The sequence below is a fragment of the Metopolophium dirhodum genome, chromosome 1 (assembly GCF_019925205.1).
Source record: "Metopolophium dirhodum isolate CAU chromosome 1, ASM1992520v1, whole genome shotgun sequence".
In the NCBI taxonomy this organism is placed as follows: Eukaryota; Metazoa; Arthropoda; class Insecta; order Hemiptera; family Aphididae; genus Metopolophium; species Metopolophium dirhodum.
The window spans coordinates 96931920-97004008 of record NC_083560.1 but is presented as its reverse complement, the minus strand read 5'-3'; the positions used below and the strand labels follow the sequence as shown (position 1 = coordinate 97004008).

The window sequence follows — 72089 nt, the reverse complement described above, 5'->3', positions numbered from 1 at the left end:
ATTGACGACGATGAGCCGCCTTCCGAATTAATAAGTTCTACGGCTTGATGATATCTAAACGTCGGGTTTGGTAAATACATACCAGAATTGCAGAAACGTTTTCCGAATATCTTCTCGTGATCTACACTTGGTTTTTTTTCTATAACCCATTCGGACGTGGGTATTTGGTGTTCGTGTACAAGAGCGTGAACTTTGTCTGTCAGATATTTGTGGTACATTGACAATATCGTGTCGTCTGTGTTTACACTCTGTGTCATATTTTCATAAAACATGGCACTTATCAATGCGTAACCCCAGTCGTCTAAAATGTTTTCCGACGATAAAGTTCCGATAAAATTTACTTTTTCATTGTACGATTGATCGGTACAACGTTCGTTACGAGACAAATGAAATATTTTAGCGGAAAAAGCCGAAACGATGTTGAATGCAGAACATTGACCAGCGTGACTAGAGTTGTGTATATTTTGTAATTGATAACGATCACCACATATCACCGCTCCAATATTGTATTTACGTAATGTCATCATTATTAAAAACAAAAAAGGTTTCGGTATTACGGTATATTCGTCTAAAATCAATAACGGGTTGACAAAGTCTTCGGAAAGTATGTTCAGATCAATAATCTTCAAAAGACTGACAATAGCGTTTATAAAATGTTCAACACTCATGCAACTACTGAGTTGCATTTCAAGCGTTTGATATGTGAAATATTTTATTTTCAATAAACGCATTATAAACGACGCCGTAGTAGAACCGTTAGCAGAAAATCTATAAGTATGTAATAAATCACGTTTGTAAATTACGACATTTGGGACGATTCCAGTGACTAACGATAAATGATTAGCCAACGTCAACATTGTAAAAGTTTTACCAGTACCCGGGCCTGCTTGCAAAATTACAATGTCTTTGGATTGAGATATCACGTAATCGAAAACAACACTTTGTTCTTTATTGAGATTACTACGTGCGTATAATTGTCTTTCGAATCGTATGTCTTCAATGTCTTTTTCCGGAGTAGTTTTCGACATCGAGTACTCATGTTTGATTTTTAAACCATACGGTATTTTGTAACGTTCTCCGGTTTCCAAGTCTAATATCGTATATGTCGGCGAGCATTTTGGTATTAACGGTTCGGGTTTAGGGACATCGTTGATATTTAACTTATCGACAATTTTTTTATAAACTTCGGAATTTTCCATTTTCCAAAACAATTGAATATGCACTAAACTGTATATTGTTGTAAAAAAAAAAAATTGTCACGTGTACGAGCCAAGGCGGTCATGCGGTCACTGATTGCGATATAAATAAATCTCGTAGTTTTATAACAGTATCGTCATTAATTAAATGTCTATTTATACCCAACAAAATCAACAAAACTATTAAGAATAAAAAAGCCAACAAGTATACACCTGAAAAAGCAAAAACCAACACACCTATAGCCATCAAAGTCGCGTAGTCGGTACAGCTACCCGTAATGGACACTCTGTCTAGAAATTTTTTATTAAACGCGTCATAGTCTTTTTTGTCAAAAGTAGATCTTTTTACAAGTTCACGTAAACTCGCGTTCGTAGCCATCTCATTCAAATCTATATCCATACCTTGAGAGAGATCATATACTTCAGATTTATCTATAAAAACACCGTCACTATTTGTCGATAAACTATTTATGTACACCGCACGTTCAAAAAATGCTAAAATAGTAAATTCCAAAATGTCATCAGAATCCAGTAGCAAATCAACAAGATGTTGAAAATTGTAATCAACCGTTGCCATGTTAAAACGTTGCCGTTGCTCAATTTCACCGCTACGCATAAAAGCCATCGGAAAATCGACTGGGTTTATGCTTTGATATCCATAAGGATCCCACCAACCAAAAGCAAAATCTAATGCCATAGCTACGAGTAAAATCCAACTTATAGGGTTGGTCGCGTACAAAGTAACTTTGGCCAACATTAATGCAGATTTTGCGGCGATTTTTAACACTACTCTGGTTACCATAGTTTTAGCCATACTTCGCACCACAGCCGTGATTACTGGTCGTGAAAAAGATTTTTCCATCAATGTTATCATATTTTTTGTCAGCACCGGTTGAAGCGTTTCAATGGTTTTTACACAAAATTTTCTGAGTTCAGACAAAGTCGTTTCGAACGCCAGATTTATTGCAAGACTTTCCCAAAGCTCTGGCGATTTAACCATTTGTATCAAAGATTCTATTGTAACTTGTATAGTTTTTTCAACTTTTTCAGATGTAGTCATTATAGGTTCGTTGTTTTCTACGTCGTTCCTGTTGTTGTCGTCGTAGTCGTCGTCGTCGTCGTCGGTGTTGTTGTCAATTATTTGTGTAGATGATTTTTTTTCGACATTGCGTTTGGAACGTGTTGATTTAATAGGTTTTTCGTACGGAACATTCATTAACTGTGGTAATTTAAAATTTGTGTTGACATCCGACCGCCAACCTTTGACCGTTAATAACGGATCGAGTTTTTCGGGCAATTTTACTAGATCTGTAGGCAAAGCGAAAGGTTCTTTAGATTGGTTAATTACGTAACTACGTACTGTTGATTTTACAGTATTGATGAGATTCATTCCAACAACCACGTCCAAAACGTGTTCTGTCCCCGTGTACGAACACGGCCCGTATTGTTTACCTTCTTCTTTGATCATAACGGTATCGTAATAATTACAATAAGTTTCGTTATTTACGTACGTGAAACCGCAACCGTATGGGTCAGAAGTGTCTTTTATTCTAGAATAACCGGTCGGCATGTCGTTTACACGTTTTTCGTATTGAACATCGCTTCGATAAAATGGTTTTTCTAAAAAATTTACAGTCTCTTGGGGTACCACACGACATTCCCCAAACGCATAGTTCAACCAAGGTGTGACGGTTCGAGCTTCTCCATTTTTTTCATACGTAGGTTTATCCGTCATGTTAAAACACGCGGGCTGACATTGTACGTCCCATTTATCGTCGCCGACTCGGTAATAAGAAGCTATATGATCGGGTGTGCACATGTCTTTTTCACGAGTCTTATTGCATGATAATTTTTCGCATAATCGTTTCGATATTTTAATGTCAATAATTTTACATTTGTTTTTCAGTGAAATTGGTATATAAAAATCTGCAGAAGTCGCGTCACGCACAGTGTATTCTAAATAGCTGGCCAAGTGAGGAGCTTTTTTTAACAAACGTTCCAACATTCTTACTTTAAAATTATATTCCGCGTATTTTTCTGCATTCTTGTGATCTACGGAAGTATATTCCATTTTATATTACTTATAAGTGTATTTGAAAAAAAAATCCGTCGAAATAGTTTTCTATATTATATAATCGTAATTATATACGTAAAATGTGTGAACCTACTAATATTATGTCGTCGTCGTCGTCGTCGTCGTCAAACGAATCTTATAAAACAATTTTAAATCGGATCGAAACTATATTGGATAAAACTATAAAAAACTCTAAAACAAACGTATTGTGTTTAGACGGAACTTCTTGTTGTAAAAAATCATCAATATTACAAGCGATTACAAACGGCCCAGTGTTAAAAGTTCAAAAATTTAGAAACATTGTAAACAGTACAACTTACGCACCGTCAACAATGGGATACGTATGCGCCGGTATGTTAGATGTACTTAAAAGTACAAATGTAACCGTGATGGATAGATCACCGTTGAACGTTTTAGAATGGCATTTGTTGTGGAAACTCATGGACGCGTACGTAAAACAATTTGGAAATACAACTCCAAATCTTCAGAATAAAAAACATGTTGAATTTTTCGATTCTTTCGATGACGTTTTTGATAATCTAAAAGACACAAATTTTTATAAATTTTTTCGCTGCCGTTTAGATATCTTGACCGTTATCGATAGCAACATAGTCCGATGTCGCAATACACATTTGACTCGAAACATGGGTTCTGACTCGGAAAGAGCCAATTGGAAATTTTATACATTTTTTCAAAATAGAATGTATACACGGTTATACGATTTTATAGATTTATCTTGGTTTGACGAGGACGATACGTGTAATCAAAGAGACGCAATCGATACAATTTCGACAATATTGAAACGATGGATGTTAAAAACACCAACAATAAAACCCGCAGACGTTGTTTACAGACAAATAAAAATGCCGAATTCCATGGTTACAAAAGATTTGACGTTACGAAATTATAGTTCTTTTGTCTATAGATCTATGATTAAAAGTCATGTGAACAAAATTGTGAAAAAACATAAAACGAGTTTAACGTGTGACGACGATGACAATGATATTATTTTAGACGTACCAAAATTGGCAACTATTGCAGAACCCATTTCAGGTTTGTTAATAAAAAGTGCTGAGTTTACAATACCGACTAAGAATTCAAACGATTACGAAGACAAAAACATTAATAATGATTGTACGTACAATAGTGATGCAGACAGTTTTATCGAAAATACCAACAACGAAGACTATTCTGATGAGTCTGAAGACGAAAAATAGTAATATTAATTATTTACTCAATGAAAATTTCAATAAATATAAACTTTATTTATAATTATATTTTATACTTTTACATTATAAACTTTTACGTTTATCAAAATATTAAAAATATGCTCTACTGATTATATTATTATTGTGTGTGTGTGTGTAAAAAAGTATAACATGTATAATGTATAATTTATAATATAATATGTTATTGACGATATAGCTTTATTTAGACGTTTATAAGATATTTTTTTTTTTTAAAATACAAACATTTAAACAAAAAAAAAATAATTCATATATTGAAAGACTATATTATTATAATATAATTTAATAAAATTGTATTTGTTATAATTATTTAATTTTTTATTATTTAAAAAAAAGTGTGTCGTCAGTGTCGTCGTCGTTGTTGTCTCTCCTTGTACGATAATAGTGGATAGTATTGTCGTGCGTGTTGATTCTGTTGTGACAAAAAATAAAATAATAATATTGTAACAAAAAAAAAACATATTATTAAAAATATTTACATAAGGAATATATGTTTACGACAATTTAAACAATGCTTTACGCTTCGGCGATTGTGTATTTTTGTGTTTTGTCCGGATGAATAACATGTTAAAAATATCTGTACATCAAAATCTAGATACACTATCGGAAAAACAAAAAATACAAATCGATAATTTTTCAATCGTACACGCTGTCGGATTATTAGATAGACACGGCAATGGTTATAATTTTTACGAAACGCATGTCGCTACACTTTCTTCTGATAATGATCGAATTCACAATAAATTTCGCGTGAAATATCCTCACGACATTGTGCCATTCTATATGATAAAATTTTACGGAATTGAATATTTCATAGACACAGACACGGACTATGATCGAAACAGTGTTTTAAAACAGAATAATGTCACATCTACTACACTAGGTGAAATGTTTAAAACTTATGGAATATACGATACCGACATTAATATGCATTTTTATGAGTTATCGAATTATTCGGAAAACAATTTGTTTCAATTGTTATTGAAAAAAATTTACGAAAACAAATACTTTTTTGTACCGATATTTTTCTGCGAAGCGTTAGAATTTTTAAAAGACGATCAGAGTCAAATTTATCAATTGAGCGCTAAAGGCGAATTGGATCCACGCATAATTGAAAACAATGAAAAAATTACTTACAATTTTAATAAATACAAAGATATATTGTATTTTTACGAATCTTGTAAATCTTTGAAATATAAATATGTAGGAGCTTGTAATTTATTCAGTACTAAAACAAATCGTAAAATTTTTTCAAATGACACCGCAAGATTAATAAAATATTTTCGTATTCTGACGAACAAAAACAATAGTAACGTGTTTAAACTCAAAAACAAAAACGGTAGACCTGGTGTAAGAATTACTTGTGATTACATTTTAATACGGTCAAATGCCACAAAACAGATGAAAATCAATTGTGCAGCGTCGATAAACGAAACTTTTAGAGAAAGATATGAAAAATTCCGCAAGTAATGAATGAATCGGACAATAATATTGATTTTACATTGGAGCATAGAAATCGTAATAATAATAGAGTTATTTTTTATTTTTATTTGTCGTATCGGCAAACAGGTAAAGTAACATCCTTTATTGATCCGGAGACTCACCTACTGTCTCTTGGTATTTGAAAATATTTTTTACTGCTTGTTTTCCAAGGCTGAATATTTTACGATACAGAGACATACCTACCGTCTCTTTTTGGAGACTGTAAGATTTTTCATTATTATTCGACGAGTAATGTTTACGATTTTTCAATTCAGAGACCTACCTACTGTCTCGTAAGACTTTATTATTAATTTTCTACGATTGAACGTTTACAATAATTTTCGACTCGGAGACCAACACTGTTCTCGACTTATGGAACAGCGTTTAAAACTCTTTGTTGTGGTGACTTACCGCGTTTACCTATAATATTTTTAAATTTGGAGACTTACGTACTGTCTTTTGAAATTAAATATTTTTTTGGGTTTAGAATTTTTGATCTGGATACCTAACTACCGTCTTTTTCTACGTGAAATCATTGTTAGTACATGTGAATAAACCGTTGAACCCGCGAATTTAAAATTAATTTTTTTTTTTTTGTTTGACAAAATCTAAATTTAGAATATTTTTACTGCGGAGACTCACCTACTGTCTCCCGAAACTTGATATAAATATTACAATTCAATTTTTTCTCGTAAAGTGTTTTGATAATATTATACAGACTTTTGCGATAGAGAATTATTATAAAACGTCTTTGAGTACGTATAAATATTATGTAATAATGTTTAAAACCTAAATTTAACAGATTCAGAGACCTACATACTGTCTCTCAAAAGTTAAAAAATTTTGTTATACTTTTCGATCTATAATTTTATTATAGAGAATTACAAAACGTCTTTGTGTGTGTATACAATATTAATATTATGTAAAAATATTTTTTTTTTTTACAAATTAGGTTGAAAATCTAAATTTAGAACGTTTAGAGACCTACATACTGTCTTCCAAAAGTTAAAAATTTTTTTTATACTTTTCGATCTATAATTTTATTATAGAGAATTACAAAACGTCTTTGTGTGCGTACAATTAATATTATGTAAAAATATTTTTTTTTTTACAAATAAGGTTGAAAATCTAAATTTAGCACGTTTAGAGACCTACATACTGTCTTCCAAAAGTTAAAAAAATTGTTTTTATATTTTTTAATTAATAGTTTCATTATACACTGGTTAAGTACATATTATTATTATTATTATTATTATTATAAATATTGATACGTAAAAATTTAGTACAGAATTAAATCTAAATTTATCATATTTGGTTTCAGAGACCTACGTACTGTCTCTAAAAACTGAAAATATTTTTTTTCACGTGTTACGTTCAGAATATTAATATACTCAATATCGACATGCCGAATGTAATATTTCTCTTTGTCATATACAATTAACATTTCATGTAATATTACCTTAATAATTAAGAGACCTACGTACTGTCTTTTTTTCAGGGGACAAGAGTACGTACGCCGCGTACCGGTTCCTCCGGCGCGCGACGGTCGACGTCGTCCCCACTTTTTTTTTGACAGTCGTCGGTACGCGCTTGCGCCGTTCCTTTCCCGCGCAACAATTCACCCCTCCTTCTCATAATATGTCTATAGACTTTTTATTTTTTTTTTTTCGTCAATCGAAAAGCATAAAAATCGCTGAGAGTCTCACCCTGTTCGGAACATACTTTATTTATTCTACATTAATTGCACTTTGAGACAACCGTATGATCCAAAATTTGATAAATATCCGGTAATAATTAGATACCAACCTGGTTTTTTCAAAACTTAATCAATATTTTTTTTTTTTGAATTAAACTCATAAAATAATCATTATTGTTTTATTAAAAATAATCGCATTTGATAAACTGTAACAACTTGATTATTTGATGTAAAAAAAAAAAAAGTACAATATTCGTTATTAATATAGCGTTAAATCAACAATACATTACATTACATTTTTCATCACAAATATAGATTAGTCTGATTAACGAAAACGTTTTCGTGTTACGTAATCCATAACTGCAGAATAGAATATAAATTATTATAAATATATGGATATGGATAATACTCGAAATGTAATACATCGCGAAAAATGTATACGATTACCCATAGTGTTGGGTATTGTTGTAATAATTGTTTTGATTTTTTTACTAATTTTCGGTTTAATTGTACGAAACAATTTTACACATGTAATTACTCAAATACCTGTTGAAAATATAAAACTAGTCAAAGCAAAAGATTATGAAGAAAAAAATAACGTTAAAAGATCAATCGACAATGACGTTTTGACGGTAAATCCGATAGCAGAAAAACATCCGACCGATGACGGACAAAAAATTATAGACGTTGATTCGAAAAATAACATGGAACAAATTTACGAAAACAGTACAATAATATCGGTAAACAAAGACGTGTCGCTTACTTTAAATAAAATAATCTTCGATAATAATCAACAATTTACAGAAAACATGACAATCGATCGCGTGTTAGATTTGAACCGAGCCCGTCGATATATACCACAATACCCTCGTTTACCAACAAATTTAAACGGTTATAAAATACAAAATGTCGAGACTCTGACAAACACTGGAATATATAAAGATTGGAACACCAAAAGTGAAGATTGATCTAATATATGTACGGTCATGTTGGAAGCCGTGAGATTTTTACATACTCAAAAATTAAAAAATATCTCAGAATACGAGTCTGAAGTTTCGACAATAAAAGCGTACGTTGATGATTTTATTAGCAGAGTTTTAACGGTTTTTGACGTTAAAAGTCCAGCAAAATTTGAAAAACAACCTTGGGGTAAAAATCTATATAGTTTTGTATTGATGGCCTCGTTTTTGGCACAATATTTATTGCTCAGAGATTCGATTAATCGTGAAAAGATATCAGAAATAATAATGAAAATAATACCGGACCCAGCGCACGTTTTTAACACAAATCGTCATTCGTACCATTCGGCACAACTACTCGGACCGTGGTTATTAGCATCTTATTTTCTCAACTCTTTGGACACGGCTGTTCAAAATAAACAATACATAAATGCTCGTAAAAACGTTTTAGCTACGATTACGTATAAAGTTAACGATTCCGGATTGCATATAGACGGTTCTTGGATCAGTTACAAACCACCAATTCCAACGTATTGCACGCTTTTAGAAACTATTTCTGAAAAAACTCTTTATTATTATTACATGGATAATTCATTACGCGATAAACAAACATTAAAAGATGTTTGGCCGATTGTCAATAAAATATTACTACATCCCACTATACCTCTGGGCAATATTGGGCTTTTTGGGTGTAAAACTACAAATAAATCATTTATAGAACCAGACGCTCCGTTTGGCATCCGTGTTCGGCCGTTTTCCCGGTATATACGGTTTTTTACGTCAGACAGACAATTTAACGTACGAGCACAAGCATCGCATTTGGCTTATTGTCAATCAAACGCCAACACGCGGTATTTAGCTCGATTTTGGGTACAATATCGTGTTGTACACACAAAAGAATCTGTCGAGGAACAACTTAAATATCCAATGCCCGGCTTAATAGGTTTGTTTGGCGAAACGTCTGTTCCCAACGCACCTACGGCCCAAGTCAAACAAAACGAAAGTTTAGTGGGAAATTTACCCGTATCTGCAAATTCTTTCGTGATGCATTACAAAAATTTAGGATTTATGTATCAAACTTATGAAATTGCAGAATTTGGAAATTATACTGTTACAGAGTACATAGTAATGAATAGCGAAACAAATAAAATAATTTTACGCATAGATATTGTGAATAAAAGCAAAGACGTCGATTTGGAATACGTTCTGCCAAACCGGTCAACGTTGACTATTGAAAGAAAAAATAAAAAAAGTATACATATAGAATACGATTTATACGGTCAAACCGAAGTACGACAAATTGATTACAATATAACGTTTCCGTTGATTTATTCAAATATTATATCGATTTACAAACACGAAGAAGGATCGGCATATGTAATGAATCTTGACAATATTCCGATTATAGCGTCTTTTGAAGACTTGGCAGACGAACAATTATATCGAGTATTGAAAATAAATAAGACCGATGTAACGTTTTCGTTTAATACTGAATTAAATCAATATGTATGTGATAAAACGTTACAAAAATGAAATAAACCGTTTGTTTGTAAATATTATACAACAACAACTATCACCACCACCACCACTTTTTTTAAATTGTAATTGTAACATCTGTTGAGTAATAGACTATAAATACTGTAAGTAAGTAAGTGTAAGTCACAGTTATACAATCGAACATCCAAGCGTTGTTACAATGGATATTTTCTAAAATATTTACATTAAACTTAATTAAATGTAAATATTTGAGTTTTTATTTTTCGAAAAAAAAAGCAAAAGTTTGTGTTTTATTTATATTTTATTTTGCATTGTCTTGTTTTTATAAATCTACATTGTCAATGAATGATTAACTGAAAATGTACAATTTGATTAGAATGATGATGATGATGTGCATGAAAGACAGCGAATTCAAAAAAATTAAAAGACTACTAAAGTACTAAGTATTTATCGGTGAGTGTTATTTTAAATTCTGAGCAAAACAATGATTTATAATGTACATATTTTTTTGTTTCAGTGTCCAAACATATTCAATTTTTATTAAAGTTTTTGTAAAACACTGTACGAAATCGGGTAAAATGGTTTAATTCAATATTTTTTTAATTCATTTTTTAAACATTTAAACATATAATAACAAATATAACATACAATAAACCATATTCTTCAATATGTTTAATTTAAATTGTAAAAATTTTTAAACAAGTTTTTGATAATTTATTTATATTATATAATAGTATTATTCGACATCCATATCTTTAATACGTTTGTTTACTAATTTTTTTTATTTTGAAAAATTTATATTATATATATTAACGTATTGTAATTTTCTAAAAAAAAAACTATGAATAATAATAATAATAATAACAGTAAAAAATTTTAATATTATCCCCAATTTTGCAAAGATATTATATTATATAGTTTCACTATACGCGTTTACTGTATTAATACATAATCGATACAAAATGGATAGTTTAGTTCTATTTAATTCATGTTTTTTAATATTTTAAACTGGACTGTAATCAATATTATGTAATATGTTTAAAACCTTTTTGAATTTAACATAATATGTTTTGAACGCAACGTATTATAATATCATTAATATTGTTGACTTCAATTATATTATGATATATTTAGTATATATGTTTATAAAATTTTTTTACAATCTTTTTTCAAATATAGATCGCATATTTGTATACATATTAAGTTTTTGAAAGTAACTCAAATGAAATCTATTATTAATATACTAACAAGTTTTATTTATTTTATAATATTGTATTTTAATCCCATATCAATACCCAAAAACGTATAGTAGATCTTTTTACTGTTTATATTTTTTTTCTTGTCTTTTGAATATTATCTATTTCTATTAACGCAAGTCGTTCTCGATCTAATACATACATTTAATTGTTCTTAATTGTTTTTCTTTTACATACAACTCGTTTTATTTGCATTATTATGTACTTTGTATTTCAATAAAATCAATATTAGAATATTACAATCTTTAACATTAATTACATGTTTTGTCTTGTTTTGTATATTGAGAATTTTAACACCGAAATTGTTTCGTAGTGATTGCCGCTCGTTAGTAGTAAATTAAATATTTGGTTTTTCTTTTTATCAAAAAGTATATCTTGATACGTTGCGTTTTCATTTTTTTGATAAATAAATTGAATATACTTGTTTTTTTTTTTGATAATATAATAATTATACATCAAAGTTTTACTACTTTAAGATTTTAGTGTATTCAGTTCTTATCCTTAATTAATGAACATTTTCAATACTAACCCGTAATAATAGATAAATATCTTTAGTAATCTGTACCGTCAATTGAATATATTAGTTTTTTTTTGATAAAATTATTCTAATAATTATACATTAAAGTTTTTAGAATATTCAGGTTTTAATTTTTACTTAATTAATAAACATTTAAATACTTTTTTTTAATAATTTATATTGAGTAATTCACAAAAATAAATTTCACTCGATATAGTAGTAATGTCAGTAATATCCAGTAAATGTTTTATCATTTTTACAGTCTTATTTTATTTATGGGATTAAAATACAGATGCGATTAATTTACAAATTTTTTCTATGTTTTTATACTTTTATATATATTTTTATTAATTTTTTTTACGTATTAAACATAACTAAAACTATATCAACAATAATTTTTTATCTATGGTGTACGGTGAAATACATCTTTTATTTAAATCGTTGTGAAGTATTCAAACACTTTTTTTAAATGATTTTTTTTTTTCCACAACCCAAATATATTATGGCTGTATAAATATTTTTTTTTGTATTATAATTAAATAATTTTTTTTTTATATTTATATTAATAACATGTTGCATTTTTATTTGATGGTAATACATTTTTATTATTTTATTTTCACGACACAAATATAAACAAGCATGTAACAATTTTTTATCTATGGTGTACGGTGAAATACATCTTTTATTTAAATCGTTGTGAAGTATTCAAACACTTTATTTAAATGATTTTTTTTTTTCCACAACCCAAATATATTATGGCTGTATAAATATTTTTTTTTGTATTATAATTAAATAATTTTTTTTTTATATTTATATTAATAACATGTTGCATTTTTATTTGATGGTAATACATTTTTATTATTTTATTTTCACGACACAAATATAAACAAGCATGTAAAAATTTTTTATTTCTATTAATAGCATTTTCATTTTTATTTAATGTAATACGTAGAAATAATACTTCATTTTATTTCTTTTTATGTAAAAATTTTGTAATAATGTAACGTAATATTGTAAACAATATTACATATTGTTTAAAAATATATTTTTATATAATAATGTATAATATTTTTTTTATTTCTGAACACAAACCCCAGCGTCCATATATTAATAATAATAATAATATAGTGTAATCAATACAAAACGAAAATTTTTGTCAATTGTATTTTTTTTATAAAAAAAAATGATTAACGCCACACCGACGTGTTCTTCGTTTTTTGACGAGAGCGTTTTCATGGATTGTAATGTTTTTAAAAACTATAATAAACCCATATCGGTATTCAATCGTGCCGACAAATTTATAGTTGGCGATATATTCGGTATAGACGTAATGACTGTTTGTACGCCAAACGAATCTGGATTTAGTTTAAACCCCATTACGCCTTGTGCAAAAATAAACATATATAGTTTGGACGCTTCTCGGTGTAGAACACGAGACACTTATTCTCACAAGTCTATAATGGTCGTAGACAAATGTGCGGAAAACGGCAAAGAAACAGAAATAATAAAATTAGAAAAATTTAATTTTGACATAACTGAAAAAATAGTTTTAACAATTAACGAGAATTTAACAGATTTTGAAATGGCTATAATGTTAAAATATTTTACTATACAATCGGCTTATCTGAAACCTGAATATCATATAAATATCACTAACGAATTATATTTTAGAGTGTCTAAGTTTTTTGCATCAGACAAACGTAATTGGTTTGTGATGGATAAATCTAAACGTTCGATAATAATGCGTAATGATTTTGGTGAACTTATCTTGGATAACCGTATAATAAATGTACCCGAACAAGACTTTTTATATTTTTACGATAAGTCTATAATATAAGTCTGATTGGAATCAATTAAAACACATACGTTTTTATAATATATTTTTTTTTTTATTATTAATAGTGTTTATTGACAATGTTTAATTTTATATCTTTAACATAATATAAAATAATATCATTGTGCAGAACAAAATGCAACGTAATGCGTATAATATAGTCTAAAATTACAAATGACAAACATTACCTGAAAAAAAAAATATAATAAATAATGTAATAATAATAAACGAAACGTTTTTTTTTCTATTCAAATAAATACTAATAATTTTTTACAAACAATTGTTTTCTTTTATTTTACAAATACATTTTATCATTTCATATAGTCACATGAGTTCTAGACTTTTGACAAAAATTTCGTATTCTCTATAAGTACTACACAATAATCGATCTGTACGTTTTCGTAAAATTGATAGTTTAGGCGAAAGTTCATATATACAATCCACTTCACATTTTTCTTCTGCACGTTCACTGGCATCTACAATTATAGTTATCAATTTTGTTCCGTTACCGACCATAAATTTTCTTGCTCCTAAATATTTTGCATCGATTGTGGGTTGTTTCCATTTAATCAACATGGTGTCTTGCGTTAATATAAAACCATCGTAAAGAGACTTATCGTAATCGTCAGGTCTAGGTGAATCGTAAAATTTTTGCACACATATTGGTAAATAAGTAGAATTGTCAAGACTTTGCACGGCACATGCGTCCGTCAACAACGGTCTCAAATGATCTAAAAATTTTACACTCGTAGACGGTTCGATGACGTATAATTTATCAAAAAACGACACACATATCGCTTGTACCAATACAATACACATTGACATTAATTCTACTTGAAAATTGATAGAATCTAATAATTTTAAACCGTTACCGATATATGGTTTTGTATGAACAGCGTCGGCGTCTGGCCACACAAAAGCCATATCGTTTTGAATCATCATTTTTGCTTTTACTCCATTCCACTTGTACGCCCATTTATAAGATTTTATAGGATCAAAGCATGACCATATCTGAACTTTTGGCACAACACATGCAAACAAGTCGTTTAAATTTTGATTGTCCATCGGACATTTTATATATTTAAAAAATTTTAAAAATTCTTTAAGCATTTCATTTTCCAATTTTACTAACATGTCGTATTCTGTATCTACATTGTATTCCGTTTCGCACGCAATGTTATAGAAAATTCCATTTTCATCGATTTCTTTGTTGTACGACAATCGTGTTTTATACTCTGACGTTGTTTCATCGGACGACGATATTGGCGTGAGTATTATTCGATAAATACTTTTTACAATTTTTCCCAAATTTTTCATCGATTTTGGTAACGGTAACAATGTCTCTATGGCTTGAGTTCGTAAAATTGGAAAAAATCTACCGTCAAACAATACAGCTACGTGATCACGAGTTTCGATTTTTTTTGTTTGATACACTCTAGACGCCAACCGTGATCCGTCGTCAAAAATTAATATTACAGTTTCTCGAAAAACATAACTTTTATCGTGTAAAGTTTCACATTGTTTACAAAAAACGTCTGGCATTTCTGCGACACAAACACACTGTGAAACCGTATCACTGTTGTTTATTGGTTCTGCACTGACTGAATCTTGAAACAAAGCGTGTACTTTTTTAAACAAGTCTTTGTGTATGGGTAAACGCAACGTACTCTCGCGTTCGTATTCAGAACGTAATACGCGTCGTTGATTTTGCGTTATTGTTTCGCCGTCCATATTGTGTAATTGTGGCTACGACAACGACTGTAGTGGAAAAAAGTAAATCTACAATATTGTAAACGACCGATGTCGTGAAAAAAAAAATTAATGATTGTCCTATGTCAAATTGTTTACTGTGCATATGCTGTCTCTTGTCGATCTTTTTATACTTAAAACGACAAAAAAAAAAATAAGTAAAAATTTATTCATTTATGGCCGGGCATGATATAATTTTATTGACATTTGGTATGGCGTAGAACATTGCGGCCACTGTTAGCAAACTTGTTGTCATACTACTATAATAGCCTAAGTACAATAATTTAGATTTTGCGGCCATACCTTTTTCGTCACCTTGTGTAATTACTTTATAATAATTGTACAAATAACAACTTATTATTATAACGCTGGTCATTATGCATAATATTAAAATCAAACTCATGGTGAATCTTAAAGGTTTCCATGCTTTTTCACAAGCAGTTGGTATTAATTTAGCACCCAGCTTAGTGTTTCCAAACGAAGTTGATTGCATTTTCAAAACTTTCTATATAATTATCGTCGCAATTAGTGAAATACAATACTTTATATTTTTGTAATAACTCGTAAACGTGTTTGGCCTGTGTTTTTGTAATAAACTCTTTAGAATAATCAACGCTACGATAACTATATATAGGAACTTTCCAAATTGTATAAACGTTTTCCGTTTGTATACCAAACGTTGTGTTTGTCACGTTTTCTGCGTCAAAAACTGGAGGTGTTTGTTCTTCTTCCTACATATAACAACATTAGATTCTATTATTATTACTATATAAAGACATTTTATTTTAAATTATATTCTCACTATGACGTTATAATACACACAATACATATTATTCATTTCTTATATTAAAATAAAAAACGACAACGACTCACATTTTTTTCAAAACGCGTTACAATTTCTAACGCTTGAGTTCCATGTAAAAACACAATATCATATGACCCAGACTGTGGTAACAGAGTAGTATTAGATAAAAAAATACGTTTTGAATTAAATAATTCTTCTTGCGGTTTAAATGAAAAACAAGATCGAGTGTTTACGTTTAAAAGTACGCAATATAAAGTCATAATAATAATAATAATAATAACAACAACGACAAAGCGTAGTGTCGGAATAATTTTTTTTACCAACGACTTGAAATTATTATGTTAAAAGAATTTAATATGACGATGATATTATTATTATTATTATTATAAAAAAAAAATAACTAAAATTCCACCTCCTATTTTTTTTTTTACTATCCCCACCTATAAGTAAAAATACGAGTTGTAAAATCTGAACATTATAAATTTGCTTAAAGACAAAAAATGTCTACGGACATTATGCATTTTTGACAAACGTTCGCATAAAATTTTAAAAATTGTAGTTTAAAATAATTTCTGATATTTTTGAATACGTTTTGAAAAAACGCATTAAATTAAAAAACGTGAATAATAATGTCTGCAAATGTCAACCGATTACCGTTTGAAACAGCAGCCGTACGTCGTCGAAAATTATACGATCAGAACCCTAAGGTGTGTTTTGACCAAATCAAAACAATGATTAATTAATTATTTTATTGTGTTTACATTTTTTTTTTTTCAAACAGTTATACAATTACATATATTGTAAATCACCTGCGTTATTATTTTACGCAACCAGTGCATACGAGCGTAAAAAGTTCAAAGATCAATTTAATGCTACAAATGTTCAAATTGTTTCAAGTCGTGATGCTGAATTATTATCCGGACCAGTGTTCATGGACAATCGGAAAATAGTAATTGTCACATATTCTTGGTACAACGTACCGAATAAAGACATTGTTCAATTGATACGTCTTAATTAATATTATAGTATTATGTACGAAATAAAAAATATATTTATTTCAAATATGTTTTTTGTTTTTTTTTATTAAGTTGCAATAGTTGCACATTTAGGACAATGTTATAAAAAAAATATGATCGACATATTAATATAATTTTTTGTATTCTATGTTGTGATATTTTCTATGAAATAAAAAAATATCAATCCGATATAGATTCTGCAGAACTATTTGAATCCATAAGAGTGTCATAGTGTTCTGTTTTTAAAATTTTTAGAAATTTGCGTTTTAAAAGTTGTAAATAGTTTTTAAAATCTCTAAACGAATGATGATCTGGTAATTGAGTTAAAATAGAATTCAAATGGTGAACATCACTTGTTAAGAAATCTATATTGTTATGATTTTTTATTAAATCATATTCAAAATGTTTTTTAACCTCATTTTTTGATTTTGTTACCATTCTCTCCAGATCTTGAGTAAATACTTCAGGTAACATATGAGACTTTAAATGTCTTGCGATTCGAGCCGCAATGGTGTGTATAAACAAAGCTGTAATGTCATCATATACCCAACTATGAGATATAACATTAAAAATCGATACCAGCCGATTTAGTGACGTGATTTCCTTACTAGTTTCGTTTATATAATCTTTCATTGTTAAATCACATAATTGTTCTTTTTCATTACAGGTCAAAGCGTCATTGTTATACTCGAACGGCCATGTATTGTTTACCGGGGGATATTCTGTTTCGGGAGGAGCAACCGTTTGAAGTTTAACAAAATTTAGAAAATCATCATAGTTGGTGAAACATTTAACCGGTATATCGTTAAAATTAGTTTCTTCGATTATCGCAGGCATTGCGATATTTTTAAAAGATTGCCGTTGTAAATTGCTTTGATTTGTCGATATACTAGATAAACTACTGTTAGTATCGGAATCCGTGTTTGAATAGTCATTATCCCATAATTTTAGTATTTTATTTTTTTCTTCTTGTTCAGCCGTTATTAAAGATTTTTTTTTATTATTTTTTTCGTTATAAACTATGGATCTCATTTTTGGTATATGATTGGCTTGTTCGTTTTCGGAAATATCTAAACAAAGATCAGATCCTACTTTACGTTTACAAGTTTCCACAGCTATATCGTTTACGTTTGATGACTCGGACGGTAAATCTGATACATCTGACATTGGTTGATCGTCATCTGACAATATTGGCAAATTTAAATCTGACGGCTCGGTTGGAATCAAAAGAGCCGTATCCAAAGGACTTTGTTTAAATATGATTTTATTAAGTAAAAATTCGTCTTTTGATTTTTTATCTTTTTTTAAATCTTTATTGTAAGGTTTAGTATCTTTTATAAAAATGCCACTCCTTTTTTTTATATCACTATTTTTCGGTAATATTTCCTGTTGTGGTACAATATTTTGATTAATTTCTATTTTTTCGTTTTCAGACATTGTTGACGGTATGATATTATTAGATTCCGTTTGTATGTTTATGTTATCGTCGATATTTTCATCAGAGTTTAAAAATAAGGAAATTGCGTTTTCAAATCTGTTTTCAGAAATTGGTAACAATGTTGTTTCTGGCATTAACGGTAAATTAGATTCAATATGCTGTCGGTGTGCGATTTGTGCGTTTTCGGTATTTGAATTATTAACAGTTATTATATCATCATCATCATCATCATCATCACTGTCGTTATTAAATTTCCATGTTTTTGCAACGTCTGCGATATTGAAATTTGTATCATTTTCTACTGAAATAGGCCACGATAAAGTTGGTGATAGTTCAATATGTTGCGGTTGTAAACTAGATCCTTGTTGTTGTCTATCAGTATTGTTTTCAATTTGTAAAATTTCCGACTGTTGGCTTTCAATATCCACGTCGGCGTCGTCTTCGTCATTTTCCGAATTGTCAGAATTGTGTAAATAAAATTTCTTAATTTTACGTATATTTTTTTTCTTGAATTTTTTTTGTTTTTCAAACAATTTACCCTGTAGAAACTTTAATTTTCCTATTACCCGGGTGTGAGTCTTTTTCAAAGCTACTCGTGCCTTATATAACGCTTTTAAAGGTTCTTCAAAAACTTTTGAAACGTTCGGATCAGTTTCAATATAGTTTAACAGCATAATTATTATTTGTTTGGTATAAGATTCGTATTCTTGGTGTTGATTCATTAAGTCTTCTATTAATTTTTGTAAAGAAATTTTATTTTCATTTTTACGGCGGCTACCGTGCTGTACTGGTGGTAAAGACATGGAAATGTTATTAAACATGTCCGAATCGAATGTTGACAATTCATGTGCCACAGCGTTTACATCTAATTGGTCCAAATCCATAGATTCGTTTGTGTTATTTATTTTTTCCTGAAGAGCATCGCGTTCGTTTATCAATTTTTCTATAAGCTCGATATGTTGATTAAATTCTGGTCTTTCATAAATTTTTGCAATTTTATCACCTAATTCACTTATGGTTTGCTGTAACTGCGTTATAAATAATTGTAATTGTGATATAGTTTGTGTTGATATCATTTCGTCGTTTGTCATTTTTTCTTTTGTTTGTACCAATTCTATATTTAAATTTTCAATAATCTTTGAATTTTCGGAATTTTGCAACACCGTTACATTTGTATTTTGTAACTCTTTTATTTGTTTTTCTAAATCTTGAATTTTTTCCGAATACATTTGTTTTTGTTCTAAACGATTTTTGTTACAACCATCTAAACTCTGTCGTGTATCGGATAATTGATCTTTTAATTTTTGTATTTCATTTTTTTTCACCTTGAGTTCTTCCGCGAACTTTTCTAAATTCTCTCTGTTACGTTCTTGCATATGCAGCTCAGAATTGTCATATTTTTTTTCATTCTTGTCTAAATCTACAGTTATTGCTCTTATTAAATCATTCTTTTCTGTTTGCTCTCTACTGTGTTTCTCTTTCAAGCCAAGTATTTCCATTTCTAATTGTTTTATTTTATTTTTTAAAGTTTCTACCGCAGCCTTGTCCATCGTTTGGATTTTAATTGTTGACGGTTTTTTTGCTGTAATAATTTTACGATTTGGTTGGCGGTCGTCAATACTTGGTGGTGGTGGTGGTGGTGGTGGTGGTGGTGGTGATGTTTTTTGTATAGAATTTTTTTCGACTATTGTTGGTTTTTTATCTTTCATGTACGTGTCTAATATATGATTTACTACAAGTTTACAAATTTCTTGTATTTGGTGGGAATGTAAATCAGTATTGGGCAAAGGTGGATTATTTTTGTTACCAAATAATTGCGAACAAGTATTATTAGCATAACTGGCAATAGCCGAAAATTTGTCAAGTTTATTTTTAACGTCGTTAAAATCCGTTATTATATGTTTCGTTATTTCTTCGGCAGAAGTTGTCGTGTTGTTAGATTGAAAATTTATATCCGACAATGTATCAGGTTTGACGTTATTCCATTTACGAGTATCGATATTTAAACCGTATACACTATTTAATAATTTATCGTCAGTTTGATATTGGTACATGCCTGCGATTAAAATTTCTAAAGGTATAATATTTTGTCCAGAAACGGATTTCATTACGTCGTTTATAGCGTAAATATTTACATAATTACCGGATATTTTATTTGTTGGTATGTGTCCCCGATTGAATTCTTTCACAAGAGTTACAAGTTCTTTAACGTGGTTATGTAAACGTTGGTCTTTTTCAAAAAGTTTTTCAGTTTCTTTTTTTATACGGTTCATCAATGTTTGTTTTTTGTCAAATTCTAATAATTTAAAATAATTTTCATTGTTTTGTTTAGTTTCTATGTCATGGTGCAATTTTATTAAATCATTTTTTACACGGTCGTACGCTCGAATAGCGTCGTAAATGTCTATTACACAATCGTTATAAATATTTATCCAAAAATCTACTGCTGAAAAAATTTGTTTAGTAATATTTACGGACACGTCTAGTTTTTCTTGAATTTGTGTGGAAACTTTCTTATGTTGATACGCATCCAAAAAACGGTTTTGAACGGTAATAATGTTTGTTCGAAACTCCGTTACGTGTTTGTTTATATTTTCTATTGAGATTTCTAGGTCTTTAATTAATTGTAAAGTATCTATGAAATTTATTGTGGTTTGGACGTCAAGATCAGGGTTTAAACGTATTTGAATAACAGAATATGTATTTTCACTACTTTCAGATGTTTGAGGTACAAAATTTGTTGAAAATAATAAACTCATTATTTTGCTAATTAGTAGTACTGTTTACGTAATACTCATTAAAATTTTTTACCTTTATTATTTCAATACTACTATATTCTGAATAAAGCGATATAATTATACGTTTTATTTCTAATAAATCAACGTGTTACAAACATATTGTACATTATATATATATAATTTTTTTTTTTTACTAAACAATAACGAAAAAAATACAACTTTTTACAGATCTTTATTATTAATTTTTATTTGTGTTTTATAAAAAAAAAGTACAATATATTACAATCATATTTTCTAAAAAAAAAAATAAAATTTAAACAAAATAAAAACGTTACTATTACGTTACTATATACGTTACTATATACGTTTAACAAAAAAAAAAAAATACAAACATAAAAATATTATAAATTATGTATATTCATTAAATAATTATCAATAATATTATCCGGTCTTAATATCGAAAGAGGTATGTCTTGTGCGCGAAAAGATTTCAATTTATCGTTTAACGTTCGCACTCGGTCTATTCTTGAAAAATCTACTAACCAATTGTGTACATGTATAAATTCTTCACGAACATTTATTAAATTATATACAATTCCACCGACAGTTTTATTGTAATAATTTAGAATTATTTTATGGTTAAGAACCCACATAAAAGCTCGCATAAAGGGGACGACGTTTACGGGAAATTTTCTATAAAATTGTTCGTCAGCTAATATATAAACGTTTACTGCCATTTTTGGAGATTTGAATAGATTTTTTATTCTTTGTAATATAAATTTTACATTACGTACCGTACAATTACACAATTTTAACAATATTTCTGCAAATTTTTGAATTATTTCATTAATCAATAAAAATCCAACGGCTCGAAGTTGTAACGAATTTGCAGTAAAATTTTCTGGGATTATGGATATTGGTTCAAACGAAAATAAATCGGTATTATAACTTCTAATTGTCGAAGGTATTATGAGATGTTTTTTTAAAGAAAAGTTACGAACAGGGGATACGTTTATTTTATACTCTAAACTTGCTCTATCTGCGTCATACGTTTCGTAACTTGTTATATCGCCTCGACATTGTGGACAAGTGCTTAAAACCGTCGTACTAAGAGATATTATATTGTCTAAACATTCTTTGCATATGATGTGTTGACAATGATTGATTTTAGAAAACTTTTTTACAATATTTGAATCCATGCATACAGGACAAAAATTTGCATTCAAAAACCATACACTGCTGGTTACATGATTTTCAACTTTTGAAATATCAAAATTTGTTATAAATTTTTGAAAATTCTTAAATCTTAACAAATTTGGATTTTCTTCAAAAAATAGTGTTTGATCGTTGACCGTCCAATTCTCTATTACCTTTTTTTTAGACACCGAACGATTTTCATTTGAATTGTTTTTCTTATGATTATCGAGTTTTATTAAAAAATTTTTCAAAATATTTAATCTTGTTGAATGTTTAAATCGGTCGGAAGAAAATTCTTTTTTTTCTTTAGCCATAGGATACGGTTTAGTTGAATACGGTTTTACTAAAAAGCTTTGACGAGTACGTTTTAATTTATTATTTACCATAATTTTCGAAACACCAGCCAAAATACCGTTATTGTTTACGACCGTTGGAATAACAGCAATTGTTGTTGTTGTTGTTGTTGTAGTAGTAGTAGTATTTGCAATCGTTGTAGGTTCGATTGATGAATCATTTGTAGTTGTATTGTTTAAATTCATTTTTAAAAATAATACTTATCGTTGTTTTTAAAATGTAAATTAATATCAACTATTTGTAATTTTAAATGTACCGCGTTTAAAAACGCAACTTATAAGGTTTGAGAGACTTTATTTTCTTTGACAATAATATTTATAAAGTCTCTTCAGCTGTTTATATACAAAAAAAAAAAAGAAACTTGTGTTACGTACGCACATACCCACACTCGTATATATATATATGTGTGTATACTGATGCCCCTCCCCTCGCACAATAACAAAAAAAGATTAAAGTACTGGTAGGGTTTTAGTAATATAAAATTATAATAATAATTGTAAACTCTTTAATTGATTGTTTTTCCACAACAATGAAAAAATATACGAGTGTATTAATACTATTATCGATAATAATTTCTTGTATAGTCGTTATATCATATTCGTTGATATTATATCATGATTGTATTGTTTCTACGCCACAAAGATTGGCACGTAATACGTATAATTCTAAACATAAAATGGCGTTAAAAAATATAATGTATTCCGAACCGTTTAACGTGAACGTTTCTGCTAAAATTCCGCTATATTCGCATAATGGTCTTCCAAAAGATATTAATTATTATAAAAATATCGATATGCCGATTCAAAAAAAATACACAATGACTGTGTACGATACATGTCACGATTTAATATCTTTAGAACGACTACGACGACAAAAACAACAAGAAAAAAAAAATCATCAGTCTGTCATAGATTTTTCGACGAAAACTTTGAATATAGACGATTTTGATACTTTGACAAATTACAATTGGTTAAATAATTTTATCATAGACACGTGCATAGATATATTTATTAACGTTTCAAGTTTACAAAATACGTCATCGGAAATAGAAAAGTTTTCATTTGCAACATTGTCGTGCGGATTGATTTCAGCGTTTTTATCCGCAAAACAAACACCAGATCCTTGGATAAACAGCGAAAAGTTTATAATACACGAAGACACTGTCCTCATTGTTCCAATAAATATCGACCGAATTCATTGGATTATAGCTTTTTTAAATTACAAACAGTTAACTTGCACGATTATAGACCCTAAAAATCCATACGCTAAAAATCGAAAATTTTTCAACAGTATTATGAGCATGATAGCGCATACTTGTATGTTTATTAATCGTGTCCACACTTTGGAAACGTCTACATTGCTCAAGAACAATAACTTTCCGGAATTGTACTTGGAACCTATGAATAGTGCGTTAAAAATTCCAATACAAACAGATAATTATAATTGTGGAGTTTATGTTTTATATTATGTACAAATGATGATTGTTCGTTTGAAACAAATAGAATCGGATTCAAAAATAGTTACGATTAACGACGAATTTAATCCTTCGGAATACAGGATTTTTTTAAAACAATTAACTATTAAAAATTCAAACGCGTTGTTATATATGTGTTTATATTGTAGTAATTTATATGATAATCACGTAAAAACCGAATGGTTACATTGTTATCGGTGTTGTCGTTGGGTAGGACTATCATGCATACCTAATGATTTAAATATGAATAAATGTTTAAAAGAAAAACGATTTACTTGTAAATTGTGCGCATTTGAATAACGTTAACTTTTAACACCGGCAATTCCGGTATTGTATTTTTTTTTAATATTAAAATGTCGTCATTTATCATGTTTTGATAAAATACATAATATAATATCTGTCGTATTCATAATTTAATTAAATATTGTTTATTTTTTTTTTGTTTTTGTAAAATATTTTATTAAAATAAAAAAATGATTTTTATTAAATGTTGAACAAAAATGTTTAACTATTTAGTATAAAATTTAAAAATATATAATGTTATAATACGTATATACAATTTATTTAATAAAAAAATTTTATATTTTACAATATTGAGTTGTAATGATGTGTTGATTATGCTTTTGGTATCTCTGATGATTTTTTCTCTTCTTTTTCTTCTTCTTTCTTTTCGGGTACATTATTCAATACGTATATTGCTGATTTTACTCTCATCATTATCCAAATGATTAAAACAAAAACCACAATTATACCTACGACTATACCTAAAACATAAGGTATTCTTATACAAGGTTCGTCGGTTAACAAAAGTTGACCACCGGGCGTTACAGAATTTGCCATATTTTTTTTATCACGTTTATTTGACAAATTTAAATAATTAGCTTATCAGAAAAAACGTACAATTTTTTTTTTACGATACTATATTACTATATTGCTTCAAAATCAATTTTTTTTTAATTTTCATCATTGTATTTGTGTGTGTGTGTGTGTGTGTGTGTGTTACAAACGTATATATATATATAAACAATGTTTTATAGAGTTTTTTCTATAGCCGAATAATATTTGTTCAATTCCTCAAAAGCTCTTGGATTTTCATTCGTGGGTTGTGTTTCTGTCGCAGCTTTTCTCTCGGCGTTACTCAAACAAAACATTGTCTCGGCAAAACAACGACCGACTATCACTTGATCGTCCAACATATAAACCGAAAACATCGGTATAACTGCAAACATAAATTCTGCGGCAAATTCTGTATTTTGTGTCGTACGTACGTCTGTGAGTTTTGCATACGTTTGAAGTTGTTTGGCCGAAGTGTTTATGTGTTTAGCTGTGTGTCCGCAACATTTTGAAATAAATTCTAAAATTTTATCCGCACTGTCGACTACGTTATAAACATAATTTACAACCGACCGTTTGTTTAGTCGACATAGTACGGGTATTGAAAACCGTATTTCTGCTCCTTTTACGTCACGTTTATGCGGTTTAGAATATATTTTTATGTTTGCCATTTTTGCCACAGCTTCGGATATCGAAAAATCCAACGGTAAAATAAATTTTGATATTTCGCCAATGTTGAACAATATTCGTTTTTGTATATAATATGTTGTCGACAACATCGGATGTTCGGGATCTAACACTGAAACATTTCTTTTACCCGAATTATTGGTATCGTTATTATTTGACGACAATTGTGGTTGCTGTTCATCGACAGTTGTTTCTGTCGACAGTTTACCGTTTTTTCTCATTCGTCCGAATTTTGACAAATTATTAGAATTTCGTATAATAAAATTGCTTACGGCCGAACTATCGGTTCCGAAATTTTTTTTCAAATATTCAAAACTATTGTTAGCAATACCCATTATCACAAATAACATGTACGATTCCATACTTGGATATTTTTCAAATAAATCATTATATTTCTCGCGATACATTGTCAAAAACATTGTACTACTTATGTCTGGATTTTCTATTATAGAATCATAGTACGAATAAAATTCATCTAAACTCTCAGAGTCCATTAAATTCATATTTTTAAAAATACTCAAATCGTTGTAATATTCTGTGGTAAACATGTCTTTAACGGCCGACACATTTATCGATGTAATACCTTCAACCGATAATGCCGTTCCGGAATCGTCTTTGGTTTTTTCCATTGAACCAATGTCATTGAGTTCGTCACCTTGCTGGTAACCCACCGAAGCCAAAATCCGTTTTCCTTTACTTGTCATAGAATCATAATGTGGCGGTATGATAGGTGGACTGACAAACATGTTGTCCGTAACACATTGTTGTTGTAAATTTTGAACATTTGATATTTGTCGATGTTGTTGTTGCTGCTGTTGCTGCTGCGAGTGTTGTCCTACGGGTATGGGCGGTAATACATTTTGGTGCTGTAATTGTTGGTTTAAAATATGATGTTGTTGTAAATGTTGTTGAGATTGCAATTGTGATGCCGACGGTATATTGTCGTATACCTGCTGTTGGTTGTTGTTGTTGTTGTTGTTGTTGTTATTATGATAGTTTTGCATTATTTTGGTTTGTAATATAAAAACAACTATTTTTAATTATAAATAATTATATTTTTCTTTTACAAATTTATTAAGTAGATTTGCACAGATCGGCCGTTCAGCGTTAACTGAATTATTAACACTATATTCAGTTTGTTTATATAGTTGACCGTTAAAGATTTTGAAATTGAGTAAAAAAAAATGTTCAGTTTGTTAATATTTATATATTATATAGTTGAAAATTAAAGATTTCGGAATTAAAAATGAAAATTAAAGAAAATCACGGAGACGACGACGACGATTTAGATATTTCTACGTGTGAAACAGTTTTGCATACACTTTCTGTAGAATTAGACGGTTACGACGGTCTTCGAGAATGTGTGTATAATTTTACAAAATGTATTGACATTCTACGGATTACTTTTGTTTGTGTTTCTTATGTACTTAAATACACTTCAACTCAGTGTATTTAAACAAAACACTTTGTATTCTACATTGTAATACATTTTGCATTATGCTACTCTTTTTCATTTTTTTACACCACCACATTACTTTTGTTGACATTATGTGTGAGCATCAATTAAATAAGACTCTGTTGTTGACACTTCTGAGAACATCAACAATACACCAATGTATGCGCTACAAACATGTACCTACACAAGGATTAATCAATTTCAATTTTGTAAAATAAATCAGAAAACCGTGTTACTTTGTTACAGAACAATGCGAGAAGTGTGGGCTGGAGAAAACGCTCCCGGCAGAGATCCTCAGTTGCTTCCAAGGAGAGTGAGAATGCATTTTGTCGCCGACGGAAATGTGGACAGGAGTATTGTAGGGCCCGCCACTTTAAGTGCGAGGAAACAAGCCCGAATCATTTTTCTACATGCTGCAATAACGGTCTGATGGCCGTTTCAGGACCGCGTGTGTTGACACCTGCACCGCATTTACTACAGAGGTTGTTGGTTGAAGATTCGGTAGAAGGTAGACACTACCGAAATAACATCCGCCGGTATAACAACACTTTGGCATTTGCTGCTTTCTCCACCGACCTCAAACACACGGCGCTTGCCAGGTCGGGGACCGAATGTGTTCACTGTTCATGGGCAGGGATATTGGACAATAAGTAATGACTTGATCGGGAACGATCCTATCCAACGCAGATTCTGCCAGCTGTATTTCGTCGAATCCGGCGAGGCAAACCGGATTCGTAGGGACCAGCAGCAATTACTGCCTGCCGCACACCGTCTATTGCCAAGTGTACTCGAAGACTTAGACGGGCTGTTACGGGACATCAATCCATTCGCACAGGCTTTTGAGTAGGTAATATATTTAATTAATTTTACTGAACAATTCACATTTGCATTACACTACACTATAGACAAATCATGTTCACATTGACATTTAGTTTCTCAAAATCGGCTAGCAAGTACGCATGTCATTATTCCAATTACCAATTGTTATAATTAATTACACTATTTGATTAACCTTATCACAGTGTAGATTTACCTGCCTACTTAAACTAGGTATACATTTTGGTTGTGTATTTTTTACTTTGTTTGCATTCATACATTTTCAATTAGTTACAAATACTTACTTTAATAAGTAACTAGAAAAAGATAAATTCTTATTCGCAATCACAACACATTATTTCCTAAATATATTAACAATGTTCAGTCACAAATTAAAAGTTAATTTTATTTTGTTCATTTTCAGTTACGGATACAGATTAATTTCTCTTAAAAGTATTGATATACTTGGTAGGTAACCGGAAAATTCTTTACATACACTGCTTTTTAATATATACTATGCTACATAAGTTTCTGATTGATGTCAAGTGCTGGTTCTCTATCCCAATAATTGTTGGTCAGCAATTACATATACTAGCGTCATTACGCTTCAGTAGTATCATTTGGGGAGTTCAGACCGCTGATCCCCGCACCCTCCGCACCCTCCGCACCCTCCGCACCCTCCGCACCCTCCGCACCCTCCGCGAGACAGCAGTAACGAAATTGAAATAAGTTATACATTATGTAAAGTGTAGTGTCTATGGTAAGTATGTAGTATAAAGTAAGTGTAACATGAGCGAGTAAGTTAATTGTAAGTTAGTGATTAGTAAAAAATGAGTTGTGACAATGCAAATAGTGTACCTAGTGTATAACACCAACGTTTTGTCATACATTGAAGCGAGTAGTATCATTTGGGGAGTTCAGACCGCTGATCCCCGCACCCTCCGCACCCTCCGCACCATCAGTTAATTAGTGATAATGATTATCCGTAACGTGTGCGGTGTATAAATCTCCTTATCAGTAATTAACTCCTACTATCAGCATCTGATGCAACTACCGTAACCTTATCAGTAATTAACTCCTCATTAGTGATAACGATTATCCGTAACGTGTGCGGTGTATAAATCTCCTTATCAGTAATTACTACTATCAACGTTGAGTGTGAAATTAAAAATAAACATATATTATTATTAAATATCGTATGACGCATATATTTATTGTTATGACGGTGTAGATTTATTCAAATAGCCGAAAATCACGAAATAAACGCTTATTGATATAATTCAGAAATATCTACTGTATGTCTACATTTGGAGTACGGTGTAGGTTTTTTTGAAAACGATCAAATAGCCGAAAATCACGAAATAAACGCTTATTGATATAATTCAGAAATATCTACTGTATGTCTATATTTGGAGTACGGTGTAGATTTATTCAAATAGCCGAAAATCACCAAATAAACGCTTATTGATATAATTCAGAAATATCTACTGTATGTCTACATTTGGAGTACGGTGTAGGTTTTTTTGAAAACGATCAAATAGCCGAAAATCACGAAATAAACGCTTATTGATATAATTCAGAAATATCTACTGTATGTCTACATTTGGAGTACGGTGTAGGTTTTTTTGAAAACGATCAAATATCCGAAAATCACGAAATAAACGCTTATTGATATAAATCAGAAATATCTACTGTATGTCTACATTTGGAGTACTGTGTAGGTTTTTTTGAAAACGATCAAATAATCGTATACAGTAAAACCTCCCTATAACGGACCCTCTATTAAACGGAATCCTCTTTATAACGGAAAATGTCAATAGTCCCGGTTCAAATAATATATGAAATTAACCTCTCTAAGACGGAACCTCTACAAAACGGAAACGGACAATTTTCGTGATCCAAATAGTAAAAATAATCTCTATTAAACGGAAAATAAAATTATTTAAAGATAAATTACAATTATGTAGATACATATATACTATGTACATACATATATATTTGGTGACTAGATAATCTTAACTTTATTATTACCTGAAATATCAGTCGACAGTATCGCTTCACGATTGTCATATTGAATTGTTTATTACCTTCTAACGAATATTTATAGTACAATGTATAGCAAAGATTAGATAAAGATTAGATACTTGTGTACATAATATGTACCTACAATATAATTTTGTTAATATGAACTGCCCAGTCGTCTTTTTTCTGTCGAATTGTTCATATCGTTTAGTCAACGTGTAGTGCTCACGGTCTGTTTTATCGTTGTGATTTCGCTTGTTTTTGTACTGTTTTTAATTGTTAATATGCCACGTACAGCCCTGACTTTGTCCGATAAAGTTAAACTAATCGAGTTGAAGGAGACACAAAAACTAAGTACGAAAGAACTTATTACTAGATTTAAATGTGGAAAAACTCAAGTTTACGACGCGATAAAAAATAAAGAAAAAATTATGGATGATTGGGTAAATAGCAAAAATTCCGGAAAGAGCAAAAGAGTGAAAAATCCCTTGTTTGAACAAATTGACCAAAAGTTATATGAGTGGTTTAACAGCGTTCGGTCAAAAAATTTACCAATTTCCGGTCCAATTTTACAAACAGAAGCTATGAAATTGGCTGAAAAAATGAATGTCAACGATTTCAAGGCTTCGAATGGTTGGCTAGAAAAATTTAAAAAAAGGCATGATATTGTTTGGAAACAAGTGAGTGGTGAAGCCAATGACGTTAATCAAGAAACTGTGGAGGAGTGGAAGCAAAAAATCTCAAGACTCATTGCTGGATATGAAGCAAAAGACGTCTATAATGCTGACGAAACGGGGCTTTTTTTTAAAGGTATTCCAACTAAGTCACTTGTAATGAAAAGTGAATCATGTTCTGGAGGAAAAAAAGCCAAGGATCGCTTAACAGTGCTCATGTGTGGTAGTATGGCTGGAGAAATAAGGAAGCCATTGGTAATAGGCAAGTCTAAAAAACCACGGTGTTTTAAGAACATGGACATTTCTTCATTACCTGTCATATGGAAATTTAATAAAAAAGCCTGGATGACTACAGAAATAATGGAGCAGTGGTTGCGTTATTTTAACGCAGATATGCGATCTCAGAATAGAAACGTCTTAATGTTCTTAGATAATGCTGCATGTCACCCAAAGATCGAACTATCTAATATGAAAATACTTATGCTGCCCCCAAATACTACATCAATCACCCAACCAATGGATCAAGGAGTGATTTACACGTTCAAATCTTACTATCGTAAGTTTTTACTTCAATCTTTATTATGCAAGATGGATAATTGTTCTTCAGCCCATCAGTTTGCGAAATCAATAAGTGTCTTGGATGCTGTCAACTGGATAGCGTTGGCTTGCAATAATGTGAAAGCTGAATGTGTGCGAAATTGTTTTCGTAAAGCCGGGTTTCTTTCAAATGAAGGAACCAATATAGATTTACCAGAAAATGCTTTGAAAGAAATGAATGAGGAGTGCGTTACAGCAAATGTTGATGTAGAAGATTTCATTACATTTGATAGTAAATTAGAGACGCATCAAACTTACGATTCGGTGACTTTTTTAGAAGACGAGGAAAAAGAAGAAGAAAACGATGATAATGATGACAGCGAGACCAATGATGAGCCAAAAATAAAAGATTTTAAAACCGCAATCTCATATTTAGAAGATTTACAAAAGTTTTCAGCCATGATATCTAATTCAAATCTGTTAGAACTTACCACAAAAGCTCGAGAATGTGCCGAACATGCTGCTCTTAAACACAAAAAGCAATCAAATATTAAAAATTATTTTTCTTAATTAAAAAAGAGTACAAATATCGAATTGTGTAAAATGTTTTTTTTAGTTCTTAGTTTTATTTTTTAAGTATGTATTTAATACATTTATTTATTACACATTTATTATTATTTTTATCACATTTAAATACAATTTTACCTAAAATATATATTTTTTAACAGATACATACATAAATACATACATAATACTTCTTGAAACTTCATTTTTTTTTTTTTTTACATACCTCTCTATTACGGAAAACTCTTTATAACGGAAAAATTGTTGGTCCCAAGCGATTCCGTTATAGAGAGGTTTTACTGTATATCTATTGAATAGATGGCTATTATCCCTTTGTTATCGATACGACCTTGTCGTACACCAGCTGCAGCTGCCGCCGTTGTCAACGGTGTTCAGTGTGTCACAGTTTCTTGTACACGTTCTATGCGTTTGCTCCTTTCGTGTTTTTCAGCATTTATTATTTGCTCGACATTATTTAAAATATAATCAATTATTATTACTCTATGTTTAAAAGGCAACGGCGTTCAGTGTGTTCGTTCAGTGTGTCACAGTTACTTGTACACGTTCTATGTGTTTGCTCCGTTCATGTGTTTTTCAGCATTTATTATTTGTTTGACATTATTTAAAATATAATCAATTATTATCACTCTGTGTTTTAATTTTTACAAGTGTTTTAAACACTATATTATTTTTCATCTCGTTTTTATTTCAAACATTTTAAATATGTTCAACTGCGATCAGTGTCCGTCGGTGTTCGCACGTAAAGACGGTTTGGTTAAACATGAAATAACTCATGCGGGCATACGTTTTCCGTGTACCGTATGTACATCGACATTCAACTATAAATCGCATGTCAATAGACATCTGAAAAATATTCATGGTATGTTATAATTTTTTTTATTCAATATTAATTTATTGTTATTTTTTTTTATTCAATATTAATTTATTGTTATTCCCAAGGTATCGTCAACGTTCCGGCTCACCTCAGACCAATGCCTGCTGCACCGATCATTACACAACCGGTAGAGCAAAGAATCGTTCAGGTTGCTCCAGCTCAAGTTCAGATTGCACCCCAAATATTTGTTCCTGATGTCCCGGCCGGTGGCTCGAACATGTTAACCGAAGACGAAATGTGTATGGAAGCCATGGACGAATTTGAGGATACAGGTTAGTTTTATTTATAAGAATTAGATTTTTAAAAGACCCACTGATTTTAACGGATCATTTTTTAAAAAAGATATACCGACAAGTATTATTGCTCGATCAATCAGATTTTTAAAAATAATTATCGTAAAATAGATTTTTAAAATTCAGCAAATTATCGTACAACACTTAATCAATTACTTAGATTTATTATAAATTTTAAATATAAATTCTATATTTTTTATTTTAAACTTATCAAGTGGTCTGTGAAGGGTATAATAGGATATAATAATCAATGGTATAATAGTTGGAGTATTCCGGCATTGTATCGATCAATTCACTCGTCGCATCCTATGGGGTAATAGTTGGAGTATTCCGGCATTGCACCGGTTGTCAGATCGTTTGATAGATTTAATTTTTTCAACAGATTTTTAAAATTCAGAAAATTATCGTACAACACTTAATCAATTACTTAGATTTATTATAAATTTTAAATATAAATTCTATATTTTTATTTTAAACTTATCAAGTGGTCTGTGAAGCGATTAATGGTATAATAGTTGGAGTATTCCGGCATTGTATCGATCAATTCACTCGTCGCATCCTATGGGGTAATAGTTGGAGTATTCCGGCATTGCACCGGTTGTCAGATCGTTTGATAGATTTAATTTTTTCAACAGATTTTTAAAATTCAGAAAATTATCGTACAACACTTAATCAATTACTTAGATTTATTATAAATTTTAAATATAAATTCTATATTTTTATTTTAAACTTATCAAGTGGTCTGTGAAGCGATCAATGGTATAATAGTTGGAGTATTCCGGCATTGTATCGATCAATTCACTCGTCGCATCCTATGGGGTAATAGTTGGAGTATTCCGGCATTGCACCGGTTGTCAGATCGTTTGGTAGATTTAATTTTTTCAACGCGATTTTTATTATATATCAACATTTTTATAACTTTGTAGTTATATCAGTAGATTTTTTTTCTATTTTTTAAGATTCGTGAGGTTAATTAGATTTCTAATAGATACGGTATTAATTTTATTAGATATTAATATTAGGTTTTTTTTATTTTTAAAGATTCTTACACCGTTACCGTCAACGGTAAACGCGTTTCTACGGCCAATACCGCCTCGGCTGCTAACGTTAAAAGGGTTAGGTTGAATCTCGTTAAGGCTCCAGGGTTTGTAGAAATTTTGTCGTCCGCAAATAGAAAAATAGTTTGGTACTATGCTAAAAATATCGGCAATACAACGATTTATTCCGACTTTATCCGACCCCTCATGCCTGAACTAGTCATTTTATTAAAGACCTCCGTACAAAAACATACTATTAAATTCAACCTGAAGCTCGAAGCTACGTACAACCGGCCCAACGTCCCCAATTCGTCGGAGAACCGGGCATTTAAAACAGTGGCGACAGAAATTTACCCTGACAGCGATATAAGAACTATTGTAGAGAGAGCGTATATGAAGTTGGTTCAGGAGAAAGATGATTACATCGGGAGGGGTAGTGGATTTACACTGGAGTCGATCGATGGGCTGTTGTTGGCCGTGTATAAATATACACCGATGGGCGGCTCGTCGTATATTCAACTACCCGAATATATAGATAGAAAACGGGGGACCATCAACCCACAAAACACGGATCAGGAGTGCTTCAAGTGGGCGATTTTGGCGAGGCTTGTAGCCGAAAATTTATCTGATAGATATAAATATTGTGTCGGAGAAAATTATAAAAAGCATGAGAAAAATTATAATTTTAACGGTATATCGTTCCCGACACCACTATCAGACATCACCAAATTTGAAAAAAATAATAATAACGTCTCTATAAATGTATACGGCCTCGACAAAAAATTCCAGGCACCCCGTAAGTACCCAACGTACGAAGTGTATCCGTTACGTGTGGTCGACGAAGAAAAAAAGGATCATTTCGACCTGTTGTTGGTGACGGACGGCGAAAATAACTCGCACTATGTTTACATTTCGAATTTTTCACGGCTCATACGTGCGCAGAAAACGAGACACAATGGGGGAGTAGTGTTTTGCAAGAGGTGTTTCACATCATTCGATGACAGGCGGCATAAATACAAGTTGAGCGGACAGGAGGCCCTGGACCAACATAAATTGATTTGTGGGGCGCACAAGCCAATTTTACCGGAGATGCCGAAGGAGGGTGATTGTGTTGAATTCAGGGCGTGGAAAAACACGGTTAGGCACCCGTTTGTCATTTACGCGGATTTCGAGGCGATCTTGACGAAGGCGGAGGAGAAAAAAGGGGGGAACACAACAATTATTCAAAATCATGAGCCGATGAGTTATACATTTTTTGTGAAGGCGAGCGATGACGTACCGGCGGAATTATTGGTTCAACACGAGATACCGGCGGGGCCGGTAAAACATAGAGGGAGCGAAAACAGGACAGACGTGGCGAGACATTTTGTGGAGACGATAGTTGATGTGGCCCGGAAAATTGAAGGTCTGATGAAGACGAATATACCTATAACCATGACTGAGGACGAAGAAAAAACACATAAAGAGTGTAATGCGTGTAACTTATGCAAATGCATATTAGCCGGGGGCGGTAAGGTTAGGGATCATGATCATTTAACGGGTAAATTTAGGCAGACCTTGTGCTCTAGGTGTAATTTAGAGTTACAACAGCCTAAATTTGTCCCTGTCTTTTTTCATAATCTCTCAAACTACGACTCGCACTTCATAATCACTGAACTTGGGTATGATACACAGGCGATCAACGTTATACCGAACAGTGAGGAGAAATTTATATCTTTCTCGAAATATATAAGTAGTACCTTCACTGTTCGGTTTATCGACACGTTCCGGTTCATGGCGTCGAGTCTGTCGTCCCCGGCCGAAAATTTAGTTACACCCGAACATGAGAACTTCCGTGAGACAGCCAAACATTTTGTCGCCGGAGATATGCCGCTCGTGACTCGTAAGGGGGTGTACCCGTACGAGTACACAGATAGTTGGGAGCGGCTGGAGGAGACGAGGTTACCGAGGAAGAGAGAATTTTATAGTACGTTGACAGAGACCGGGATTAAGGAGGAAGACTTTGAGCACGCGAAGTTGGTTTGGGACCACTTTGGCTGTACGACGTTGGGCGAGTATTCAGACCTGTATCTCAAAATCGATGTATTGCTGTTGGCTGATGTGTTCGAAAACTTCCGCGACGTGTGCATGAGGGCATACAACCTGGACGCCGCCCATTATTTCACCGCCCCTGGACTTAGTTTCGATGCGATGCTTAAGTTCACGGGGCAAAAGCTGCAGTTGCTGGACGATTACGACATGTTGTTGATGTTCGAGAATGGTTAGTATATTATTTTTAAATGTGTATATAATATATAATAATCTTATTTATTTTTATAGGTATACGTGGTGGATTGGTTCAAGCGAGCAAACGATATGCGAAGGCGAATAATGCAAAGACCCCGGGGTATGATGAGACAAAAGAGAAATCGTGGATAGTGTATCAGGACTGTAAGTATATTTTTTCAAAACTTAATAATATTTTCATACTTATTAAGTTTTTTTATAGGTAACAACTTGTACGGGTGGGCAATGTCCCAGTACATGCCGTACGGTGGGTTCAACTGGGTCGAACCTACATTAAACGGACTTGATGATTTGAACGACACATCACCCATAGGGCGAGTGTATGAGGTGGATGTAACATACCCACAAAAATTACATGATAAGCATAACGACCTGCCTTTCCTGCCGCAAAACAGCGTGCCTCGAGGGTCGAAGGTGAGGAAGTTGATGGCGACATTTGAGAAAAAGGAGAATTACATCATACATTATAGGAACCTACAGCAGGCCATTAAGAATGGTTTGATAGTTGAAAAAGTAAATATTTATATTTTATAAGATTTTAAGCAGATTTTTAACATTTCTCTTATTTTTTATAGGTACACAGAGTTATTCAGTTTAGCCAGTCGGATTGGTTGGCTAAATATATTAAGTTAAACACAGAGATGAGGAAGAAGGCTAAGAACGATTTTGAGAAAGACTTTTTTAAGCTGATGAACAATGCTGTATTTGGTATGTTACTTTATACTATTTATTATATTTTTATTAATATTTTTATTTTTACAGGTAAAACAATGCAATCGAAGAGGAAAGAGATGAAGATGGAGTTGGTGTCGTGTGAGAGGAGGTTGCAGAAACTGATTAACAAGTGTACATTCAAACACTGTACCAATTATAATGAAAACCTAAACGCTGTCGCTTTAGAGAATACAATTATTAGATTCGATAAACCTATATATATTGGTAAATATACTTTTTACCACTTTTATCATACATCTATTAACACATTTTATTATTTTTCAGGATTTGCAGTACTAGACATATCAAAAACAATGATGTATGACTATCATTACAATGTAATGAAGAAACACTATGGCCCTAGATTAACTCTTATGTATACTGACACAGGTAAATATAATTAAAATAATCTCATGTATATATTATATTAATTTAATATCATTCTTTTTCTAGATTCACTAGTGTATCACATTCAAACGGATGACTTCTACAAAGACTTGGCGGCTAACAGTAGCTTGTTGGACCGGATGGATACTGGTAACCTACCCAGTGACCATCCGTGCTATGTGATAGAAAGAAAGAAGTCCCCAGGATACTTTTCTGATGAAGTGGATGGTGATATAATTACTGAATTCTGTGGATTGAGAGCCAAGTCATATGCTTTCAATGTGTATGCCGGACCGGAGGAAAGAGTTGGTGGTGAAAAAATCAAAGCGAAGGGGATAAGAGGTCATGTGGTTAAAAACCACATGACTCTTGAAGATCATAGGAAGTGTTTGTTTGAAGAAGATGGATTGGAATTATATACAGAGAATGTGTCGATAAGATCATTCAACCACCAACTGATGACGATAAAAACAAAGAAATTAACGTATAACAGCTATGATGACAAGAGGGTGGTGCTAGAGGATAAAATACATACATTAGCACATGGACATTATAGTATAGAGTGAGTTAATACATTTATATATTTTTAAATTATTGTAATGATTTTACTTTTATATTTTATAGGGAAGATGAACCCGAGGATGAATGGCCTGAACTCGTGGCACTATGAGGTAGATGACAGAGGGCGACGATTGAGTAAACTGGATAAAGAGTTTATGAGGGAGCTTCTTTGTTACACAACTAAATAGTTTTATTTCAGAAACTTTACTTATTTTTTTGTTATATAGTTTTATTGTTTTGTTATATATTGATTATTGTAAATAACTTGTAAATATTATCCTATTAATTGTTATATAATGTAAATACTTGATAATAGATTATTGTGTAATTTGTAAATATTTTTGTAAAATATTAGATTAGTGTATAAATTTGTAGTATTAACACCTTTATAATGTATACTTTGTATGTAAATGTATAATTTTTATATTGTATAATTTGTAAATACTCTATACCGTATCAGTATGCTTTTGCTAGATATGTAAGATAGTTTACAATGTTTTCTTGTAATATTTTTTTTTTCCTGTATAATTGTTTAAGGTATAACCATGTTTTTGCCAATATATTTAATTAAAAAATCTTATAAATGTATAAATAAAATAAAAAACAATGTTAAAATATTATTATGTTTATTAAATAAAATGTATACAAAAATCTTTAAGAATTATTTATAAACCATTTCCTTATAGCAAATACTTTATAGAATGTACATTGTTTTGGATTAAATTCCATATGAAAAATACAGCAAGGTAAGGTTTCTTCATAGCATATTTGATCCAAACGTGGACATCCAAGGTCTTCGATGTTGATTATTGCGACTTGAGGTATAAATTCTGCGAGCATCTGTTTTTTCTGTTCGCCTTTGACATAAATGCAGGTGAATTTTAATGAGTTCAATATTCTACTTAATTCTTCATACTCAACATCACCATATTCTATAGTTAGTTTATGATAGTTATGTTCCAGCCACTTGTTAGTTTTTTCACTCTTGTTGTCTTGCATAGTTTTTGAATTTTTAAAAATCCAATGTTGAGTTGCCCACGTTGCTGTGTCGACTATAGACATTTCTTTAATAAAATATTTATTTTTTGTTCCAAGAACGCAATGCATGTCTACGATAGCCGACGACATAATTACAGGTTTTATTAAATTATTGTAAATATTTATATCACTGACAGAGGACTACCGCACACAATGGGGTATACAGGTCGACTGAAATTATACTTCAATTTCTCATATATTTAACCAACTAATTAGTAAGTATATTAAATAAAATTAAGTTTTCTTAATTTTTTTGCCTTCAATGATCTCTAAACGTGAGTTTAAATCTGAAATATATGTTCCATGATTCGGTAATGAATTTTCATCAAATATTCCAGTTATACGATTTACTTCAGCTTTTAATTGAGCCACGTCAAGCCCCTGGATAGCGATTGCTGTACTAGTTTCAGCACAGTTATTAAATAGCTCCGACATACGATTTTCGCAATTTAATAAAGACTTATTACTTGTTTGTATATTATTTTCCAACAATTGTATCTTATCATGTAGATTAACAATATTACTTTTCAAAGTATCAATTTCTTTCTGTTGGAGTTTCGTATCATTTAGTATCGTTTTGTTACTTGACTGAATATCTGAAATAATTCTCCTAGTGTCACTCACCTGAGAACTACCAAACACGTTCATAGTTATAAAACGACTGACACTATTTTTTAACATCACGTGTATTTATCCAACTATTATGTATATTATCGAATCCTAGCCACTTGACGTACATTTGATCGCCCTTTTTGCGAATAATTTTCTCGATTAAATATTCGTTTGGGAAATCGGTCTTGCTTATTTCCGAAGAATAAAAACAACCGGCAATAGGGTTACTCATATAATCTTGCAACTGATAAGTAGCGGGCAATGTTTTATTTATTTTGATAATCTCGAATATTTCCGTAGACCAGTTTGGTAAATAACCTTTTGTAAATACGCCTTTCTGTGTGCTTATACGAACTTTATCACCGACTTTGAATTTAATTTTTTCATTATTAATTTTACGCTGTTTTATTACCACTGAGGCGGGGTCGGAATCTGCTTGTATTGGTGTCATTCCTATCGTCCTGTGTGGTGAATTATTGTATTCGTCGAGCAACTTTGGTAGAATTGAAACCCATTCGTGAGAGCCACGTGCAGTAAACTCCTTATACATTCTCCCTTTCAAAGTACGATTCATCCTTTCTGCGATGCTAGCCTTTAGAATACTGAAAGTTGAATATTTGTGTATGCCATACTTGCTCATCAAAGCGTCAAAAGTGGTGTTGTAAAATTCTTTTCCGTTATCGAGTTGTAAAAGTTTTGGTGAACGTTCGACTAATATTGTAGCCATCGCGCTAGTAACTTCTTTACCTGTCTTAGACTTTAACGGTTTCGCCCAAGAAAATTTCGTAGAACAGTCAATTACAACCAGGATGTATTTGTAACCACCATTTACTTTTGAATATGGTATCATTTCAACCAAGTCAGCTTGCCATAAATCATTTTTTCCATAGACGTTAACTCGACGCCTAGTGAAATTTTTCCTTGCTGGTTTATGAAGTTCGTTAGCGATTTCCCGTTTAGACATCTGGAACTCGCTTTATTAGACCGGCCTCACGTAATTCCTCGAAAATCGATATTATTTCGTTTGAAACGCCTGTATTACCAGCGGCCTTTGACGCTAGAAGTAGACGTAATCGATCGACCAACTCGTTTGGATTGTCCCAATACACTAAGTTATTTTTCTGCAATTTCATAGACAGTCCACTGCCCGAGGGAAATAATTTATTGATGATTGATGTATATTTAAAGCCACCCTTTTTTATTATTTTTCTTCCAATAGCTATATGTGCTGATGTCTGTGCCAATATAGATTTATACACATCTAAATCGTTATCGGTATAAACAAGCGGATTTTTCAAAAAATCAGGTCTGAATAAGACCTGAGGTTAAGTTATAAACAGTACCGTCGTCAATAAGTATAGTGTTTTCGATGAATTTTACTTCTTTATCGCCCAATATAATATGGCCATTTGGAAGTTTTTTCGGACCGTATATTTTATCCAAGTCTGTAGACTGTAGCCAATTTTCAATTTCCTGTTGATAGTCGTCTGCAAATGAGTTTTTCGAGCTGACGTTAATATTTTCTTTGTTTAAACGAGGTTTATTCGATATTTTAGTTAATGGATCGATTATTGGTTTTAATGTCTGTGTCATTAGTTGTTGAACATTATCCGAGCCTGTTTTTAATGCGATATATTTACGTTTAATACTTTCCTTAGCTTTGACAAGCTCATCTAGAACAGTAGTTGCATCCGTCATGACTACGTTTTAAATGATAATATTTATTAATTGTATCGCCTTATATAAGCACATAAGTATCAAACCCAAAACGATAACGTCCGTTATCACGCCCACAATCTTTACAAATAACAACAAATGTAAACATCTCACGGTTCCAACATGTCATACAAAAATTTTGAAATTGTACATATGTCATGTCCCCTGAACAGTGCTCTTGATATACATGTTTTAAATTAGTTTCATCTTGTTTGAACAATACTATTAAATTTGCATTATCACGTATCAGCTGTTTAGGTACTTTTGAATAACTCTGAGCCAGATAAAATATATCAATTTTATTGTGGCGACCTCGAGAAAAATAATCTCTTATTACATTTTGTTGTTCTCCGATAACATCATCCAAGATAAAAATTGAGTTCGGTAAAACTTTCTCGGGTGGAATTACTTTATCATTCTCGAAAAAGGTAAAAATGTTGATACCATCAATACCGTCAATAATACGTTTCAGTAATTTATATTTCGGTTGTTCCAGCGTCTTGGAGTATATGTAAACGTTTTCAAATCGCAAACCGTTTTCATCGACAAGTAGAAAATACATCAGATTGGTTTTACCACAACCAGAGCTCCCAAGTACCAACGACCTTATCGTATTTGGGAAAAGTTCACCATGTCTCTGTTGAATTGTCTCGGGAGAATCAATATTATAAATTCGGAGTTTTTTCTCTTGTTCGATAAAGCGCATTTTTTTTTAATTTTTCACTATAAATATAGGTGCTATGTTAGCGATAGCGTCACACGATGTCTCACGTTCGTAAGCGAAACAACAATAAAGGCTCCGGTCTTATTAACTCTGTTATAAATCATTTACCCGTGGAATTACATTTACCTGGTTATAGGTAAGTCGCTACAATATATTATGACTAATAAATCCGTTTTAAATTTTGTGATTAATTGTTTTTAGATTTGCTGGTCCCGGAACCAAATTAAAAGAAAGACTAGCGCGTGGAGAACGCGGAATAAACCGTCTTGACGAGTTGGCCAGAGCCCACGATATCGCATACGAAGAAAGTAATTCACTAACCGATAGACACAGAGCGGACGAAGTATTAGAAAATCAAGCTTGGGAAGTGTTTAAATCTAAAAACACAGGTATCAAGGAAAAAGCTGCGTCTTGGCTGGTCACTACAGCCATGAAGGTCAAACGTAAGATTGGAGCTGGTTGCGGATTTAAACAAATGGTTTTGGCTGCTAAAAATTCGATCAAAAATAAAATTAACGAAAAAAATATAACTAAATTAGTAAAAACATGTCTGTCAGCTGCGAAAAAATCTAAAAAATCTAAAAACAAGAAGACTAAAACTCCAAGGATTATACCGATACCGAAAAAGGGCGGTGTTTTACCATTAATACCTATTTTTGCTGGTTTATCTGCATTAGGTGCACTTACCGGAGGTGTCGGTAATATAGTAAAAGTCGTGAAAGAATTAAATTCTGGTAAAAACACTCCTATTCATTTAGGCAAAGGCTTATATCTAGCACCTCACAAGGGTAGTTCTTATAAAATCGTAAAAGGTAAAGGTTTATACCTAGCACCATACAAGGGCGGATCAGTTAAGAAGAAGAAGAAGTCTAGGTCAAAAAACTAATTGTTACGTTACCCGATAGAGCGTTGTTCGATTATGAAGTTATAAAATACGCTGTCATGTTGAAAATACCTCATTTCATTGGCGTATTTTCTAGAGACAAGTTGCCACAACGTTTAAAAAATCAAGAGTCGGCTGTAGTTAATTTAGACACTGAAATCGGTACAGGTACTCATTGGGTAGCGTATAAGAAAATCGGAAAACAAGTTAAATATTTTGACAGCTACGGAAACTTACCCCCTCCGTTAGAATTACAGAAATATTTCAACGGGTGCAGTATCGAATATAATTACGATAGACATCAAAAATATAATACAACAAACTGTGGTCACTTGTGCTTACAATTTTTATCATGTACACTATAACGTTAACCGGCAACTCGAGTGAATTGTCATGCGACTTTTTTCCACCTATAGAAGTCAGTAAAAATGCTAAAATCTGTCTGCTGGGTTTTCAAACAAATAATTCTATACCTAATGTAAACGAAAAATGCAGCAAAATAGGAATCACAAATAATATCGCTGGTAAGCGTACAAGCGGAAGCTATACAATACCCACTGGATCTTATGAGTTGAAGGAAATCGAAGCGGCAATAATACGTGTATTACCTAATTCAGATACTTTATTCATGTTGAGAGCAGATAATATTACATTAAAATGCTCAATGTTTTGTAGCGAAACTGTAGATTTTTCCATGTCTGATAGTATAGGACAGTTATTGGGGTTTAAAAACCGTAAGTATGGTGCTAATGTCAATCACGTATCAGATGCGTTGGTCAATATTACTAAAACAAACTGTATATATATCGACTCAAATCTGGTTATGGGTTCATTCGTTAACGGTAAGCAGTGCCATACAATACATGAGTTTTACCCGAATGTACCTCCAGGTTATAAAATAATAGAGGTTCCAACACATTTGGTATTTTACCCAATTAATTCTACATCTATAACGCACGCGAGTATAATTTTAAAAAATCAAGACAACGAGTTGGTCGATCTGCGAGGCGAGCCAGTATCGATACGATTATTAATTCAAGACTTGTGATGGGTCTGAAATTTTGTAATATAAATAGGACTGCATATTATGTAAAACCTGTCAGTCGTATTAAAAACAGTAGAAAGGTAACAACTCCGAAGAAGAAGAAATATTCGAAACGTAAACAAGTTGATCATAGTCTAACAGCAGATAATTTGGCTTTTCTACGCTCGCTGAACGCTATTTAATATGGACGATTTGTATTTGGATGTAACGGCTGGATACACCGACGATTGTAAAATAACTCAAATTGACTATCATTCTTTTTTACCGTATTCAACATCTGCTCTTTCCAATAACGATGAGGTGCGTATTGCTCTGCATAACACAGAGTCTTATACTTTACCATGTGAGAGTTATATTTACATCGAGGGGACAATAATCAAACCTGTGGAAATAACTGACGAGATTAGATTCATAAACAACGGACTGGCATTTCTTTTCTCTGAAATGAAATACGAAATAAACGGTACTCAAATTCAGAAACTCGTCAATCCGGGTATATCGTCCACATTAAAAGGATATTGCTCGTATAATAAAACAAATATTTCATCGCGTCATAATGCTGCTTGGGATAGCGACATTAAAACTGCTAATAAAGATTTTATCGATAACGACCATTTTAACGGATGTATTAATCTTAAAGATTTGTTTGGTTTTTGTGAAGATTATAAGCGAATTTTAATAAACTGTAATCAGCAACTTATATTAAATAGAGCATCGATTGATATCAATGCCATCAAGCAGTTTAAAAATAATGAAGTTGTCGCAGACGCTCCTAAACTAAAAGACGTTAAAATAAACATAACAAAAATATTGTGGCGGATGCCTATAGTGAGAGTTAGTGACAGAGAAAAAATTAGACTGTTGAAAGTAATCAATAGTCAGAAACCACTGACATGTGCGTTTAGATCGTGGGAACTGTGTGAATATCCATTTTTACCTCAAAACACTTCGCATTCGTGGAAAGTGAAGACATCCAACAAATTAGAAAAACCTAGGTATGTAATAATCGGTTTTCAAACCGCTAGGAAAAATAGTCCGACTAAAGCAATGTCGTGTTTCGACCATTGTAAAATAAAAAACCTAAAGGTCTATTTAAACGCAGAAGTATTCCCCTATGAAGATTTTCAGTGTGACTTTACCAAGAATAAGATGGCGACATTATATCGCACGTATGCCGAGTTCCAGAAATCTTACTACGGACATGAAGATGTGAAACCTCTGTTGAATCGAGCAGATTTCAAAAATCTGTCTCCAATTATAGTTGTTGACATGAGCAGACAGAACGATAACGTGAAAACATCAACCGTCGACCTCAGGATTGAACTAGAAGCAGACGAAGCGTTCCCAGCTTCAACATCTGCATATTGCTTAATATTACATGACCAAATTATAAATTATAATCCATTTAATGGAGAAGTAAGAACCTTGTAAATACTTATTGTAAACCTTACTATTATTTTAATAAATAAAAAACTTTTTTTTAAGTATCACGCTTGTTTTATTTTCACATAAATTAGTCATACAAATATTAAAATAGACGTCGCTTAACATCACGTACTGGCGTCGGATGCTTGGCGAAGGTTGACTGAGATCGTTTGTGTGATGGCACTGGATGTTCGGTGAAAGTTGGGTAAGGTTGTGGTGGTGATATCGTCCTGAATTGGTAGAAAAAATCAGGCCCATCGTTTACCTCGTATGCCTGCGGGTTGCGAATCTCGGCTGGTGTCCGTGCAGGTCCATCAATATGATCTAGTGCCTGGGAAAAATAAATATAAAATAAATATTGTGTTTTTATTTTTAAAACTATGTTTATATAAATTACCTTAGCTAAAATATCATCCTTAGGCTGATTAAATCCATCACGTGCAGATGAATCGTCGTGTATGCTGAATATATTGCTGACCGGCGAATAGCTTGGCGACGTTGGTGTATCCATTTGACCATTCTGTAACTAAAATTGTATTAAATATTTTTTTACATGTACTACTATATTTATGAATTACCTCATGCGTCAACTGTTGTAACACAGTTTCAGCTAGTTGTACGGTTGCATACATTTGTATTTGACCGATCATGTTTGGGTAAATTTTCTCCGTTCGATCGTCTTGTACGTTTTTAATGAATATTAACATATCTTCTAAATTTTTCGGTGGTGATTTAAGGTGAGCAGATTTCTCATGTAGATACATCGCAAAATCGTCAAACTGCCTTGTAATTAATGGAGCAGTGTTTACTTCTTTCCGTACAATACTTTCGAAAATACTACATTCAAGATATTGAAGCTTAATAAAGTCCTCCCGATTTAACAGTACTCTGCACCCGTCCTGAGTTTTTGACTCTATTACTAGCACATTTTCTCCGCCATACACCATACTGGATATTTTATGAAATTCCGTCTCAAGAAATATGATGCGCTTGTACTGGACCGTATCTAATATAAATGATAAGATATGCCCCATCATAGAGAATATGCGTCTCAGGAAATCCGGCGATATTTTAACATGACGCGATGGTGTTAATAAATGAACGGTGACTTGAAAATTATCAGTAGGATCGACACCGACAAGTATGAATTTGCGTGCTGTAAAGTTGATCGTGTAGCTTGTGGTTTCGATGAGTTCAGCCGGTGGCGATGGTGGTACATACGTAAAGGTCTTCTTCTTGTATAATGCAGCGTTGTCTTCAATTGAACCAGCCATGTTTTTAAAAATTGTTTATTATAAAAATAATAAAGACTTGGAAAAATTGTAAACACTTAACAAATATAATAAAGACGGAGGAGAATCGTACGTGTGTACACTTGACGACAGACTGATTGAATGCCGACTCTTGCGGAGCCTATATAGTGTCCGTTTCACATTCACGTGTTGTAGATATTTCTCATATTAAATAATATAGGTTTATTTCATGATTTTCGGCTATTTGATCGTTTTCAAAAAAACCTACACCGTACTCCAAATGTAGACATACAGTAGATATTTCTGAATTATATCAATAATCGTTTATTTCGTGATTTTCGGCTATTTGATCGTTTTCAAAAAAACCTACACCGTACTCCAAATGTAGACATACAGTAGATATTTCTGATTTATATCAATAAGCGTTTATTTCGTGATTTTCGGCTATTTGATCGTTTTCAAAAAAACCTACACCGTACTCCAAATGTAGACATACAGTAGATATTTCTGAATTATATCAATAAGCGTTTATTTCGTGATTTTCGGCTATTTGAATAAATCTACACCGTCATAACAATAAATATATGCGTCATACGATATTTAATAATAATATATGTTTATTTTTAATTTCACACTCAACGTTGATAGTAGTAATTACTGATAAGGAGATTTATACACCGCACACGTTACGGATAATCGTTATCACTAATGAGGAGTTAATTACTGATAAGGTTACGGTAGTTGCATCAGATGCTGATAGTAGGAGTTAATTACTGATAAGGAGATTTATACACCGCACACGTTACGGATAATCATTATCACTAATTAACTGATGGTGCGGAGGGTGCGGAGGGTGCGGGGATCAGCGGTCTGAACTCCCCAAATGATACTACTCGCTTCAATGTATGACAAAACGTTGGTGTTATACAATAGGTACACTATTTGCATTGTCACAACTCATTTTTTACTAATCACTAACTTACAATTAACTTACTCGCTCATGTTACACTTACTTTATACTACATACTTACCATAGACACTACACTTTACATAATGTATAACTTATTTCAATTTCGTTACTGCTGTCTCTGATTAGATATTGGTTTTTTTCTATTTCATTTATAATACCTATGCTCACAGCTAATAATTTCTATACATTATTTATTTTTTTGTGCATTTTGTGCGTACACTACTCCTATGTACAAAACTCAACTTCTAATTCAATATTTCTCATTTCATTTCAATTGAACACTAACACACGTGCCTAGAGTTAGAGTAATGAATTCTACGGATTACTTTTGTTTGTGTTTCTTATGTACTTAAATACACTTCAACTCAGTGTATTTAAACAAAACACTTTGTATTCTACATTGTAATACATTTTGCATTATGCTACTCTTTTTCATTTTTTTACACCACCACATTACTTTTGTTGACATTATGTGTGAGCATCAATTAAATAAGACTCTGTTGTTGACACTTCTGAGAACATCAACAATACACCAATGTATGCGCTACAAACATGTACCTACACAAGGATTAATCGATTTCAATTTTGTAAAATAAATCAGAAAACCGTGTTACTTTGTTACAGAACAATGCGAGAAGTGTGGGCTGGAGAAAACGCTCCCGGCAGAGATCCTCAGTTGCTTCCAAGGAGAGTGAGAATGCATTTTGTCGCCGACGGAAATGTGGACAGGAGTATTGTAGGGCCCGCCACTTTAAGTGCGAGGAAACAAGCCCGAATCATTTTTCTACATGCTGCAATAACGGTCTGATGGCCGTTTCAGGACCGCGTGTGTTGACACCTGCACCGCATTTACTACAGAGGTTGTTGGTTGAAGATTCGGTAGAAGGTAGACACTACCGAAATAACATCCGCCGGTATAACAACACTTTGGCATTTGCTGCTTTCTCCACCGACCTCAAACACACGGCGCTTGCCAGGTCGGGGACCGAATGTGTTCACTGTTCATGGGCAGGGATATTGGACAATAAGTAATGACTTGATCGGGAACGATCCTATCCAACGCAGATTCTGCCAGCTGTATTTCGTCGAATCCGGCGAGGCAAACCGGATTCGTAGGGACCAGCAGCAATTACTGCCTGCCGCACACCGTCTATTGCCAAGTGTACTCGAAGACTTAGACGGGCTGTTACGGGACATCAATCCATTCGCACAGGCTTTTGAGTAGGTAATATATTTAATTAATTTTACTGAACAATTCACATTTGCATTACACTACACTATAGACAAATCATGTTCACATTGACATTTAGTTTCTCAAAATCGGCTAGCAAGTACGCATGTCATTATTCCAATTACCAATTGTTATAATTAATTACACTATTTGATTAACCTTATCACAGTGTAGATTTACCTGCCTACTTAAACTAGGTATACATTTTGGTTGTGTATTTTTTACTTTGTTTGCATTCATACATTTTCAATTAGTTACAAATACTTACTTTAATAAGTAACTAGAAAAAGATAAATTCTTATTCGCAATCACAACACATTATTTCCTAAATATATTAACAATGTTCAGTCACAAATTAAAAGTTAATTTTATTTTGTTCATTTTCAGTTACGGATACAGATTAATTTCTCTTAAAAGTATTCATATACTTGGTAGGTACACGGAAAATTCTTTACATACACTGCTTTTTAATATATACTATGCTACATAAGTTTCTGATTGATGTCAAGTGCTGGTTCTCTATCCCAATAATTGTTGGTCAGCAATTACATATACTAGCGTCATTACGCTTCAATGTATGACAAAACGTTGGTGTTATACACTAGGTACACTATTTGCATTGTCACAACTCATTTTTTACTAATCACTAACTTACAATTAACTTACTCGCTCATGTTACACTTACTTTATACTACATACTTACCATAGACACTACACTTTACATAATGTATAACTTATTTCAATTTCGTTACTGCTGTCTCTGATTAGATATTGGTTTTTTTCTATTTCATTTATAATACCTATGCTCACAGCTAATAATTTCTATACATTATTTATTTTTTTGTGCATTTTGTGCGTACACTACTCCTATGTACAAAACTCAACTTCTAATTCAATATTTCTCATTTCATTTCAATTGAACACTAACACACGTGCCTAGAGTTAGAGTAATGAATTCTACGGATTACTTTTGTTTGTGTTTCTTATGTACTTAAATACACTTCAACTCAGTGTATTTAAACAAAACACTTTGTATTCTACATTGTAATACATTTTGCATTATGCTACTCTTTTTCATTTTTTTACACCACCACATTACTTTTGTTGACATTATGTGTGAGCATCAATTAAATAAGACTCTGTTGTTGACACTTCTGAGAACATCAACAATACACCAATGTATGCGCTACAAACATGTACCTACACAAGGATTAATCGATTTCAATTTTGTAAAATAAATCAGAAAACCGTGTTACTTTGTTACAGAACAATGCGAGAAGTGTGGGCTGGAGAAAACGCTCCCGGCAGAGATCCTCAGTTGCTTCCAAGGAGAGTGAGAATGCATTTTGTCGCCGACGGAAATGTGGACAGGAGTATTGTAGGGCCCGCCACTTTAAGTGCGAGGAAACAAGCCCGAATCATTTTTCTACATGCTGCAATAACGGTCTGATGGCCGTTTCAGGACCGCGTGTGTTGACACCTGCACCGCATTTACTACAGAGGTTGTTGGTTGAAGATTCGGTAGAAGGTAGACACTACCGAAATAACATCCGCCGGTATAACAACACTTTGGCATTTGCTGCTTTCTCCACCGACCTCAAACACACGGCGCTTGCCAGGTCGGGGACCGAATGTGTTCACTGTTCATGGGCAGGGATATTGGACAATAAGTAATGACTTGATCGGGAACGATCCTATCCAACGCAGATTCTGCCAGCTGTATTTCGTCGAATCCGGCGAGGCAAACCGGATTCGTAGGGACCAGCAGCAATTACTGCCTGCCGCACACCGTCTATTGCCAAGTGTACTCGAAGACTTAGACGGGCTGTTACGGGACATCAATCCATTCGCACAGGCTTTTGAGTAGGTAATATATTTAATTAATTTTACTGAACAATTCACATTTGCATTACACTACACTATAGACAAATCATGTTCACATTGACATTTAGTTTCTCAAAATCGGCTAGCAAGTACGCATGTCATTATTCCAATTACCAATTGTTATAATTAATTACACTATTTGATTAACCTTATCACAGTGTAGATTTACCTGCCTACTTAAACTAGGTATACATTTTGGTTGTGTATTTTTTACTTTGTTTGCATTCATACATTTTCAATTAGTTACAAATACTTACTTTAATAAGTAACTAGAAAAAGATAAATTCTTATTCGCAATCACAACACATTATTTCCTAAATATATTAACAATGTTCAGTCACAAATTAAAAGTTAATTTTATTTTGTTCATTTTCAGTTACGGATACAGATTAATTTCTCTTAAAAGTATTCATATACTTGGTAGGTACACGGAAAATTCTTTACATACACTGCTTTTTAATATATACTATGCTACATAAGTTTCTGATTGATGTCAAGTGCTGGTTCTCTATCCCAATAATTGTTGGTCAGCAATTACATATACTAGCGTCATTACGCTTCAATGTATGACAAAACGTTGGTGTTATACACTAGGTACACTATTTGCATTGTCACAACTCATTTTTTTACTAATCACTAACTTACAATTAACTTACTCGCTCATGTTACACTTACTTTATACTACATACTTACCATAGACACTACACTTTACATAATGTATAACTTATTTCAATTTCGTTACTGCTGTCTCTGATTAGATATTGGTTTTTTTCTATTTCATTTATAATACCTATGCTCACAGCTAATAATTTCTATACATTATTTATTTTTTTGTGCATTTTGTGCGTACACTACTCCTATGTACAAAACTCAACTTCTAATTCAATATTTCTCATTTCATTTCAATTGAACACTAACACACGTGCCTAGAGTTAGAGTAATGAATTCTACGGATTACTTTTGTTTGTGTTTCTTATGTACTTAAATACACTTCAACTCAGTGTATTTAAACAAAACACTTTGTATTCTACATTGTAATACATTTTGCATTATGCTACTCTTTTTCATTTTTTTACACCACCACATTACTTTTGTTGACATTATGTGTGAGCATCAATTAAATAAGACTCTGTTGTTGACACTTCTGAGAACATCAACAATACACCAATGTATGCGCTACAAACATGTACCTACACAAGGATTAATCAATTTCAATTTTGTAAAATAAATCAGAAAACCGTGTTACTTTGTTACAGAACAATGCGAGAAGTGTGGGCTGGAGAAAACGCTCCCGGCAGAGATCCTCAGTTGCTTCCAAGGAGAGTGAGAATGCATTTTGTCGCCGACGGAAATGTGGACAGGAGTATTGTAGGGCCCGCCACTTTAAGTGCGAGGAAACAAGCCCGAATCATTTTTCTACATGCTGCAATAACGGTCTGATGGCCGTTTCAGGACCGCGTGTGTTGACACCTGCACCGCATTTACTACAGAGGTTGTTGGTTGAAGATTCGGTAGAAGGTAGACACTACCGAAATAACATCCGCCGGTATAACAACACTTTGGCATTTGCTGCTTTCTCCACCGACCTCAAACACACGGCGCTTGCCAGGTCGGGGACCGAATGTGTTCACTGTTCATGGGCAGGGATATTGGACAATAAGTAATGACTTGATCGGGAACGATCCTATCCAACGCAGATTCTGCCAGCTGTATTTCGTCGAATCCGGCGAGGCAAACCGGATTCGTAGGGACCAGCAGCAATTACTGCCTGCCGCACACCGTCTATTGCCAAGTGTACTCGAAGACTTAGACGGGCTGTTACGGGACATCAATCCATTCGCACAGGCTTTTGAGTAGGTAATATATTTAATTAATTTTACTGAACAATTCACATTTGCATTACACTACACTATAGACAAATCATGTTCACATTGACATTTAGTTTCTCAAAATCGGCTAGCAAGTACGCATGTCATTATTCCAATTACCAATTGTTATAATTAATTACACTATTTGATTAACCTTATCACAGTGTAGATTTACCTGCCTACTTAAACTAGGTATACATTTTGGTTGTGTATTTTTTACTTTGTTTGCATTCATACATTTTCAATTAGTTACAAATACTTACTTTAATAAGTAACTAGAAAAAGATAAATTCTTATTCGCAATCACAACACATTATTTCCTAAATATATTAACAATGTTCAGTCACAAATTAAAAGTTAATTTTATTTTGTTCATTTTCAGTTACGGATACAGATTAATTTCTCTTAAAAGTATTCATATACTTGGTAGGTACACGGAAAATTCTTTACATACACTGCTTTTTAATATATACTATGCTACATAAGTTTCTGATTGATGTCAAGTGCTGGTTCTCTATCCCAATAATTGTTGGTCAGCAATTACATATACTAGCGTCATTACGCTTCAATGTATGACAAAACGTTGGTGTTATACACTAGGTACACTATTTGCATTGTCACAACTCATTTTTAACTAATCACTAACTTACAATTAACTTACTCGCTCATGTTACACTTACTTTATACTACATACTTACCATAAACACTACACTTTACATAATGTATAACTTATTTCAATTTCGTTACTGCTGTCTCTGATTAGATATTGGTTTTTTTCTATTTCATTTATAATACCTATGCTCACAGCTAATAATTTCTATACATTATTTATTTTTTTGTGCATTTTGTGCGTACACTACTCCTATGTACAAAACTCAATTTCTAATTCAATATTTCTCATTTCATTTTCAAGTCGAAAATTTAAGCATTATTTCATATACACAGACAGAAAGATAAAATATTACACACAAATTATTATAAAATCAATATATTTATCAAAATATAATAAGTACGTTACTGTAATGTTACAGAATTATAATTTAATACACACAAAAAAACTAGATACTTTATTCAAAATTTACTATTTAACGTTATTATAATGTTATTGTTGTTGAAAAAGAAAATGCAAGACATAACAATAATTTATATATAATAATATGTACTATCATATAACATGTTATTGTAAGTAATTACCAGCTGTCTTGAATGCACTACAAATAAGTACCGCCTAGTCGATTGAAACTTAAAAAAAAAAAGGAGAAATATGTTTTTCATTGGTGCGCTGAGAATAATACCCGTTTCCTTCTTTATTGTTATATTGTTATATAAACACACTTGTTGAAAATAAAACGTATTCAGTACGTCTTTGGTCTCTAGTTTGTTTCACTATACACATTTTCGATTTGAAAAAATGTATCCGGTATATCAATTCATTTTCGAAAATGAAATTTTTTTAGTACACACATATATTTATAAAAAAGGTAAAGGTTAATGTCATTAATGTCGCGGTTGTGTAGCTATTATTATAAATAATTATAAATTATATTTTAATTTGTTATAGGTTTATACAGGGAATATTTAGTGCTCGAAGATGATATTGTCAATATTTGTGGAAATTCAGTAGACCAAAACGATGTACTATTTACAAGGGTACTTAGATCTCAACGTTATTACTCTGAACCAAAACTTTACGTCGAAGCTTATAAAATGACAAACCGAAAAAAAAGTGTAGCTTTTACTAAATGGATATTTGGACATTTAATGCTTTATTTACGGGAAAATGAAACATTATTTTCCCAAGTAATATAAATTTTTAACCATTATAATAGCAAACGTTGATTTATTTTTTTTTTTTAGACTGTACAACAACCGTGTACGTCGAACGTTTTAATAGAAGAAATTAATATGTCAAACGGACTAGAATTATTAGGATCACCAATAATTGTAACAACGGAAGAAAATTTGGTAAATATAAACATATATTATAATATTTATAATTGTTAGAAGGATTTTATTGATAATTTTTTTTTTTGTTTACAGACAAACGACAATATCACAGATGTTGTTTTGGAGACGCGAGACTCACATCCGCAGCAATACCTTCAACGACAAAGTGAAATTGTTACCGATCCTGTTACTACAATACCTACAGATTACGATTCGGTAATTTAAAAATGTTTCTCCAAATGATTTACAATATTATATTTGCATAATCTACAATTACTAAATAGATATTTGGACATTTAATGTTTTATTTACTAAAAAATTGTCATAATATTTTATAATATAATATTTTTTTTTACAGCCAATCGATACGGATATCACTGGAAATGTTGTTTTGGAGCCGCGAGACGCACATCAGCAGCAGCAGCAGCAACACTTTCAACGACAAAATGAAAACAATACTTTTGTTTTTGATTCTATTGCTACTATACCTACAGATTACGATTTGGTAATTTAAAAATTATAAGATTCTTAAACGATTTACAATATTTGCATAATATACGATTACATTGTATATAAATCACGACAAACAATTTATCTGTAGATATTTAACAACTTTTTATACTTGTAATATTTATGTTGTGTACACACAACGATACGACGATGGTACTATATGATTTAATATAATATATATTATTATTTTTTTTTCTATACGATCAGCGATATTACGATGATAATGGTTTTCCGAGAAATGAAGTGGAAGACTTTGATGATGAAAATTTGCCAATTACAAATCTTTCAAGTATCAACAAATTATTAGAAGATCCGTTAGTAGAATTAAGCGAAAAATTATGTAAATGTCACATTTGCCATGATGAGTACAAAATAATAGATTTTACATTTAATTTGGATTGTGGACATATTTGTTGTATTCTGTGTATGAGTAAATTAGATAAAAATTCTTGTTGTCCATTTTGTATGTCTACAAAAATAGAATTTTTTATAGTTATGGATTATGTTACAAATAGTTTTAACATGCCGACAGAAAAATTAAAATGGCTTTTAATAAAAAGAGATGAAACCGATAAAAATGAAATTTTTAAATATTTAAAAACACGAGCTGACATTTTAGCAAATAATAAACGATTAGTCCGATTGCTTAAATTGTAATGTTCAAAATATTCGTAATTATTTTTATATGTCAATAGTGTTTAATTATGTATCGTAGACATTTATCGTATAATATTTTATATTAAATAGTAATTGTATAATTATTAATGACCTTTTATTTTGATATTTTATAATAAGTCTTATAATATTATTATTTTTTTTCAATCAGGTTCAGAATTTATTTATATTATAATGATTGTAATTACATATTTGCTGAATTGTATAATGTTTTCAAATATAAAACAAAATTAATTTAATTTTGAATTATTCATAATATATTAGAAATTATGTTACAAATATTCTACTATACAAAGGTTTAAAGACATTAAAATTAATGTTAACATTAATAGTGTATTATGGCGGTAAAAACCACACGGTCGTTGACTGCTGTAATGCGATAATGATTAATTAGAAAGTGGGCCTTTAAAACTTAATAGTCTATAACTCTGTACGCAATATGGTAAAATTTATAGGTTTTCGTACGCTTGACACGGTATCGTTATCGACAATCGTTTTCTCAGTAACGACTAACGAGGTGCAATATTGTTTAACAGAATTTATTGCGCAATATCCATGTTAAGTATATCTTAATAAGTTATTTATACATAAAGACAACAACAACGACGACGAATTAACATTACCAATAAAACACGTACAAGAAAAATTTCTTGTAGAAAATATTCATTTATGCAAATAATAGACGAAAACTTAAATATAAATAAGTATATCATATTATTTGATAATATAATATTATTATAATATTTAATAACAATGGATAAAAAATATAACGAGTACGGTGGGAGAGGGGTAAACGGTTTACAATTTTTAAAATATTTAAAAATTAAAAATTTAATATAATTTTTTTTTTAATTTTTAATCATCTTAAAGTTTTCTTTTTTTATATTTGTTTTTGAATTTTAAAATACCTGTTAAAACATTATCATCGTCGTTGTCGTCGTCGTCGTCGTCGTCGTCATTGGTATCGTCATCGTCTTTTTCTAATTTTTTATTTGGATTTAACAGTTTTGAAACTTTATTTTTTAAATCTGCAACTTGTAAATCTACAAATCTATCATGTTGAGTAAACGTGGTCTTTGATTTGTAATGTTGAGACCAATGCGCTATACAATATACCAGTCTAAAAACCATAACCATAGAAATAGTCTGACTCGTTGTCATTTTGTCAAAACCGCTGTTTACCATAGAATAATTATTCCAACGTATCATATATTCGTTTACCGAACAAGTTAATTCGTCTGCTGTGGGATTTTGTAAAATATTATATTGTTCAAAAATATCAAAATTATCTACTTGTTCCAATTTATGTTCTGAAAAAATAACACTACGATCTAAAAGGTTTTGTAACATTGGTAGCGATATTACTATTATTTTATTGTTTATGCAAATCGGTTCCGGTAACGATACTATTGTCAAGACATAATCAAACATATTATTTCCAATACATAATCCCATTATTTCTAAACACATGGCTAGATATTCTTCGTTGTAGTACGGTAATAAATTTCTAGTGTAAAATTGTTGAACCGTCGATATTAAGCCTTCCCATGATTCCAGAGATACGCTCATAACTCATGTGTTTTTGTCACAGGTCAATAACAATGTTTTACACGTTGTTGTAACGGTATTTTATAATCGTTATTGTTGCGCGACAATATAAACTCCGTGATCGGTGTAAGTTTTGCAATTCGAGTTTTGATAAATTGATAAACGTTTACATAATCTCGCGCCGAAGGTGTTGCTATTTTACCTCCGTAATTATAATACACTATTGTCGATCGGTATTCGTAATAAACAATACTCACGGGCCGACGACAAACGGCCGAAAAGTTTTTACCAAAAAAACTGTCCAATTGTTTTACTAAATCGATTAAAGATAAATTTTCTAAAATTTTGTCAGTATATTCGTGAGTGACACACCCACTGTATACAATATCGTACATTGATTCTCGCGGAAATTTTTGCCAAATATACATAAATAAAACAGTGCGTATTATCGATACCATGACAGATTCGGTTAATATTATTTTTTCGTCGGATCGCGATTCTCTACGTAAATATAGACCGTTTTGAATACGACACACTAGACCATTGGAATCTGATGATAAATCTGTATCGGATAACGTATATACATATCTTGTTTTATTTGATTGTTCATTATACGCGATTGGTATTTCTGAACTTGAATTTTTAACATTTGAACCAATGTCATCAAAATTATTTTCGAAAACAGACGATGCGTCGTCGTCGGTACGTGCACAATTAGAATCTAATGACTCGTGCATATTCGCCGAATCATATAATAAACAATTGTTTTTATACAATTATTTCGTTTCTAATTATCGTCCTATATCTATTGCGTATAAGTTGCACGAAATAGTAAAACCTAAACGTAAAAATTTAGGGTTTCGAATCAAACGATTCAACAGTGAAAAAGATTATGAACATTTTCGCGTCAACAATTGTGACAGTTTTGGATGTACGACTTCCATACGGTCGGCTATAGAACAATTGTACTACGAAGGATATACACACGTTTTCAACATGCGTGGTCCTTTTGCCCAAATCTGTAAAATCGCTAGATTGTATAAAATAACAGTATGCGATAACAGAATGCGACGACACGTCGCTGACCAATATTATAAAAAAATAGAAATCGTAAACCGTTCAGTGTAATAGATTGCAATATTATAGTGTTATAATATATATATATTATGTAACTATAGTGTATTAAAAATAAAGTTTTTTTAACTTGGTACGATTTTTTACAATTTGAAGAAAACGATATAAAAGATTTATAACAACAATGACGTCTACTGAACAATATATAAACGTTCCTCAAATTATGGATAGACTAACAGAATTAGTTTGGTCAATATCGAGAAAAACTTATATGTTTACGTTTAGTGAATTACTCTATACGACTGTATCGTTAACAGGATCGTTCTTTTTACTAATATTATTGATGCCAAAATTTATAACGTTTTTATTTCTGATATTAATTTGCATAGCAGTGGGTATAGTATTTCATGCGTTTTACCGAAAAACCAAAGATAAACCTGAATCTTTACCAATTATTGTAAAAGATCATTATAAACCTAACGAAAAACGGTCATTGAATGCAGAAAAAGTAAAACTGTTAAGAGAAACTAAAAAGGCTACGTAAAATATAAATATTATTTTATTATAATGTATATTAATATATATAAAAAAAAAAATAACACTAGAGAATTATCAATATAGATATAGATTTTATAGTTTTATTCACATTTTATAAATATTATATTATAATATACAATATATATATATAAAAATAACAATAGAAATGTTATGAATTATATATTTTTACAAAAATATTTGTAGTTTTCTTAATTTTGCCAAACTGTTGTAGTTGAACCGCCGATATTTTTTTTATTTTTAAAAATCACTGCGGTCGGACAGGTTACTTGATTGTTTAAATTATTAAACAGTCGCCATATGTCAGTTGTCAAACACCGAGCAATACATTCGTCAAAATTTTTCAAGTTCATTTGATTGTAATATGACAATTCTGCATTCATTATTTCCACAATCGTAGGCATATTGAATAATAAATTCAATACAAGTTTACGATCTTTTATGTTTTTAAAAAATTCGTATTTCTCTCGCAGTTTGAACACGTCTAATATACGAAATTCATTGAAATCATGATTTACAATCTCTAAACCAAACATTATGTCTGGATTTTGTTTTTTGAAAATTTGCCATTCGTGTTTTGGATTTTTTACAATAAATTCTTTACCAATGACTATTGAAGAATTTTTGTGTTTTATAAAATTGTTAGACAATCTATGTTTGGGTAAAACGTCTCCGTAACGTAACACGTATTTATACGTTTTATCAAATAATGTAACATCCATATTATAAGATATACGATATGTTGATAGGATCTGGTCCCATATAAACGCGATACAGTTATCGTTTACAATATCTTGATCGGTATTGTTTTGCTTACAGACACGCTTACGATTATACGAATCTGAACGCGTTTCGGAAAATTCTTCGATGAATTTTTTCCAAAACCTGATCAATTCGGATTTTCCATATTTTTCATCTAAATATTGACAAGCTTGTTGGTTTATAAAATCCAAACCGTCGTCCAATGTTTCTGTAGAAGGCAACGTGTTTTTTATTGTAAATTTAGTTGACATTTTTTGAAATTCTTTTAATTTTCTTCGGTCTTTATAAATGACTAAATTTAACGTGTCTTCGGGATCTGTATATTTTAAATATGTAAAAAGTTTAATAGCTTCGATCCAGATGACATTATCGTCAATTACACGTATCGTATAATAATTTCCAAAACAATTTATAAAATTGTCAAAAAAAAAAACACTTTTTACGGATAATTCGACATCGTCTATAGACAAACAATCAGTTATGTCACCACCTGTTTGTATTTTTTTTTGATAATTATCGTTTGATATTTTTGATAAAATTTCATTCATCCCGTCGACGTTGATGTATTTGTTTGTCGGTATTTCGTTTGAAATTTTTTGAAGATTATCCAAATCTAAATCTTTGTAATCTCGTATATTGTTTTTACTCACAGTTTTATTCAAGTCCAAAGTTTCAGGTGCGTGTATTTTTTTACAAAACGTTTCAAACTCGTACCAAAAAACCGACGACTGGTCCGTTAACGTTATTGAATTCATAATAAATTTTTGTAACCCGTTACGATTATTTAAAATATCGAAAACCTTACTGCAGAAATTGTACGCAGTCTGTTTGTATTTATACAATATACAAAAAAGGTTAGGTGGGGCTTAAGGTTAAAACATTTGAATCGGTCCAACCGGACGCGTCACAGCTATTTGTCTGACCGTAGCTTTGTAATGAATTGTCGTTATGTGAAATACAAATGTTACAAACATAATATTTTTGGATTTAGACCAAATAAGCTTTATTTATTATACAAATGTAATTTTATCGATATTGACTTTTATAACGCGTCTGAAAGACGACAAAACTATTGGGTGTGTAAAAAGAAAAATTATTAAAATATAAAAATATACACATCGCAGCAAAACAAAATTGTAACGCTCTTATATCAGATTTTTTTTTGTTATAAAATTATTGTCATTACTATACCGTATAGTAGTGTATATTTTTACAAATAATAATTATTCAAATAATTTTTTGAGAAAATATTCTAAACATGGAAACCGGATATTTCTCTGACAAATGAGCCATCAGTATAAAAATTGAATATATTATAAATGTCAAAACTATAGTAAAATTTAACGAATAGCTTGTAAAAAATGTCATTTTTTTTTCATTAACATTTTGTTGTTCAGAAAAAAATACAATAGTTTCAAACAATGTGGGTAATTCTAAAGTGAGATCTGGTCTCATGTGTATAGGAATTGTTATATCAAAATTATAAATTTCTTTAACCATATTTTGTTTAGCAAATCTAGGTATTATTATTTTGCGTAACAAATCCATGTTGAATAATTTACACGATATACTGTTTGCGGGAATATAATATAATTGTCCGTCGTCGGTCATTCGATTTACCCATTGTACAGGACGTAAACTTTTAAATTCAGCGCTAGTTAAACGCATTTTATGAAATACAAATATTTATTATATGATTTTCAAAATAATATTTTACTATATTATTATAAATTGTTAGAAAAACATTAATTATTAGTCTTATTACCACTTATTATATTATAATAATAATATGTTTTCACGTATGGGTCTTTATTTGTTCGCCGCGAGAATTACGTTTCTGGAAATAACAAAAAATAGGACGTACACGATAGTTTCGCAGAAAATAGAAAAAACACGTGACCGAGTGGCGCGCGCCGGAATTGATACTCGACGCAGCGTGCGCGTTCTCTCGTCTCTTTGTCAATATTTTTTTTTGTTTTAACACAATGAAAAATTGTTGAAGAAAACAAACATTCTCATCCGCCGGTTATAATATCGTTAGTTGTTATGATTATATATTATATAATTCAATAATTAACCAATCGTCGGGCTACCATGGATCATAAATTGTTGACTTTAGATTTTTTTTTATCGTCAAACATAATATTATATTATATTTTTTCTCGTAAACTATATGTATATTCACAACGCCATCTGTCGTGATTTTTAATTGGTCTTAGAAAAGGGGAGGGATATAAGCTCCGCCCATGTATACGGTCCTAGCGGACGGTTACGCGGACGTGACGGCGTCTGTATAAGGATAAGAGGGGGGGTAGGGGTACACGATGAGTCGTACGAGTGTAATATTGTGTAATTGCTACGACCCGAAACGAAAAAAAAATTTTATTTTATATTAGGATAATGATTTGATATATTTTTTGACAAACGCGTTTAGGCTGAGCGTTTGATAATAAATCTGTCGGAACCGTCGAAATCCGCGCGAATAGACGTTTTTTGTACTACAAAACTATCGAAACGAGAAAAACGACACGTTTCAAATGTTTCTCCATGATATCAGTATATTATGTATGATATATTTTTTTTTTACGTATTGACGTGAAAACAGACGTTTTTTTGTAATATTTTATCGCGACAACAAGATGTGTATTTAAAATAAGAAAAATATAATTATTTTTTAGTTTTTTTTTCATTTACAGAAGGTGACGATATTGTTTTTTTTTCGAATGGTTTTCGGACAACACGTAGCGTTCACATCGAATGCTTTTTTTTTCTTAAGTGACTTTAGTATCTGTCTTTTTTTGATCTGCTATTTAATTTAAATCTTGTAGACAAATATCTTGAACATTTATTATTTTTTTTTAAAGTTTTGATCAGCCATATTTATTACAGATTTTTATGTAATTTGTTCGTTAGAGTTGATTTTTTGACTATCTATATTGAAATTAAGTTAAATTATAATGTCAATGAATAATGTATTATAATACAGAAAACATTAGTAGTTATTATTAATGTCATACTGTCCAAGTCAACAATTGTATAATATTGTATTAAGTTTTATGTGTAATAATGTGAGCAAGAATATAAAACATGGTTTTTCTTAATATAACGTAGTTAACATACGTTTATATTCTTTTGTTGCGCACACACCGATCGGACGAATATTTCTAGTGTTGGGTATCGATATTATTACATTATTTTTATCGTCGCATGACCCTTCGGAAAAATCCGGAAATTTATTCAAATAATTTATTCCGGGATTTATAGTTCCATATTTTAATATGTTATTTGGTTTTGACGGATTGTCTGGACGAACACCCGGGTCTATACTCAAACACTGTAAACGGACTGTACCGAATTGTGTGTCGCCAACTAAATACGATAATAAACCTAATTTTGGATCACATCCTGTCTCGGACGTTTCATTAAATTTTTTATTTCTCAATTCTTCGTGTACACATGCTCCGTGTTTTGAAAAAAATTTCATAGGTCCTTGACATAAAGCTGCACATTGATAATCTACGGCGCTGTATATCAATTCAGTATTACAGTCGTGTTTAAACATTTTAATGGAATCTTCTAACGTTGGTAGATTGACTATATTTTTACCTTTGCTTATCCGTTTGGTAATTATTTGGTTTCGCTTGTCTAAACCGATTGAAACTTCGTAAATATTATAAAATAATAAAAAACATAAAACAATGGACACTACGATTAATAATTTTATAATAACCGATGATTCAGTCAACGACGAAAACATTATTTTAAAAAATTTTATTATTATAATGTTTATATATGTATATATTATATATAATTTTATTATTATATTGTTTGTGTGCGAGTTATTATTTTAAAAAATTAAAAATTATAAATATCATTTATATCTCCAATATAATAATCATACGGTTTATATAGTTTGTTTTTACAAACATTATGTCGTTTCATAAAGTACACCGATTAGGTCCGTACGAAGCGTTAGAAACTATAAACGGTACTATAACTTTTAGAGAAAAACCGGGAAATAAACTTACTAGTTTACAAAATAAATTTAAAAACGATTTCCAAGAGGAATTATTTAACGAAAAAATCAACTTAAATGTGGATATATCCGATAAGGATACAAAAAACCACGTAATAACAAATATAGACAGTTATATGCCATATTTACCGTGCAAATCAATATATAGATATTTATCGTTTTACCCGAAAAATTGGGCTAATTTTCATAAAATGGAAATCTCTGGAGATCAAAATTATGATGTACAAAAAAACGGTAGACAAAATCCAAAAACTAACGTTAAAAAGGTGACAGGTTTCAATTTTGATGTACAAAATCAAAAAACTCGTGACGATCTAACAAAAGTTCTTCAAGATGCAAATAAAATGCTATTGAGTCAAAAACCGAAAAATCCTTTCAACACTGATTAACTTTTTAAAAAAAAAACGATTTTTGCAAAAAATTTGAGGTTTTTATTTGTTTTTTTTTTATCATAGCAGTTTTTGTAAATACTATTACTACGTGTTTTACTATTCAATATCAATATAATATCGTTTATTTTTAAAAATAAAATGCACATAGTATAATACCTAACGTTAGTCGTCGGGTTTTTTAAAATGGTTTACAAAAAAAAAATATTGATCATTTTATTATAACTATTGTCCGTTAAAGAGTTAAAATAAAATATTATACATTGTATATAAAAAAAAAAAAAATCATTGTACTAAAATATTATGTGTACACAAATTATGTTTTTTTAATAATAAAATTTTTAAAATAATCTAATTCAGAAAAAGGTTTGGTCATTGTATTTTTTAAATCTGGCAAACGTTTCACCATATTCGACAATCCTAAGTACATAATCAAATCGTCGTATTTATTTTTTGACATTTGGTTGACGACGTGATTTTGCAAAACTTTAGATTTTTCGTTTGTAGGTTCGGTACCAAAAACACGTACCAATCCGGAATCCAATTTAACGGCTACTATGTAATCGTTCCAGATTGGGCCGGAAAAACTTAAATTTTTTATAATTCCTTTATATTTTACGTATTGATAAGCTATATAGTCTTGACATACGAGAGCTAAACGCGCAAAAACAGTAATTTGTATAGTATTTTCGCATTCCACGTCCAATTCGTAATCGTCGTACGCTACTGTAGTATCAGACACTTTTAAAATATTTTGATCCGATTGAACGTCTTCATTTAAATCTGAATCTTTGACAAATCTCAAAATTTGTCGAAAACCCATTCGAAACGTGTACGTAACGCCCTCGTGTAACAAATACAAATAATAGCAACGCGTTTGATATATTTTATTGGCATGTTGTAATATATTCTGTAACGGCACGTTGTCAAGTGCTGCGTTAACAATTGTTGGGAACTCGGTTTCGAATGCCACCGAAACTGTGATATCCATTAAATCACGATATATATATTTTTTATGGAATAATCGTAATTTAGCTGTAACTGCTATTATTTTTGACAACACGCCTCCAGTCGAACGATCGACCCGTAATATTATCTCGCTGGGTTTTAATTTTAAAACGTGACAATCGATTTCTTCATTTTCGTCTGAAAAATTATTCCAATAAGCTTGATTAATATATATATGTGTTTTTGGATCTGTGTAGTCGGTCGATAATTCTAAATTACACATAAACTGATAATATTCTCTGGTATAATTTACGTTAAAAACGTCTGAGTTTTCAAATTTAAGATTTTTGAAAATAGATTTCGTAGAAAATTCTAATTCATTTCCGATTGGAAAAGCTCGATGTACGTCGGGTGCAAGATTTTTGTAAAGTTTATCATCCAAGTTCCAATTTTCGTTTACGTATTTATTATTATTTTTTTTCCGTTTTAAATATGGTTTTACATAATCAAAACCATACGACGACGATATTGGCTCGTCTATCGCCGGTAATTGTTTTTTTACAATGTCCATACCTGCAGTTTCTGTTTTTTTTGTAAATTTTACAGTTTCCAAACAATCACTAATGTCAAGTTCCACTTTTTCAGCGTTGAATAAATTTTCTACATATTTGAAACGATCAGCAATTTCTTCAGTCATAGTGATATAATATAGTGTTGTATCGAAAATATAAAAAAAATCTTATCCGCACAATAATATTTATAAAACAGTAGATGAATGTTGAATCCGTACGGTTGTGTCGAATCGATGGACGTAATATTAAACTTATTAATATTGGTGTGTATAACGATATTAATATTATTGTACACGGTCCAACAACCACACACTACTACCGATCTAATGATTATATATAAAAAACTTTTGAAAAATGACCCGTCGATTATAGCTTTCACTATGGGCTGGATAAAATCACGAAACGCTTATAAAAACGTGTATTCTAAAAAATCACAAAACCGCGCCGATTTGATAGAACTTGTAACACGTTATGAAATTTTTCCGACCACCGAACAAGGTACACCCAACACCAATGTTTCTAAAGACAATAAACACGGTGTTTTAACCGAAGTCTCGAACGGGTTTGTGGTCTCCGGTATAAATAGTTCTACACCGATCAAATGTCCGGAAAACTATGAAGGTCCAAACTGTAAACTGAAGCCTATATGTACAAGCAATGAAAAAGGAATTATTAAATCGTTAGCCTTGGAGCAATTTAACGCTCTGCAGTTGTACAATTTTTATACACCGTTATCAGCATATGGAGAAACGTCGGACGAAAAAAAAATACATCCCAGACTTAAAGTGCAATGTATTGATTCGTCAGGCGGCTACATTATGATACCGTGTCCCGATAACAAATTGTTGGATGAAAAAACAATGACGTGTAAAACTTATGATCTGTGTATGGATCATTTGGACGGTTTTAAGCATAATTTTACAATAGTTGACGGGCAACCTCGATTACCAGAAAATCAATATTACATCTGTAAAGAATCCAAAAGCGACGTACGCGTGTGCTCCGATGGCACTGTGTACAGTGAAAAACATACAGCTTGTATTTTAAAATCCGAATGTTACAATCAGGGTAACACGCGAATACGATTGAGCGACAAGAAATATGTCCAATGTTCTGGAGATTTAGGAACCGTAGAAACTTGTGAACATGGAGTTGCCGTCACTGATGGTATAATTTATTGCAAAGTGCCAAATTGTTTTTCAAAAAAATATACATATGAAGATTCTTTAATAAAATATACAAAAGGCGCGGTTACATGTGACGAAACCGACATACCGGTTACGGTTCTTTGCAACAATACCGATGTGCATAGACAATATAATTATTCGTGGGGAACCGATTTTTCATTTGATTTTCATACGTGGCCCAAAGAGATATACATCGAAGACGATAAGTTGGGTAAATATTGTTATGCGCCAGACGATTCGATTATTAAACCGGACGCCGTGGTGCCGTTTCGTTGGAGCGTTGCTATGACCGACGCTTTACCGTTTAATCCGAAAACGCAACAATTTGTGTGCGAAAACGAATCGGATTATGTTTGGAAAATAAATTATGTAAAACAAACGGTTGAAAGTCTTGTTCCTAGCCAACCAAATGATTTAAATTTGTCTAAAAACTTTGTAAATATTAATACTCCGTGTATGAAAGAAAATGATCCAATAAATTATGAAACATGGTTGACTGATTTATCAAATGGAGCAGTGAACAATTATCTTTCTAGTTTTGAATCTAAAAGTCCTCACAGCAATATAACATCCGATCCCGCAGGACTTCGTATGATTTTTATGTTAAACATATTTATAAATAAAGTAGACGCTTCGGAAATGTACGACTATTTCAAAAATTATCCGAACGATGCGCAAATATTATGGCCGTCTGTAGTACCGAAACGGTCTAACCTAACCAATAAAATAGAATATGAATACGCTGCATTTGCTATGGAAAAAAAAACAAATAAATTAGAAGTATATTTAGATAATAAACCGCCTATAGGTTTCAAAAATCCAGAAAATTTATCAGAAAATCATATCAATTTAATGCAATACGTGTTTTGGCCGAATTATAAACCAGCTTTGGAAAATAAAAACGCAAAGATTAAAGCTGTATATTTATTTCTGATCGAGGGCCGTATGATGGCTCAAAATTATAACGTATCTATTACTAGTACTACTAGTACTACTTCCTAATACAATTTAACTAAAAGTTAAAAAAAAATATGCGTCCGACATTAATTGTTCACGGTATTTTTAAATCTCAAATATTTATGAAAAAATGTACATTTAATTCTTTTGAAAACCGATTACGAACAGTGTTTGATAATATTTTAACAGCTGACGATATAATTTTTCGCGATACTCGTGTAATCAGAGTTGACGACGTTTACGTTCGATCATGCGAACTATATTTGGAACGTTATCATTTTAATAATCAATCTAGCGACAAATATTATAATAAAGTTTTAAGTGACCCTCTCAACACTTCGGCCGTTGTACCTTTAGCAGGTCAAATCCCACAAACTACAAATGACAAAATGCCTAGATTTGTTATTTGGTACGGTTCTGAAGAACTTACAGTATGCGGTACGTGTGTTTATAGATGTGGAGATTTATCAATGTTACCTACGGCTGTTAACGCGGCTGTAGAATGGGCCGCCCACCGATACGCCAACGTAACAAATTGTGTATACACGTCTGTTATAGTGTTTGATTTAGACGAAACGTTGATAACAGACACAGGTGACGATTTCCTAGAAAATTATAAATGTGTATTGTCTACGGCTAGAGAAAATTTTAACCATGTTGTATTATGGTCGCACGGTGAAGCTTTACATGTAGACACTTATGTTTCTAGAATGGATTTTAAATTTGATCTAGTGTTGAGTGCTGATCAAAATAACGGCAACAATTATTGTAAAAATTTACTACATTTGTACAACTATTTTGGCCCAACTGTTAGATTTTCGTCTGCAATACTGGTGGACGATTCTGCGTACAATTGGTGTGCCGAATACGACGGTTTAATAATACCAACACGGAGTATAAAAAATATATACAATGTGGCGATAGCCATAGAATACATAAAATTCCGGCAGATTGAAAACCACAACACTTTGCTCAGACGACAAGATAAAATATAAAAAAATTTTAACCGTATAACTACTAATGCTATTAAATTTTAATTTTGATCATAAATTTTTGTAATATATCGTCAGTTTTAGTTATTTAATGATTATAATAATATGTCGTCGGTTTATTTATTTATTCATTAACAAATAATTTATATAATAATAATAATAATAATAATTATAATAAAAATATAATATAATATTATTCATTATCACAAACAACTATATTTTAAATATTACACTTGTATGTAATATGTACTTATGATAAAAGTGTAACGTTGATAATAATAATATTTTAATATTCTCGTTTTTTTTTCCGACGATCCATAACAGTATTCTCAGAAATCCTATAAAATGGTAATTATAACTGAAAACAAAATAGGTAAAACAAACGTTTTATCATATACCAAGAATCAAAGGTATAATTTTACTAAATATGCGTAAAATATGCATACACACATAAAAGTATAATTTATATATATATATATATAAACTAAACACATGGATTATGTCAGTATATAAAAACTCGACATCTATATCGTTTGGTGTTATTAATACTTGACCGTAGAAGAGATACACACTTGTGTGAAAAACATTTCATTTTGTTCATTTAAATAAATTTTAAAAATTTAAAAATATTTTTTTTTTATATCATCATGATTATTATTATTATTATTGTTTACAAGTATTAATCGTGTAAAAATGTCTTGCTCATCATCGTTGCAGTCTACGTCAGCTTCGACATCTGAATCCGAAACAATAATATCGTCTCAAGATCAACCGACGTTACTATCATTGTCGTCTCCAATAAGATTTGTTGAATTAGTCGATAAGAATTTAACTCATAACAATGATATTATTGACGCAAATTTTTTTATGCTAAATACTTTAGACCTTATGGTCAGGCATTACAAATCAAATCCCGTTTTATATTTTAAAACCGCAGAATATTATAACTATGCAAATCAAAATCAAAAAAATAAAAAATTACTGAAACTAAAATTGGATCACGAAAAACTTTTATGTATTAAAAATAACGACAAGTTGATAGAATTAAATCGAGAATCTAAAAAATTTTCAATGTCGTCAAACAAGCAAAATGTCAAGAATTATTATCAAAATCTACAAGTGCGACAAAGAAGCACAGAAATTATTTTAAGGTCGAGAATTACAAATATTAAAAAATTAGAACTTGAAACTAATCGGATAAATACAGAAATTCAAAAATTACAAAATGCTTTAAACTATAAAACATATACGCAATCTAATGTTGCTCGTATGGCGTCAACTAAACGGATAATTAATCATTTCAAAATAATTACAGAAATGATTAAATCTGAAAGTTTATTTAAATCCAAACCCACAACATGGTTTATGGTCATAGAAAACTGTCCAATATGTTTTACTAGCGATTATTTGGAGTTAGTAAAATTGAGAAAATGTCACCATGTAATGTGTCATAAATGTTTGAAAACCTTATTCTTATATCATTCTAGAGCTAAATGCCCTTTGTGTAGATCATCAATCAAAGCATACGATGTTTTTAACATTCAAACGTTGACTATTGATTATTTTTATAAAAGACCAGATGCAGAAATTACTGAACAATTTGAACAACCAATGCTTGATTACGATATTAATTGGCCTCCGATAATCAATCTGTACCAACAACAAAACGATGACACGTTTGTTCCGATAATAGAACTTGTTGAAAATTTTCAATCAACATCATCATCATCATCATCATCATCATCATCATTGTCGTCATCATCAATAATCGAATTACAACATTCGGAAGTACAACAACAAATAAAATCATATTCAATACATGAAATATTTTACGATTTTTATAAAAAAGTATACAAAATTATTGACAAATATAAATACTGTTCGTATTCAATTTTTAAATCTGCAATAAAGCGTATAAAATATTGGTTATGCGAAATAAAATTTTGTAACGTAAAAGATTTTTTAAATTTTATCGATATGAAATATACAGATTTATGTTTTGCAAAAGAAATGGAAATTTATTTCGAATTTAAAAATATAATAAAAACTACAGGTGTTAAATTTTTAACTTTTAATTTTGATTGTTATTTCGTTTTAGACCAATTTTTCTCATACGGGTTATGGTTAGACAAACTTTTTAACTGTGGATGTTCTGTAATTTATTTAATAAAATGTTTATTTATATCGACAGATTTAAATAATCGCAATGAACAGTATAATTTATACAAGATGTGTTTAAATCGTGAACATTAATGTGTCATTTTATATTAATATTTTAATTTATATAACTTTATGCAAAATGTGTTAGTTATATTATTATATTAACATTATACCGTCGGAATTTCATTAAAAATTATGATAAATAAGTGTACAACTCACAAAAAAAATTAATAACTATTTTGTTTTATATTTTTAATATTGTAATTAATCTGTATATTGTACGACGACGGCAATCGGATAGAAAATAATATGTGATATTCTATATAATATATATTTTCATTTATTCTGTATTGTATTTATTAATAAATATTGTAATACTCTTTAAATGCCTATTGTTTTTCACTATGACAATATTATTTCAAAACCTATACGCATGTTCGCGCAGTATTTGTGAAAGTTATCTAATGAACGCGTTGCGTGTTGGACAAACAAATTAAGCCCTCGGGTTAGTGTTGCTTTAGTTCAAATAAAATTCAAACGACAAAAACAATTTTATATATTGAAATAATATTGAAATTATTTATTGTAATAATTTATATATTTGTACATAATATTACACATTTTACAAACATTACACACAAAATATTATAAAATAATAAAACTCAAAATATGGTACATTACAATTAACATATAATTAAAAATAAGAATTAAATTATTAAAATAACAAAAAAACACAACCATTAAGACTTGATATTATAATAATAAAATATAAAAACATCTAAAAACTTTACTTTAATGAAAAGAACATAAAATATAAACGTGATGGAGACATATAA

At 31.1% G+C, this 72089-nt stretch overlaps 7 protein-coding genes across 8 annotated transcripts; 3 read left to right on the top strand and 4 right to left on the bottom strand.

Moving 5' to 3' along the window:
* Window positions 1–1278: 1278 nt before the first annotated feature.
* Window positions 1279–3267, bottom strand: LOC132947476 (uncharacterized). Its single transcript, XM_061017787.1, has one exon. It carries the CDS (start codon window positions 3265–3267, stop codon window positions 1279–1281), a length of 1989 nt encoding a protein of 662 aa, XP_060873770.1.
* A 10815-nt stretch (window positions 3268–14082) lies between these two features.
* LOC132947469 (uncharacterized) lies at window positions 14083–14823 on the bottom strand. The gene has a single exon (XM_061017777.1). It carries the CDS (start codon window positions 14821–14823, stop codon window positions 14083–14085), a length of 741 nt encoding a protein of 246 aa, XP_060873760.1.
* Window positions 14824–30628: 15805 nt separating this feature from the next.
* Window positions 30629–32125, top strand: LOC132947459 (tigger transposable element-derived protein 6-like). The gene has a single exon (XM_061017767.1). The coding sequence runs from the start codon at window positions 30629–30631 to the stop codon at window positions 32123–32125; it is 1497 nt and encodes a 498-aa protein (XP_060873750.1).
* A 409-nt stretch (window positions 32126–32534) lies between these two features.
* On the top strand, window positions 32535–36443 carry LOC132947453 (uncharacterized). Its single transcript, XM_061017754.1, has 4 exons — window positions 32535–32999; window positions 33080–33286; window positions 34349–36359; window positions 36407–36443. Exons 1-4 carry the CDS (start codon window positions 32843–32845, stop codon window positions 36441–36443), a joined length of 2412 nt encoding a protein of 803 aa, XP_060873737.1. The 5' UTR covers window positions 32535–32842.
* LOC132935167 (uncharacterized) lies at window positions 36285–38780 on the top strand. Its single transcript, XM_061001637.1, has 8 exons — window positions 36285–36604; window positions 36664–36774; window positions 36833–37143; window positions 37206–37338; window positions 37393–37569; window positions 37630–37734; window positions 37798–38293; window positions 38356–38780. Exons 1-8 carry the CDS (start codon window positions 36472–36474, stop codon window positions 38399–38401), a joined length of 1512 nt encoding a protein of 503 aa, XP_060857620.1. The 5' UTR covers window positions 36285–36471; the 3' UTR covers window positions 38402–38780.
* Window positions 38781–39564: 784 nt separating this feature from the next.
* LOC132947448 (uncharacterized) lies at window positions 39565–40906 on the bottom strand. The gene is made up of 2 exons (XM_061017741.1): window positions 40068–40906; window positions 39565–39961 (listed from the first exon to the last, which is right to left on the bottom strand). Exons 1-2 carry the CDS (start codon window positions 40904–40906, stop codon window positions 39565–39567), a joined length of 1236 nt encoding a protein of 411 aa, XP_060873724.1.
* Window positions 40907–45803: 4897 nt separating this feature from the next.
* LOC132937176 (uncharacterized) lies at window positions 45804–47156 on the bottom strand. Of its 2 annotated transcripts, XM_061004003.1 has the most exons (3): window positions 46314–47156; window positions 46133–46255; window positions 45804–46066 (listed from the first exon to the last, which is right to left on the bottom strand). In XM_061004003.1, exons 1-3 carry the CDS (start codon window positions 47007–47009, stop codon window positions 45839–45841), a joined length of 1047 nt encoding a protein of 348 aa, XP_060859986.1. In that variant the 5' UTR covers window positions 47010–47156; the 3' UTR covers window positions 45804–45838. The 2 variants fall into 2 exon arrangements, with proteins under 2 accessions (XP_060859986.1, XP_060859985.1); XM_061004002.1 differs by having other exon boundaries at window positions 45804–46255.
* Between the last annotated feature and the right edge of the window lie 24933 nt (window positions 47157–72089).

Excerpts from the sequence above, each read along its gene's own strand:
- LOC132935167 (XM_061001637.1), top strand. The coding sequence starts at position 36,472 with ATGAGGGCATACAACCTGGACGCCGCCCATTATTTCACCGCCCCTGGA. Across the intron at positions 36,605-36,663 it reads GTTGTTGATGTTCGAGAATG|GTATACGTGGTGGATTGGTT; the intron begins GTTAGTATATTA and ends TTATTTTTATAG. Across the intron at positions 37,339-37,392 it reads GATGAACAATGCTGTATTTG|GTAAAACAATGCAATCGAAG; the intron begins GTATGTTACTTT and ends TTATTTTTACAG.
- LOC132947476 (XM_061017787.1), bottom strand. The coding sequence starts at position 3,267 with ATGGAATATACTTCCGTAGATCACAAGAATGCAGAAAAATACGCGGAA.
- LOC132947459 (XM_061017767.1), top strand. The coding sequence starts at position 30,629 with ATGCCACGTACAGCCCTGACTTTGTCCGATAAAGTTAAACTAATCGAG.
- LOC132947453 (XM_061017754.1), top strand. The coding sequence starts at position 32,843 with ATGTTCAACTGCGATCAGTGTCCGTCGGTGTTCGCACGTAAAGACGGT. Across the intron at positions 33,000-33,079 it reads ACATCTGAAAAATATTCATG|GTATCGTCAACGTTCCGGCT; the intron begins GTATGTTATAAT and ends GTTATTCCCAAG. Across the intron at positions 36,360-36,406 it reads GAAGACTTTGAGCACGCGAA|ACCTGTATCTCAAAATCGAT; the intron begins GTTGGTTTGGGA and ends GCGAGTATTCAG.
- LOC132947469 (XM_061017777.1), bottom strand. The coding sequence starts at position 14,823 with ATGGACAATCAAAATTTAAACGACTTGTTTGCATGTGTTGTGCCAAAA.
- LOC132947448 (XM_061017741.1), bottom strand. The coding sequence starts at position 40,906 with ATGTCTAAACGGGAAATCGCTAACGAACTTCATAAACCAGCAAGGAAA. Across the intron at positions 39,962-40,067 it reads CGCAAAAAGGGCGATCAAAT|TTCTCAGGTGAGTGACACTA; the intron begins GTACGTCAAGTG and ends CGTGTTTGGTAG.
- LOC132937176 (XM_061004002.1), bottom strand. The coding sequence starts at position 47,009 with ATGGCTGGTTCAATTGAAGACAACGCTGCATTATACAAGAAGAAGACC. Across the intron at positions 46,256-46,313 it reads TACAACAGTTGACGCATGAG|AATGGTCAAATGGATACACC; the intron begins GTAATTCATAAA and ends TTTTAGTTACAG.